Here is a 50,921-nt window from a genome sequence, read left to right on the forward strand (position 1 = left end):
GAAGGGAAAAGTAAAAAAAAAAGAAACAAAACAAAAAAAACAACAACTCGGCCACGAGTAAAAGGAGACAAACAAAGAAGAGATAGGAGGGGCGAAGAAGAGGGGGCCTGATAAGGGTGAAAATAAACTGGTTGGCTGGTTTAATATTGCATAATAGTGCTGAGTTTCTCTCTTGTTTGTTTCTAAAGCAGCGTTTGCATCCTCAGTCCAGTGTGGGGGTGCCTCCTCCCCTCCCTTCTCCTCGCTTTCCTCTGCACAGTGTCAGGTCCGGATTGACTAGGCATGTGGGGGGGGGGGGGAACTTGCACCTATGAGGACTCCTTGACTGGCAAGTCCAGGCGTGGATGGTAGTGTCTGTGTGCGTGTGTGTGTGCGTGTGTGTGTGTGTGTGCGCTAAGGGGATGGAAAGAGGAGGGGGGAGGGGGGTGTTAAATGGTCGGGGAGTGTTGGTGGAGCTCAGGCGAAGTACATGGTCCTCAGGGTATCGTGGTGAATCTGAACAGCTTTGGCCAGCGCCTGGGGGGTCCCGACCGTTGCTCTGACCAGACACATGGCTGCCCTCAGCGCTGCAGAGCGGAGAAGAAAGGAGCAGTTATGACGGACGGCAAACGACACAGGGAAATCGAGTACGTCGTGTGAAGTGAAACGAGACAGTTGCTGTCAAATAATTATAATTTGAGAGTCCGGGACCTTAAGATCCAGAGATTACTTTCCCTTTCCAAATTTGATTTTACATTTGGATATTTATTTGTAAGCCTTTTCTAAGTTGTATCTTTTGCTCTAGTCCAAGTACTAATATTTAAGCTGGAAAGAAGTTTTGTTTTCTGTTTTCTTTCCTTTGATTTTTGTTGTGCTGTAAAAACAGAAAAAAACAACAACCTGAAAAACAGTTGGAAAAATTGATACTGGTATAAAAACTAAAAAAAAAAAAAAAAACTAAAAAAGAAAACCGTTATCGACTCTGCCCACCTGTCATGTTCTTTGTCCACCAGATGGTAGCGGGCACGGAAGGCCACCAGGTGGGCGTAGTAGGCTGGCGCGGGGATGGACACTGAGCGGGTGCAGCGCACGTAGGTGTGGCACAACTGGTAGGTGAGCAGCTGGAACTCGTCAGCGGTAAAACAATTGTCGTCCCACAGTACATGGTAGTGGGAGGGCCGACTGGTGCCCTGAGAGCGGGGAATTAAATGACAGGACTCAGACTCGGATTTCAGATTCAATCAGTCGTTCCAATTTCAACACAGTCGACAGGAATTTGCTTTGACGGGCTCAAAAAAAAATATTACAAAATAAATAAGAGCGACCTCGAGACGCTAGAGAAGTGGTAAATACAGAAATACTTTCTCAGTTGTTTGAAATAAGGGAGGAACTAACAAGAAAAGACGGCTGGAAAAGAGGAGTGTGTTGTGTTCATATTTGTGTTTGCCAAATGGGGGAAATTTCAAGAAAAGATTGAAGCTCCTACCAAGAACAATTTTGATGCAGTTTGCACCACTTTCTCTACTTTCACTCTCTCGCTCTTCATACTAGTTTGAGAAAATTGCATCATAACTCGTCGGAATCTCGACTCTCTCTCAAATATCTTACAGCCTTTTTGAGAAACTTGAAAATGTCCAAAACAACCAGATCTGGTTTCAGTTCCTCAGGATCTAACTTGCGCATTTTCTCTAGTGAGCGCCTTATACCCAAATCCTATTCGTTATCTATTTGGAGCAACGGGTAGCCCTGCAAAAAGGCCACAGTCTTCAGATATTAAGATTTTAATAGCGGACTGTGTGATGAAATACTGTTGAAAAAGGCAGCAGAGAAGACAAAAAAAGTTTGGTCTGACCTGTATTCCAGCGTGACTGCAGAGGTAAAAATCGAACTCGTAGGGATGCGTGATGTCTGTATCCACGGTAGTACCAGCAGGAATGTTTCCACTACGTCCAACCTTCGCAAAGCAAAATTACGGACAGTTAGTCCCTGCTAATGCTTTTTGACTTTTGTCTCACCATTTGTTTCACCATTAAAACTAAAACATAAAGTGGATGAGGAAGGGGGGGGGGGGAAATAGTAGAAAACAAAGCTTTTAAAGCACTAAATTATGTCAGGAAGTAAAAATCCGAATAATTGAAAGAAAGAACTAGTGGATTGAGTGACTCGGGCAAAGGTTCATCGAGTGTTTCCCAATCAACAAATTAAAAGCGTAATTGCTCTGTATAAGAGTGCCTGCGCTGAAAATAGGGTTGTTACAGGCTCGGTCTTACTCTGGGGGCCTTGAGTGCCACTCCAGAGCTCTTGGTTTGCGCTGGGCCCTAATGCTTTAATCGAATGTAATTACAGGGGTTAGACGGGTGAACAGTCCAATTGACAACAAAAGGTAATTTAAGAGGGCCATTTTCAGTACTTAATGTACTAACGCGGCGCATAAAAAAGAATCTGGACTCGCCCAATACGCACTGTGCCGAGTTTAATGGGTAACATTACTGTGTGATACTCAAAAGATGGTGTTTGCGCGTCGTGAGGACTCACTCTCTCGTTGCGGTCGGCACAGAAGAGGCGTGTATGGTGGCGTTTTTGCACAACAATGTAGGTGATGCCTGGCTGGTACTCCTTCTCCAGGCTGATACAGGCCTCTCGGATGGCCAGCAGCTCATAATACAGCACCTGAAGAAGAGGAAGAGAAAGAGGAAGAATGAACGAGAAGAAAGGAGAAGAAGAAGAATTCTGCTTGAGTAGTTTAAAAAAAAACAACAACAACAAAAAAACACGAGGAAAAAGACTGTAAATTATTTCCTCTATACACTTTACAGTATATATTACTGTGTGCTTATTAATGTGTCATTGTAGTTTCATGTTGTACTGTCATTTATAGATACATTTCTCTGCAGGCCTTCTTTGAAACTAATCTTGATATCAATTTAAGAGCTCTAATTCAGGAAAACGTGAATATTATGCTCCACTGGAAACATTTCTAATTGAATCATCTGTGGTTAAAAGCATTTTTTGGAACACGCTTGCACAATTTGATTTGAAGAGCGCTACCACATCTGGATTGCGACTTGTAAAACTGAGTGAAGCTTCAGAATTTCGTCTGGTATCGAGCGTTAACTTCACATCCCGAGTAAAAGTAGGAACAAAAGTTTGAAGCTGACCTGTCTGAACTGGCCTTCTGAAACTCCATCCCTGTAGAAAATGATCCTGGTGGGCTTGTAGCGCGTTGACTTGTAGAACTGAATGAGCAATTCCCGCACCATAGAGGCCAGGTCCTGGATAACCTCCTGCCTGGGCCTCTGGACTCGCACTGTGGCACAGTACCTGCTGGGATGGGCGTCCATGCTGCCGACCACCTGACGGAGAAACGTGAGGAGCAGAGGGGGCATTAAGTGAAGAAAGAAACATCAAAGAAAAAGCCTGACCGAAATGTCAGACTCAAGACTGAATGGGACAGAAATTACAAGTTAATAGACTGAACCAATAGGTCAGGTGGAAATAAAGAAGAAACTAACTGCTGCAATTGAAGGCTTCTTCCCATCTCCAGCTGGCGGATGCGTAACATCGGCTCCCAAGAAGATAACTGGCTGCTGAAACACTGATGGTCTGCGGATGGAGACACGAAGGAAAGACGTGAATGAAAAGCGTCGAAACAAACGGCTGAACAATCGAATCTATTTCGAGCAAGCGTCCCAAGAACACTGTCGTATATAATGAGCGCGGTTTTACCGTTGGTGAGGCACCAGGATGTTGTTGATGCCTCCGAGCTTCACATTGATCTTGAGGCAGAGGTTGGACAGAGTCTGAGGTGACGTCTTCACCACGTTCTTCACCTGGACACACTGCGTGGCCATGCCAAGGAGGGTGTCTCCCACACGCTTCACCTCCGCTGCGGGTGGTTGAAAAAGACAAGTGAGCATCAAAAAAAAGAAAAAAGAAAAGGCAAGCGTATAACTTTTTCATTTTAAAATAGTAGCTCAGATATTATCGTGTTGAAGTTCTCAAAATCGACGTCAAATTTGAAAAGCAGCAGAATACCATTCATTTAATTTCGAGCTTCACAAGTAATCGTCAAAGAAATTGACTGTTTTTACTTTAAAAGAAAAAAATGGTACTGAGAAAAAAAAAATTGTGATTTAAGAAGAAATTATTCCCCCAGATTGAGTGCAGTGCAGCTCCTTCAATATGGTTCTTTCATTGAAGCACTTTCGGGAAGCGAAGGAGGAGAGTAAATTTCAGCAACACTTATTAGCACAAAAGCTTGAGTGTATGCACGTAGTCTCAGATAGAAGTACATCTCTGGACTCTGATATAATATTGATTTTTAAACAGTTTTCTGACCGTAGACTGGAGTCTTTCCCGGCAGGATGACGATGATGAGCTGCAGCCCGGCGTAGGTGTTCTTCAGGTGTCTGAACATGGGCTCCACGCTGTCCGCTCCCTGGGCGTATTTACAGAAGCATGGCTGGCCTTGGATGGGCATGCCAGCGTCCTTGGAGATTTTACGCAGCTGGTCTGTGAAACCCCTACAAGAGAGATGAAAAAGAGCAACGTCAGGAGAACGGTGCTGAAAGCCAGAGGCTCTAAACTTCCGTTTTCAAGCCTGGTAAAAAATTTAAAAAAAATTCTCTGCACAGCATAAATACTGTATGTAAAAGTACAAGTTTTCCATTTAAATTTCGTCTATTTTACCCTGATATATTATCCTACAATGCCCCCAAATTACACTTATATGTACTTATATCTACAGTTATGTTGTGTAGAATCTACTGCGTCGGTATTCATACTGACATCACGTATGTAAACTGCATTTTGGAAGCCTTCGGGTGGAGAAATGCTGCCTGAGTACTTGAAATTCCATCTTGAACAGTTGCACAGGTATTGCATTTTCCCTTGTAGGTGTCAGACTCTTCTTTAATAAATACAATACGAGGTTTTTAGGGGTTTAGAAAGTACAGATGCCACAGATGAAAAGGTTATTGTTTCACGAACGGGCACTGTCCCTGTTGTATTAACTAGTAAAATAAAAGTAAATAAATAAAATAATAATGAAAGAATGTACAATAATGTACAAACACCAAGACTATCCTTCTCTTAGTTATTATTTGCAACAGAAATTATATATTATTCCATGTTCGTGATAAACAAATGAGGTCATCTCGAACATCACAACTGCTTTATGATAGATGCATAAAAAAATAAAAAATAAAAATAAAAAAAAAAAATAAAAAAAAAAAATGCAAATTTGAATACAAATATCTTCAAGGATATATTTACTTATCTGAGTGCAACTACTATGTGCGCAGTGCCAAAAGAAACTACACAAGGGGGGTGTTGAGGGAAAGAATACATTATTAAAAAAGGATCTCACTTGAGGATTTCTTCCCGACACTGCCTCTGTGTGGCGAAGCAGGCGATGGCCCACATCTTGATCTCCACCCCGGTGTGGAACTGCTTTCCCCTCATGTCCCACACCCCGTGGCTGGGTGTGGCTACTGTGCGATTCTGAAACAACATCACAGTCTCAACACATGTACTCCCGATTAAACGTGGGCAAACACGCACATTCGTACCGTTCGTACACTCACACAAGACAGGAAAATAATTGCCACAAGAGGTAAACGCACTTTCTAAAAAACCCACACGAGCCACACGCACATTTTATCCACCACATTTCTGCACACGTGTTCACACTTTGACATGAAATCACTGCAAGACACACGCACGTATGAATAAAGCTCAGATTTCACAAGAGAAACGTTTAACTTTCAAATCAGATAAATATAATCAAATAGTTTTGCAATTTAACCTTAGATGTTAGTGCTAAGCTAGTGCGATGCAGTCTACGGTGTGTAACGTTAAATTAGGTGCGTGTGTCTCATGTAACAATATGTTCATAACTGTATCATAGTTCTGTACAATGACATGCGTTTTCTTCAAGAGTTTAAACAGACAGATGTTAAATAATAGTGTAGTTCAGTCTCAATAAAATGCTTTTTCATTCAGTTTTTGGAAACTTCTTCATTTCTTCTTGACTTCTTAAAGTACAATTAATATCAGGGCAGTGGAGGTGAGCCATATCACATCATTCGTGATAATATTGTATAGTTTTTTTATATGATAAAAAAAAAAAAAATCATACCGTAATGATGGCAATCCATAACCCAGCATAATAGTATCACTTATGTTACGTGCTTGATTTACACACGGCAACAACCAGCTCCACAGTGGAGGAGCAACAGTCAATACTGTGGTTTGAAAACAAAATGTCAGATGTGCAAAAAAAACAAAACACAGTAATATGTTAGTTTTTACTGGGAAACTAAAGACACCGTTACATTTATGCTCACATTCAAAACTATTAAATCTATTTTGTTGCAATTGTATGTTTTTGATATATTGTTCAGTATTCTGACACTGAATATAATTATTGCTCACCCCTATTAGGCAAATGTTGGCAACATTTTTAGCTCCATCTCCCATAATGATCTATATGTCAGAAGCATAATTTCAAATTATAATTTGAGTATTCTTTTGTAATCAAAATAATCCTTCTGGCAGAGGGATAGAAATGTTAACGTCCCGATTGCCAGCTTACAAAACTTCAAACTTAGCCTTTTTTTTTTTAAAAGTGGAATCAAAGGCTGCGTTATTGAGACTCAACCACAAAGGCAATAAACACTGACACCATGAAGTACAAGCAGAAGCCAGTGAGTTAGTTTCCCCACAGAGACGGTGGAATAAAAGGCTGCAGAAAGGGAGAGCGTGTCAGACAAACAAAGAGAATGGGCGTGATTTAAAAGAAGGGTACCATAAAGTGCTCTGTGCTCACCCTGCCGCCGTATTGCAGCATGGGGGCGGGTAGCACTCGCCCCGTCACGTGGGCCATCTCATCGCGCACTTTGAACTGGAATTCCTGCACAAACGGGTCGGCCTCGTAGTTGGCACTGCGCACCTGTGGGGAAAATTGGGCGCAGGGTCAGGATAAGGTCAGAATATATGACGGCATGATTTGAGTCCAGTGCAATCCTTAAAGTGTATAATATACAGCCAAATATTCTCCGGAAGTTTCCTTTACCTGCTCACTCACTGGTGGCTTATTTTGTTTAAAAGAATGTCAACATTTAGAAAAATGGGTTTATTTGCTTTGTTAGAACAGAAGAAAACCACTTTCATGTCTGCGAATTCAATACAAGGTGACAGCCAGCAGCTGGTTAGCTTAGCATAAAGAAGACTGAAAGTAAGAGGAAACGGTTGGTTTGGTTCTGTCCGGTAGAAAAGTCTTACCAGCACCTCTAAAGCCCACAATTATTATTGATTTACATTTCAATTTGTTAATCCGACTCTAAAATGAGCTCGGCTATTTATTTCCCCGACTTGTTGTCCTTTTGTTGTTTACCAAGGTACTGAATTTTTATGGTTTAAGATTGTTTAGAAGAAAACCACATTGAGATGCCACAAAAAAATGACCTCCAGCACACGGGGGAGATGATAAGCCGGACTGGCACGATCTCCAATTGTATTGTAAAATTCATAACATCGTTCTGACAGACACAGCTTATCTGCTCGTGTTGTCCTTTTTTCGACTTTCGATCTCCATCATTCCACCCACGTTGCCTTGTCTGTTTCAAGCAATAGTGCATCAAAATGAAAACACCAGCACACCGATGTCTGCAATGATTTCCTGTACGCACGTCCAGCAGATAAGGGGACGTGATTTAATAAGGTAACAACGGGTATTAAATGCGTGCCTGCTAATCTGATGGTAGCCAGAGGCAGTCGATATACGGTTTGTTCGTAAACAACACGCTGCAGACTCTGCAGCAGCTGCACATTAAGGCCATTACCAGTGGCAGCGTGTTGACCGCAGGTAGAGCTGCACTGTAATGACCAATTGTGATGAAGCAGCATGCAGACATGTTTATGTTAACAATACAAAATGAGAACGTGGCCGAGGTGATTATAAAAACCAGTCATTTGACATGACAGATGAGCAGCAAGGCAACCGAGTGATGACAAGCATAGCAACACGGGCTGTTATCTGCAAGAGTTATGATATTCTTAATGGTCGATGGTTCTATTTTGTACATTTACTAAATATAAGAGTTTCTGCATACAGGAACGTTCCCTGAATGTTGCCTCCCAGGTTTCCCATGTTTTGTCTTTTAACTGCTTCCTAACCCGCCTCCTTCACTATGACTGGCCGGTCATGATCCCCAAAAATAACTCCTAACTTTTGACCCCTATAATCTGACTCTTACTACTTCAATGCATGATTTTGGCACTACACAATAATGGAAATGAAAACCCGGATAATATACGGTTAACAAACACTATTCTTTGTTTTACTTATATTTTAACAGCAGTAAAAAAAAATATATCCCAAGATGCAACAAAATTTAAACTGTAATGCTTTATGAATTTTTAAGTGTGTTCATTAAAAAAAAAAAAAAAAAAAAAGTGAGGGAGTTTTTCATATCGATTAACATTACATTTAAGCCTCAGCAAAACAAGTTGACACAAGGCTTTTTTTTTTTAAGCCTATAAATCTCTTTGTATTTTTGAATCTGCTGTCTGGTAAAACAATGCTGCACTGGCCAGATGATTATTGCATACTGGGCGTGATCTATAGACCGAGCATGCGCACCAGAAACTTATGCTGAGCCGAAACAGCTAACTTCAGGCTTAGCCCTCTCCTAACTTTCATGGGGATGAAATAATGCCATCGTGTGGCTGTTCTCGGTTTTTCAAATGTTATCAGGTCAAATGAATCAAATTCTGATAGTGAAACAAGTCGTGTTGTGGGTTTTGTGATGCTCAGAACAATTTATCCACCGTTTTACTGCCACAACACTTGAGTGATTTTGTAATCACTCACTGGCAGAAGGCGGAGCCAAACGCTCCATACTTCAGGTTTAAATAGGCAAGGGAATAAATATCACTACCTTAAATTTATAATCTGCTAATACTGAAGGGATATTTAAAGTTCAGTATAAAACACAGCCACAAATATTGTCATTTCAGTATTTAAACAATGTTTTTATAAGTGATAGAAAGCTGTCTGCAGAACTCACCAGCCTGCTGATCTCCTCTTGTCTGTCAGGTGCAGAGCGAGCGGTGGCTTTGATCATCGTGGAGGTCTGATTATCTGTCAGTTTCTTAATGCACCGTTGACCTGCTACAATGTTACACACCTGCAAGGCAACAACAAAAAATAAAAAAAGAAGTTTAAACATGTATTTTTTAAAAATCACTTTCACTAATATTTGGACAAAAGTGTTTTTCTGTGCAGCTTTTTCTGCAGCTGCTCTGCTTCCTATTTATACAGCTGATACACAGGAACGTCTCGGAGCTGCCCGGTGGACCACACACGGCAGATTTCATCATGCTTGATGTAACTGCTCGTGTCAGAGCCCATAAAACTGAGTGGAACAGCAGTTTGTTTTCTCTTACCTCAAGGGGCAGGTAGGTGTGCTTTTGCTCCTGGCCCACCTGTAGACAGGGCAAATGTGGGTATTTGAGCTGCAGGTTGTACTTCTCCCTGAAGTACTGGGCTACAGTGCGCTCTACAGTTTGACCATTCTCTAACTGCAGAGGGAACCTGGAGAGAAAAGGACAATTTATGTCAAACTGTAGAATTACACGTCCTTAACGACATCAGAACTGAACAAGGCGTATTTGAATTTCAAGTTCACCCACAAAACAATCTTTATCCATAATTTATTTATTTTAACTTGCTTTATGTGTGCAAATATAAAACCACCAAACGGAAAGTGATGCTGCAGGCTGTTGCACTCAATTAGTATTCAGTTGTTTAGCATAACACAACTCTTGCATAACATGGAGTAGGTTTACTGCCTTTTAAATACTTTAACTGTAGCTACATTAGTCAGGAATATGTAAATATTCAGTCAAGACTTTTTATTGCAAGATATTCATACAACTGGGGACTAACAAAGGTTTAAGTGTCTTTATTATGTAAGCAAATAAAAAATGTTTTGAGAACAAATTTCTTACTGTAATCAAAAATCAAGTTTGTAAATATATATATATATATATATATATACATACATATATATTACTATTATAAGGTTTTCTTCTAGTTTCATACACAAAATTCTTAAGTCTGTAGCCAAAACTAACAAAACTGTAAGAGCAAATTTGTTTGCAAAGCAAATCATTTTATTGTCAGTTTATAGACTTTTAATTACAAACTTGATTTTTGATTGCAGCGTTTAGAAATTTGTTTTCAAAACAGTATTTGTTTTGCTTGCATATTAAATACACAAAAATACCTTCATAACAAAGAAATGAATTGAGACGATGAAGCATGACTTGCTCCAGCATCACCTGCGTATTATAGACCAGAAATCTGTACCCGACTACTTGATAAATTAATGATAGTTCATCAATTAATTGCGTAAATACAATTATAGCCGCAGCACACGGTACAGTTCTACTCTGACAAACACTGAAGATCAGCAGCTGTGTGGCTACTTCACTAATAGATGACTAACGTTGACTGAATGTTCGTGTCTGATGAGTCAGCTATTATCCGGTTTGTTTGGTGGTGGATCGGTGATCATATCCTCTCTGCCCCCCCCTCCCTCCTCCTCCCCCTCCTCCTCCCCCTCCTCCTCCTCCTACTCCTCCTCCCCAGAATCTCCCACTGCCTTCACCCGCCCAGAGACTGACTCACGTTTGATGGCTGGCTGGCCGGCGGGTCACGTTGCAGACGCGGTACTTCCTCCGCATGGTTCCACAGTGCGTCACCTCCACCTTCAAACCTGGTGAATAATACAGAGCGTTGGGAGCACCTATAAGAATGTGTTAGAGTGTGAACACCTGCTTAAATTTTCTCTCCCCACACGCATTTGTATTCATCTGATTTTACACCGTTTCCCCACATGCAGGCACACGTAACGCTTCCCCGGCTTCACCTTTGATTTCTTTGGTGAATTTGACCCGGTGCGAGTCTGTGAGAGGGCGAGGCTGCTCGTCTATGTTGTGGATATCCAGCACTTCACACATGAACTGGATGACTGGCTGGGCTTTGTAGAAGGCTGTGGCAGACACTGAAAGGCAAAGCAACAACAATAGTTATTAAGGATGAGAAAAAAAAAAAAAAAATAAAATAAAATAAAATAAAAAAAAATGCTACCACACAGCACTAGACACAACTTCTCTCTACCTGAAAAGAAAAGCTGAACAGAAGTGCAAAACTTTTATCCAGTCAGAAATTTTGCCTGGCATTGTAGCTTACTGGGCACTCTGTTAAGCTTTTTTTTTTGGCACCGCACAGGACTCGGAGTGAGTGGAAAATTAGAGGCTGTGCTAACGATGAAGAGAAAATCTCCCATCACTTCACATCCATATGAGCATGTGTTAAAAATGGAGAATACTTTGAAATTTTCACGTGTAAAAAAAAAATTAAATAAAAAAAAAAATCACTGCAGCTTTAAGTAATAGAAGCTGTAACACAGGGACAGAATATGTGTCTTTGAATGAATCTATTACAAGTCCATCATATTATTGCACAGAAAGCCGACTATGCTAAATAAATGTCACAAAAACACTGCAGGAACACAGGAAGTGCAATTCATACAGCAGGAGATGTGGAGATTCTCCCATAAGCAGGTTCCTGGTTTCAGTTCAAATGCTTTCTAAAAGGGGAAACGTTAAAATATGATAAGATGGCAAAGCAACATTCAAATTTAGGGGAAACAGGATTAGGCATTATAAAACACAGCAAGATTAAAAGAAATCCAAAAATGGAGATGAAGAAAGAGCTGAAGAAAGCGCAATACTGAGGAAGCTGTTGAGAAATATTTCAGCTTAGCTGCTTTGATGCAAAAAAAGAAACCCTCTTTTGAAAGCACCGCTAACGCATCTATGAGTGATGCCGAAAAAGAAGGCAGATGACGGCACAGTAGACAAAACTCTTGCACCTCTGATTTGCCCCGTGAGACACGAGTCTTTCATCACTGACAGGAAGTGGAGTCACCCAGAAAGTCCTCGCCACGCACTGTTTTCATGTCTGTGTGTAGAGGTGTCGATGAGTCACTCATGTAAAAGTAAACTTAAAACGTCTCATTTGTCTGTAGTTACAACTATTTGATACCTGCTTTTAATTACCCAGGATGCACAATGCGGGAGGCAGACTTTGTTTTCTTCATGGGCGTGTATTTAAATAGGATTACTAGTTGGCTTTGTACTCAATCAAATACTGAACGCTCAGCAAACAGTTGGAGTTTTATTTTACTGATGAAGAGTAGACAAAGAGACTTGTGGCGGGCAACTGATTTCCAAAGGATAAAAAGGCGGGAAAATAAGACAAAGAGCGAATCAGAGAGCAAAGAGGCAACGACTCAAAAGGAGACGGAGGCTTCAAGCACTTGGAGCAAAACAAAAGCTGTCTCAAGGAAATGCTCCACAAAGCTGGCCTCCTGACCCCAGCAACACCCACCAGTCTCACCCATGGAGGCACAATGAGAGAGCGAGACACACACACACACACACACACACACACACACACCTCTGTCTCCACAGCAACAAACTAGCCAGTTCCCATTCAGCCAAGAACCCTGCTTCCTTCATGTTCTTTAAACACAGACAGACAAACAGACAGACAGACAGACAGACACTTTCTCTCTTGTCAGACAGCAGAAGTGACTCCATTGTGACATATTTAATCTGTTGGTTAACAGCAAAAAAAAAAAAAAACCTCTGGTGTCACAGAGGGAGCGATGTCATCAAGTAGAGCTAAACTTACTTCATAGTCATGTTCATGAATGTGATCAGATACAGGAGTATCCAAGTTGAAAAATGTCAAAGCAAATATATCTTGTGAATTTCTTCCTGAGCACAGATAAGGTGTGCTGCTTCCTATAAACATTTGCTGCCCCAGCTCAGCACCGCATTAACGAAAACGCCTCGAGAGTAACCTGCAGACCTTTTTCACGTCCAGTGACAAGGCCCTCCCTTGTGTGAGACATTGTCAGGTTAGATTCATGTTAAACACAGCTATTCAATTTCTGCAAACAAAACATCACTGAAACTAAATTGATCATGCGCAGACTTCTAAAAATAGTCTGTATCATGGAGGCTCCATGTCACTCTAATCTATCCGTTTAATTATTAAAATCTAATTTCCCCAGCTGTGCAAGAGGTACAGTGAAATCGATTTCTGTGTGACTGTACACAAAAAGACCCATTTTATTTTCCTTTTTTTTTTTTTTTTTTCAAACAGCGGTCAAATTACAAAGGAAATATTGTGAGTGTTATGCACGAGTCTTCTTATATATTAACAGCTTTATTTATAAATATACTCCCTTACGTCTTAAGTGTTTGAGGCAGTAAGCCGTAGAAAAAAACATGAAAGAAAGCAATCAGTGGAATTTGTTCCTCACCATCAATGTTAAGCATCATCTTCCACATGGCAGGGCGCACAGATTGGTGAAAGCCGAACCAAACCTCCCTCCCTCCTCCCAGAGGATGGTCATAACCCTCTGGAGCCGAGAAGAAGGATCGGCCCACTGGAGTGTACCTGGGAGGAGAAAAGTCAGTTTAAGTTTATGTGAGGAGCAAAGAGACTAAAAACAAATTAAAGAAAATGAGGTGGAAAAAAACAACAATCAAAGGTTGTGTGTGTGTGTGTGTGTGTGTGTGTGGGGGGGGGGGGGGGGGGGGGGGGGGGAACAAGAAAAGTAGGAGAACATGGGGCAAGTCGACACATCCTGAATTGAGTATGTAGGTCAATGTTTTTTTTATGGTGTCACATTTAACTGCTCTTCAATATCGCCTGAAACTACATCAGTGAAATGAGAAGGTGGTGACATTTCCTGGACCCATCAACCTCTCATTACTCTGCCAAAAAATACATTAATTATTTTATTTAGGCGACATTATTCTTTGTGCCTCACAGATTGACAATGTGTCAAAGTGCCACCGTAATAACGGGCTCCCAGCACTTGCTGGCACAGTTAAATGAAAGGTGCAGATATAACCAGTTTTTAATAATGCTTTGAAAAAAGATTTTTATTAAAGCTCTGGCAGTACTGTGTTCAGATGTGCTTTTGCTGAGCCTTAAAAAAAACGTGATATTGAGTGCAGGGTGGTATCTGTGAGAGCCTGTGTAAGCCGCGTTTGATTTCCGTTGGGATCAGAGCGCTGATACTGGGTCCACTATGGCAAAATAAATACATAGTATTTACTGTGAGTATCCATTTTTACGATGTGCTTGATTTTTCATCTTTCGAATATATGTTTGCTGACTGAAACTGAGGTGGAGGAAAGAAGGACCGATCGATTGTTTCCTTCGGAGTCGATTCTCGAACCCCGAGGTCCGGCTGAATCTTTGTAAAGACAAATAAAGCGGCAGCGGCTCACTTCATGGAGGGCAGGTGTCGCAGCACTACGTCCACTGCGTGCACGGGGTTGGTGCTGATGGGCTTGTCCAACTCGAGAGGCTCAGGCATGCTGCGGCCCGTCAGCACCTCGTGGAGCATGTGCCAGCTGACCAGAGACACGAACTTGATGGAAACTTTGAATGGCCGATCCTTCCCTCCCTCACCTGGAAGAGTGACATCCAGGTCCACCTGTGGGACAAAACAAACAAAAAAAGAAAAAAAAAAAAAAAGAGTGCACTATCAGTGAAGGGTTTGGTTATGTGTCCATGTGTGTGTTTGTATGTTAACTGCTGCAGGAACACAATATTTCTCTCTTCAGGAGACAATGAGAAGTTCAGACTCTGCGTCTGTGTGTATGTACATGTTTGACATTGATGTTGCACCGGAAAGGAAATGTTTTATTTGTGTCGGTGTATTTTGTTTTCCAGCTCACTCCTGCGGGTGCCACAGGCAGTGGGTTGGCTGTGTACAGACTCCTCTTTCCATCATACACTGGCCTGCGATCCCCAAAGATTGTCACCTTGAAGTGCTGCACCATCGAGTCAACCACTTCCCTGTAAAACACACATTCAAGCAGATTTTCTGTCACACTGTCTCATAAAATATTGACATGTTTAAGCTGTCAAGCGGAGAGTCATCATCGCACAAATCATTAATGAGACCATCTGTGAATCAAAAGGTCAGATTCCGCCAAAACCACATCCATTGTGTCCGTTAACAGCTGCTGCAATTTAGCGTGCTCGCTCACTGCGAGCTGCTGAATATCAGATATCATATAAATGTCTGTTTCTAATTTAATGTAAATATTGTGTCTGACAAGGGTACAGGAGCGGTTTTACACATACGAGCAGCAGCCAGGGGATCGATCTTACCTGTTGACTCGCCGTGGGCACTTGTCAGGCTTGATGTCCACCTCGTAGAGGTAGACATCCATCTTGGGGATGTCCACCTGGAAGCAGTTGGCCAGCAGCTTGATTGGCTTCCCCATGGTGCCATAGCCAGGCCGCCGGGGCATGGAGAACAGGGACTGGGCCCCAACGGCTCCTGAGGAGAACAAGGAGCGGGCGGATAAATAAACCGAAAACTTTGTGCAGATCGGATTCAGGTCACTCAGGAAGAGGAATTATATATATATATATATATATATATATATATATATAGAATATAGATACATATATAATATATATATACACATATATAATACAGACACTATTGCAGTATGAACATCTTCCAGAACATGTATTTTTGTTTTATATTTCAAGCTTAATTTCCAGTAAAATTCCCTGTTGTTTCCACAGCTCCGTAGAGAAAACAAAACATGATGCTTTAAAAAGGTCCTGTGCTGTTTCTCTCTCTTTGGCCTGTCAGTGCTGTTCAGCACTGGTGGGTAAAAAACTGTACACTGTAACAAGGTAGCGGGTGTCTGACGATAGAAAAAAAATAAACAGGGAAATTCCAAATGTCAAGATAAGGTGGTATACAGGTGAGAAGCCAAGAATAAACACATGGTCTTGACATTTTCAACTTCCTCCAACTTGAACACACATACATGTTACCCTTTCAATGATAAGCCTGCAGCACAAAGTGCTTCACAGCAGAGCAACATAGACACATAAAAAAAAAAAGAACCAAACAAATAAACAGGCATACAAACATTAACAATAAGTTTAAAAAATAAGGTAAAACTAGTACAAATGTAGGTTGAATAAAATGAAGGACTTCAAATTGCAAAAATAAAACAATGTTCCAATAATCAATAAATAGAATTCAGAAAAGTGAAATCAACACCAGGGGTAAATACAATAATTGAAATTTTAAATCAGGATGATAAACATTAACATTACTCGAAAGCCAGATTAAAAAGATATGTTTCAGTTTTCTTTAAAAAAAAAAAAAAAAAAAAAACCCAGACAGCTTCCTGTTCTGATGTCCAACGTGTACTTTAAATTTGATTTGACGTACTCAGAAGAAAAGTACAGACATGAGACAGATTTATCACAGGGGAGTAAAGCCTGTTTCAAAGTGAATAGCAAATGTTGATGTAACACACACGCACACACCGAGGAGTTCAAATTCTTTGACATACATGAGGGTTTTCATGGAAGTAAACAACTGCACACACGTGTACGACTCGGGTGCATTTAAATATACGCTGCACCTGAATCAGGAAGTGCATGAATCAGCAAATTAAGTAGCCTTTTATGGTAATAAAACAAATCTAAGATGGAAGATAAATGCTGAAAATACAGCAATTCTGCCTTGCAAATAATGGCATAAACATCCTCACAGACACACATGGAAGAAGAAGAAGAAGAAGAAGAAAAAAAAAACGAGCTGAATAAAGTGACTGTCAGAAAGGATTTTCACCGAAACGATTTAATTTTGCTGTGGTGGCAGCGCTGCACACTTGTTCTACAATTTAGGGCAACATGAAGGGAGTGTTAGTTGCGCCTTACTAACACAAGAGAACATGTGTTCGAAAATCTGCTGCGGCGTGACACAGATCACCGCGCCGTGCAGGCGCACACTCACAAAGACCATGAGATGTTTTAGACGTGAGTCACTTTGATCCCGAAACAGAGAGTTCTGTTCAACTTAATGTGCCGCACTCATGTCAGGGCTATTTTTGGGTGTGCTTAGGCTTGCCTTCCACATCACACTTGAGAAAATTAACGGTTTTGCCGACATGCCAATACGGTACGACGCCGTCCTGCTTTCTGCTATTGTTATTGCACGACATAATTTATTTCATTTACACCAAAACTCCAGTGAGACTCGTTCGTTTTTCCTCTCTGGTGTTGCTATGTTTATTCCCCCCTCTGAACCCCGTTGCCTTTTTTGTTTTTTCTTCTTCTTTCTTTTCTCCAGTGTCTGCTTAAAAAAACTGCTCCTTAATGTGTCACCGATAAATGAGAGTCATGGTCCAGGGTGATTCATCCCCGCTTTGACTCATAGGCTCACATGTGTGGGTGATTCTGGGGTCGAGGGCCCCACTATAGGGAAGTTCATAAAAAATTTTTTTTTAAAAACTCCTCCCAACAACAGAACAGAAACCTTCTGAGGTGTCGGCAGACATGAGCTTGTTTATTTACTTTGAACCTTTTATAAGTCAGCGCTGGTGGGCTGCAGAGCGAAGGCTAACGGGGGTTGCTGAGGGGTGAAGGACTCTTGTTTGAAATAGCGTACCGGGGGATAAAATGCCCCAAGAAAAAAAAAAAAAAAAAAAAAAAAAAGAGAAGTCTGGAATTCCTGCCACGGCTGTCTCTTTCACACAAAACCATGTGCACACAAACTTTGTAATGGTAATTCCCCCTGGGGCCCTCGGCGAAACTTTGTGAGGTTAGCCCGATTTCACACACGCGAGAGTGACAAAGAGAGTGAAGGCAGATATTCTGGTAAGTCTTCATTTCAGCTACAGAGCTGTCCACCACTGAGAGAGAGAAACGTCCTAATTCAGTCAGAACTCACTCAAAAAAAAAAAAAAAAAAAAAAAATCCCTTGATACAAATTTAAATAGGGTCTTCATTACCGAGAGCACTTTTTTTTTTTTTTGTGTGTGTGTGTGTGTGGGGGGGGGGGGGGGGGGGGGCTGTGCTGGTCCTGGTTGTAAGTTAGTAAGTAGGAGGAGGGTAGCAGGGAGTGGTAGGATTAAAGAGAGTGGGCAGGGTTGGTGTTTTCCAGCTTTTCATCTGCCTCTCGGATCTGGCTTCCATTCAGAGTGAGTCACAGCCACCACAGGCAGAAGAAACACACATGTGAGCATCCTGCTTCCGGACTCGGCAGCGGGTGAACTTCAGTAGCAACGATAGCAAAAAGCCAAGAAAAAGGAAACTTAAAAGCGAAAAAAAAAAAAAAAGGGAAAGGTTGCGGTATCCGCCCACACACACACACACACACATACAGAGAAAGAGATGTGCAGTAATTTGTAGCTGTGGTATTGTACAGACACGCTGAGAGAATGGGCTGATGTTTCCCCATATCACACAGAGAGAGTTGCTATTTTGGGCACAAAACACACCAGCTCACACTTTTCCAGATATTTTTTTTTCAAAACGGGAGATAAACTAACATTTTCACGTTCAAATAAACAAATGATTGCTGACAATCTCCAATCTCCCAAAACTGCAAAAAAAAAATAAAAAAATAAAAATAAAAAATGACCTCAAACTAACCCACCACCCGCAGTCCTGACTTTGTGTTTGGATGGTGGTAACCTGACGAGATGCAAACAGGCATCAAAACAAACAATCGTGTCGCCCTGATCAAAACACACAGGCCCCCCCCCCGTCACTGTGGTTTTCGGCTTCATGTGAATCCTGCTGATTATGACAGACCTCCGGGGGAGGGGGCTTTCTGTCGCTTGTCTTGAGAAATTGGGGATTATTATTATTATGTTCCCCCGTGTAAAGTTGGTTTCAAGGTGATAATGAATAGTTCTTTGAGGGTATTTTGGTGAATTGTTACAGAATTGTTATTGGTTCAAATGAATTAAAATGTGGCATACTTTCTTAACTTGTACAAAAAAAAAAAAAAAAAGATACTCAAAAAAAATCATTTGAATGACTTTTTTTTTTCTAATATCTGGTAAAGTTAGACTTTTTAAAAACCACCCATTCAAAAAAAAAACAAAAAAAAAACTTCAGCTTAAGAAAATTCACTACCTTCCAACATACCAAGGAAACATAACGCCCACGGCAGGCAACATGCTGCGAATTTATGAGTTATGTCACAGATGTGTTTTGCTGAATTTTCTGAATAGTCAACTTGACCCGGATCATACACTGAAAGATCCGATATCAAAGCTACTCCCCTTGAATGCACCGTCGTCCCTTTCATGGCCGCAGGGCCCTCTGTGGAAACCATTGTGAAGCAGTAACGTGCATCACACGCAGCCACCAGTTTGAAGTGGTCACTGTCGGGCTTTGGAGATGCTTTGACTTATAAAATGCTTTCCACTGACGGCGACCAAACGCAAAAAGAAATTCTAAATTCTTCGCCGATCCTGCGCTACCGGGAAGGCTGCAAACTGCAGCTCACGTCTACGTAGCAGACCAACGCACACCCCTCAAACCGCAGAATGTTGAAAGTCCGCATAAGTTGACTTTTTCTGTCAAGTCAGGGATGAAGGTGGGACTGGCCGGGTCGCAACCTCCTGAACATTTATTTAAGTCACCCGACGCCACCGGGAAACCATAAGAGAAGCAACACGCAGCAATTGCTTCAAAGTTAAAAGTTCAGGACATGTAGGCAGTGTTATAATTATATGATGACTAATAACCTGACAGTGGAAACAGACACTCTTGGATCTCGCTAGGTGTGTGGGAAGCTGTAAAACCCCAAACATACCAACATGCTCGCAGGAATTTACAGGAATGTCCCAAATTCTGCAAAACGAAACACAATATACTCATCAAGAACCTGTCGAGGACACCATGACCTCAACTGCTGGTAGATGACGCGTTATGGTTGGCGATGACAGATACTGAAAGCTCGACCACAAATCCACACATTAAACTGAGCTTACTTACTCTTTGTACAGTGTGGGTAAGGCTTAGAAAAACACCTCCCTTTGTTGAGTTATAAAATGCTTTGTGTGTGTGTGTGTGCACATTTAGATAATTACAGGAAAGACATGCCTTAACAAACAAAAGAAAGTCGATTTAATCCTCCCTCTGTCTATAGGGTTTCATTTCCCGAGATGGTACATTCATATCAAGAGACGACAAAATGACAGCAATTTTTCCAAGATCACGATAAAAAAAAAAAAAAAAAAAGTGTAATTTAGTGAAATTGTAAATACTCTGCAGAAATGTCAGGATGAAAATTGCATTTATTCTACAGCAAATCATGCATTTTATAACCTGCGTCTTCTGCTGGATTATCATTTTACAGACTATGCCATTTTACGATTTTGTCAGTAGAAGAATACCCGCTGATGACATTTTTCCAAATAATTGTATTTATTTATATATTTTCATTTACTGACACCGAAAATGTTGTTCTTACAGGCAGCTCCAAACATAACTTCCAGGCCCAGAGGCAAGTAAAGCATTCTTGGAAAGCCAGACTTATTAATTAACATGACGGATGCACAATCACAGCTTAAGTAATTCGTGTTAATTTGAATGAAACTGTAATCATAAGTGTTACTTGTGTTCTTCAGAAAATGTTTAACACATTTTTTTCATAAACTAAATTCATTCGTTTCAATTAAAGAAGACGTCCTCACTGAAATAAAATCAAAATATTTTAATGACGCCAGTATTCTACTTTAAAGTGATACACCAAACAGAATATATGTTGTAATATGCTGCCACAGTGTGGGCTTCAAAGATTGCATTCAAATATTGAGAGAGCATCTGCTGCGGTCGCTTCAAATTTGTGTCATTTACACGGCTCTCCAAAAGTAACATGGTTTCATAGCAGGAATACAGTAAGTACCAAACCTTCTCTTATGAGTGCCGCAACAATATTCACTTTTCTGCCGTCCACCTGACAAATATGCTCCAAAATCTTTCTGAATTCATTCCCTCAGCCTCTTCATTCAGAAGGCTGTCAGTCAGTAAGTGAGTTTTCTGCTGGGCCACTTGCGTGGTCAGCTGGCAGCCATATAATTTGGACATTACCCTCCTTCTCTTTTGGCTGATCACTTTCAAACGAGTCAACCGGCAGGGTGAAGAGCGGCTGACACCTTTTACAGTTCAAGCTACTCTCGGACTTCCAAATGACGCGCGTCTACACGCATATCAAAGCTCATCGTCAGCTTTTTTTCAGAATGTCTTCATTATGCTCGCATGTCCAGACACAAGTGTGCATTTAACACTGATATTACAAGTATTTTGAAAGTCTCCATTCTTCAGCAGTCACATCAGGATCAAATCAAATCAACATTCGCATGCAAATCAGTCAATAAAATGAAATTACTTGCTTTGGAGGTTCTTTTGTATCACTGGAAAACGAGAGGCGAGGACAAGTAGACTTTGGAATTTGTAAACAAAGCTGAATGATACCAATCAGCGAGGGAGGCACCGGGGCTTCAAGAGTGCACATGGAATAAATAAGTCCAACAAATATTATATAACACACCGATAATTAAGATGCCTTTCTGAGCATATGAATATTTTGCTGAAGCATCTCAGCAATGTGAACTCATTCCACTCTGCTGCTTTGCAACACAACACAGTCACACTGTACACAGTGGGTTCGGAGCCAGAATAACTGGATGGTGAGAAGCCAGGCTGAAATCCAGTCCCTGCTAACCCCCTGAGCCACATCGCTACATCCCCCCCCCGGTGCACGAACGGCCACGCTGCTAACCGGTGCACAAGTCACCACAGGCCCGCACACCGACACCGACACACACACACACACACACAATACAGCTGTTGTGTTTCTAATCCAGAGAGGCCTGAGCTGTGGGAACAGGGCGAGTGCTCAGTGGCCAGGCACAATGGCGTCAGTCACAGCAGGCAGAGCTGAGACACACACACACACACACACACTCACGGACATGCACAGAAAAGACTGATAGCTGGCGAAGGAAGGATTGAAGCACGTCACACACAGACAGACTCCCTCCCACCCACCCCGCTGTTCCCCTCATCAAACTCAAGAGTGCTGCATCTGGCACCCGAGGGAGTCGCTGCCACTCTCTGCCGCAGATGAACAGCAGCGGGCCGCCACATACTGACAGGCTGACGATCAGTATGATCAGGCCCGGTCAGTCACAACAACACGCAAACAACACCCCCCTTGAGGGCAGGGACGGGGTTGTTTGCAACATACTCATAACAGAGAAACTAGGCAGGCGGGGGGGGGGGGGGGGGGACTTGGAAGTATCATCTGTAGTGAGAAGCCAGACTCGGTTGCTCTTGGGAAGGCCCAACTGTCCTACTGACACGGGTTCATGATGCATGGATACACACTATATACATTCATACACACAAAGTACCAGCTCTGTTTAACTGACCAGGAGATTTTATTCAGGCAGGTTAAATGGAGCCTTCTGTCCTGCTGGTCCAGCCTGAGTGGAACAGTGGAGGGAGGCCAGTGTTTGTTGACTTTCAATGTTGACTTGGTTGGGATGGCTGCTCTGTCACTGAGGGGTTTACATGCACTCTAATAAATTAATTTGAACCAAAACAAGGAAATACTCAATGTCATGTCAACGTATTAACACGACTTTACTTGCATTTAAAAAAATTTTAAAAAAAGTCCTTTTGCTGAAATAAGAAAATTTTGGATTTCACTAGTAAGGATAGTTAATGTAAGTTACAGAGGTTATGTGCTGGAAAACATAGATTGTATATAAAAGTGGATGTAGTTTGAGGGTCTGAAAAGTTAAGCCAATGTGGAAGTGCCTTAAAGTGCAATACCACTCTGGGCCACCGGGGGCTGGCTCCAAAACAACTCTGGTTCGAACAGACTCCGATTAAAAAAGATTTAACTTTTATCAAATACGAAGTCAATACAGCATTTTCCAAAAGCCAAATGATGTCATGCTGAAAATAATTTTACAATTAACTGGATATGAGACTTCAAAGAAGTATGTTTGGGAGCGCGCCTGGTTTTGTTGATCTCCCTGCTCCGTAGCTCCTCCCTCTCGTCCAAATATGGTCCACTTCTGGCTCGGTAAAAGCCAAGATGGCAATTGGCCAAAATGCCAGACCCAAGGCTTCATAACAGAAGTTACGGTGAGTTGCCATTAGCTGCAGACCCATCAGTCACCACCATGATACGATGGAGTGACTGTTCACCCGTCATAACACTAAAAATGATCATCAACACATCTTTCCACAGACAATATCTGCGTTTCTTTTGTTTCCATTTGGACCACATTGGGACAAACAATCCCCAAAATAGCTTATTTTCCATTTTTAGCTGAAGTTTTTCCCACCACAAGCTGTATTTTGTTTATCAAGAGCATATACATATACAAAAATCTGAATTAATTAGGGATAAACAGAAGTCAGAGATAGACAGGAAAACTTCACGCAAGGCTGGAACCAATTTACTCTCTGGCTTAAAATTTTTTATAGCACTGACAAATTTGAGCGGTGCTCATATTGCGTGACTAAAGCGCGCTCGTTTTCCGGTAAAAGCGACAGCCACTAATGACGGATGAATGTATTGGCAGATTGATGAAAGGAAGACTATCTCCAGCCTCTTAAATCATTCCCTCTGTTTTTTATTTGTTGCTCTGTATCCTAAACACAAGAACAAAAACACATCAATATCTTTTCTTATTACATCAGCTGGGCAGCATGTAAATCCTCCTCTCGGACGGCGTATAAATATACCTCCAACTTAAGTGGACGGGCCTGTAAATGTGAGAAACAGCAGCTGCCACTGAACTATGTATTGACAATCCTCTTTTCAAGACTGCATGGAAAATTGAAGACAGATATTTTCTCTGCCGCTGATTAACAGACCGATTTCTGTCTGTCCTCCGGTGAGACCCAAAACAAAAACACACAGAGTACCCCATCGAGGTCCCCCGCTTCCTGTCCATAAGCTCCCCCGAAAATGAGCCCCTCGCAGCTCCCCCAAAAAACAGAGCTCAGGGAGGGGAAAAACCGAGGGAGGAGGAGGAGGTGGAAAAGAAACGTGGTCTGGTCCCTCTAATCTGTGACACATCACAACCTCCAGCCTTCCTCCCCCTCTTCCTCCTCCCCCTCCTCTTCATAGTCCTCTGTATCCCCCTTCGCGCGCACGCGCACACACACACACACACACACACACACACACACACACACACACACACACACACACACACACACACACACACACTCTCTCTATCCCCTGACTCTCCTTCTGTCGGCCCGGCCCACTGGCAGGAGTTTGCCTTAAGCCCTACACATGTGTCAGTCATCAGAGTTGCCTCCTACACCAACACACAATTAAGACCTTTTTAGTGAACGTGAGAAAAATATATTCCCTGCAGGGCCACAGGATATAAAATACAATATTAAAAAAAAAAAAAAAAAAAAAAAAAACTGCTTTCAGACACCTTAACTTATTTCAGTAGAATAGTGAAAGTGCTGGGCTGAAACAACACTTTTTTTTCTTCCTATTTAGGGATTTTAGTCAAAACAGTGGAAATAAAACGTGAAAATATATCAGGGAAGCTTAAGATTCAGTTTCTATTTTGGATTGTACAGTTTAAAAGACAAACCAAAGCTTTGTCGTTTAAATTATTTGTAAATGCTGTTGTGTGAAAATAACCTTTTCTGGCAACACAACCAGCAGAAAATTGTGGCACAACACTAGGAAAATATAGATGCCAACCTTGCCAAGAAAGTCTGGAAAGATTGATGCTCTATTTACAAATATATATGATTAAACAGGGCATGGTTCAAATTCTGATAATGAAGATAATTGAAACCATTAATAACCTGTTCTTCTAAAAAAAAAAAAAGTGAATAAGTATCATAGTATATTAAACAACCACAACACCTCACATTGAGGCTCGTGTTTTGTCTCAGCAGCCCCCTGCAGTTTCTTGGCTATAACACATGCTGTGCGAAAATATTATTGCCAACATTGGCCATATCTTGTGCCAATTATGGCATACGATCTGATAAAAAAAGAAAAAAAGGAGGGGTTAATTCGAAGTTTTTTTTGGAATCATTATTTTCTTCAGTGTAATATAATAAAGGGTAAATCTCCCTCTAATACAATGAGCCTAAAGAGCAACGCCAAACTGCATTCTCCATAGAAACCAACAACAATATGCCAATAGTTAGTCTTATGGGTGGCTGGGCTCAAAGACGGGGAGTGGGTGGGTGGGTGGGGGGGGGGCTGCCTATTGTCAGTAGGCTGCTTGAATGAACTGAGTATTATGAGGGGAGACTGCAAATCAAGTACTAAGCCCTCCCTCAATGCAGACCCCACTGTCTGTACAAAATCCACAGAGACTCCACGTACAAGGGGAAAGACAAGGAAGGCAGAGTTTCCCACTGGGGCGCAGGGAAGGAAACAGAAGCAGTAACCAAGGAAGGGAATGAAGGGCGGTGGGGGTGGGAACTCTCTGTGAATCAAAAAAAAAAAAAAAAGAGCGGGAAACACAGCAGTGTGAGAAAAAGGAGGCTGCGAAATGGGAACAGAAACTGGCGGAAGAACAAGCGCAAGACATCGACGGGGGAAAAACAAACAAACAAACAAAGTGAGCTAATTTCAGACGTTCCCAAAAATTACCTCAAAGACATTGTTATCACGAAACTAGCTCAAATTCCTTTCATGTGTTGTTGTTGTTGTTAATGGACAGTGTACAGTTGATGTCGCCACCAGAAAGATGATTCGGTACAAAAATAGGCTTTTATACCGCTTATAGTTTCATATTCTTCCATTCTGCTCAGCTGGGACATTTGATGGGGAAAAAAAATCTGTTGTTTTTTTTAAAAAAAAAAGCTTTCTTTCTTTATTGTAAGATGAAAGATGTATAAGGTATAAAGCATTAATAGCTGAATATTAAACAGGTCCTGGGAGCCAGATTTTGTTTCCTTCGGACTTCAAGTTGCCGGTTCTTCGTTTTAAGGGGCCAGTTCACACCAAATATTTGCAACGAGATGATTTGAAACTTGAAATTTACCAGTCTGCACACTTTGAAACGTGCCAGTTTACACCGAAGCAACTGGACGAGACGGTGTAGCATCTCCATCGCAATGACTCTCCGCCCCCGTGTTTTACCTGCCAGCTTTTAAGGTGTTTTTTTTTTTTTTTTTTTTGTGGTTGGATATCATTTGTATCGTCCTAAAAACGGCAGCAAACTAATGCCGTGAACTTGAGACGAGCCGTTCAACCCTGTTGTGTCATTTTCTGGAGCCGTTACATCATTTTGAGGAGTTGGCGTCTCCTCTAATAAACAGGAGGGGAAAAAATAAATAAATAAATGAGAGGAAAAATGGTTTCTTATATTCCCAAACTGCCCACTTACGAACCGACAAGCTGAGTTGCAGGTGAACGCGTCAGCCGGTTCGAGTCGTGTGGAGACGGGACAGTTCGGGCTGCTGCAACTTTTCCCTGCAGCATTTTGAAACCGTTTCGCCTCGTCATGAATCTTCGGCCCGAACTGGGGTTAACGAAACTAAACGACTGCAAGCTGGAGCACGGATATGAGAATTCATAGCAACTCGAAACAAGATGGCTAATAAAAGCCTTAAAAGGCCGACTGCTCATTGAAACGCTGACCCGCCAGTAAAAACCGCACGAACGCCTCTATCGAGTAACAAGGAAATATTTATTCAAGTTTATGTTTAATATGAGGCCTCCAGAAATGTAAACAAGGTCAAGTTGATTAATTCTGTTGAGCTCGTCCACGCTATCTATTGCAACTCGGCCATAATGTAACATCGCTTCGATATCAAGTGACCAGCTGATCGTGGGCATGCTGAAGGGGTTAGCGCATCAAAAAGGATTTGATTTGCTTAAGGCTCAAAAGCCTTGGACTCATTATATCCCAGTGCTAAGCTCTCCAGAGCCGTGGTTTTCATGCCACGTGCTGCCGTTCAGTCGATTACTGGGGAGAAGAGCAACTGTCAGTTTCTGAAGCCGGCCGCGCGATCAATTTGCATTTTCTCACACTGCTCCCCAGGCCGCCGACTGACTGACTGACTGACTGACTGACGGTGGCCCCCTTTTAAATCATTCACTCGGGCATCGGGCTTCACTGGTTGGCGGTTAGCGATGTGGGGATTGTGAACCAACACACACACAATATCAAGACGGTAAATTTGCAATTGCATTTCAAAGTGAACGCCTCTCGACGTAAGGCTGGCCGGGAGCGTGAAATTACACCGATGTCAGAGGGAAGCGAGCAGCCAAGTCGGTTTGAGGGGCTCCGGTGGCGTGATGGCGGCAGACGCAGCTCGAGTTCATCGAAAGAAGACATGAATGTAAGAATCGTCACAAAAACGAGACGACTCGAGCCACGAGAGTAAACGAAAGGATTTAGTTCAACGTATATTCTTTAATTGTTGCAGCGAATGGCGTTTGATGGGGCGGGGGGGGGAGGGGGGAGAGGGGGGTGTGGCGGCCCCGAGCAGAGATTAAAACATCCTGTACAAACATGATGAAGATGCGTTTGACCCGCGAGAGCAAACTGAAATTCACCTAGTTTGCGGATCGAGCCGCGCACACATCCTTTCGGTCCGTTTGACGTCGCCGTTGGGTGCCTGGTTACTGGGAAAACACCGAGCGGCCCCTCACGCTACCAGTGCTGGGACGTGTCCCACCTGAGAGGACTAATGAGAGATGGGCGGCAACGGAGAGGGATCTCCTCCCGAGGAGGTGGAAAGGAGAGGGGGGGGGGGGGGGTTGGAGGTATCATGTGTCACTGGCTGATCAAGAGCACCCAGCGTTCAGCTTACGGTCACATAAGTGGAAAGCTTCCGTTACAGCCCGAGACAAAGGCAGGCGGTTCGGACTGTTTAACTGCCACCAAGACCAAGAGAAGACAGTTTAATGGCCACGGGGCTGGAAAAACATCCCCAAAGTTACATGAGGATGCACATACTTCTTCAATAATAGGGTTTTCTAGTTGTTGGGGTTGTTTTTTTTTAACTGGTGCAGATACATCTCAGGTTTGGCTCACAGCCACCCAAAAAAAAAAAAAAAAAAATGCTGACGAATGATAAAACAGGAGTTAATATTTTAAGTACGAGGCATGAGGCACAGCACGACGGGTCACATCTCTGACTGTAGACGGTGAGAGAGAGAGAGATGGCTGCTCTCGAGCATGTTCAGGTCAGTCTGGGGTCAGTTGTTGTCCAAGACGCAGGCGGGACGGAGATCACGAGCTCTCGGGTGACTTAAGTGGGTGACTTAAGTCAAGCCGGTAGGTGTGAGGTAGAAGTCTTCTCCTAAAGCAGGGGAGGGTGTGGGGGGGGGGGGGGGGGGGGAATAACCGGCTGATCGGGCTTCCTGAAGCCCACACACACCTGATGTTTACCGTCAGTGACACAGAAGTATCTCCTCAGCACCACCGTTGAGCATCAGGGGGAAAATTTGATTTCAGTCTCGCATGACTGGTGTTTTTTTTTGTTTTTTTTCTTTCCCCCACCCACCACCACCACCACCACCCCCCCAATGAAACCATTTTAATAGTGACGCATGTTAAAAAAAAAATAAATAAAAAAAAAAAAGGCACAAATCCAGCAGAGGCAGGAGAAAGTCCCCGGTGACGGGTTTAACACCTTCGCCGGTGGCCGGTGCAGCTCCACATCCGCCCGGCGTTTCATCTAACTCGGGGTAACCAACAAAACACCACATTACTCAGGAAGTGTAACTTAATACATTACCTGTAGTTCCGATTTCCATTCATGAGGTCCCTGCCCGGTTCACTTCCCGGATCGCAGTTGTCAAAAAAAAAAAACGGTTTGGGACTCTTTCCCCTCCGTTCAATCCGGTGTCTCCTTCGGCGGTGCAACGCCTCTGCAGCGCCGAGTGGCCGACCGTCCTGGGCTCCGCTAGCTCCCCTCCCTGCTACGTACCGTAGGGGCCCTTCGGTGCTCGGTCGTTCCGCCCGCGGCCCGAGGGTCAATCGGCGTTCTCTCCCCCCTCCTCCTCCTCTCGCAAACCGCCCCTTCGCAACACGGTCAACGTGATCCGACCGGATTTCACTGCCACGGCGGAAAAGAGGAAAAAAAAAAAAGAAGAAAAAAAAAAAAAAAAAAGCTACCGGTTGCTCGGGAGTCGCGACGCGGCGGCAGGGAGAGAAAAAAAAAAAAAAAAACCCTGCTAGTTAGCCCCTCTCCCCACCCCCAAGTTAGCTCCGCCTAGCCAGGCTCGGGGAAAAGTGGCTGGTTCGGACGAGAGGAGCCGTCAGGATATCATCACAGCGGGGTCACCGAGTCCGAATGAATCCCGACCGATATCTGAAGCGTTAACGGGGACGACATGAATTTCGCGTCCGCGGCGCAACCGAGCGTCGGCGGCTCAGCCTCGGTGATTAGCTCGGCTGGCTAGCTCGGGCTGTTTGGAGATAGTTGTGATCCCGACAAGACGACGGCTACTTTTATCGCGTAATAAAGAACAAACAACAACAAAAAAAAGAAAAACAGCTGTTGACACGGGCCCCCTTTTTTTTTTTTTACTCCCTCCTGCCCGAACACCGGATCCCGACGTCGTCGTCGTCGTCGTCTCCTCCTCTACGGTTGTATCCGAAGGTGCCACAGTTAAAGCTGTCAGCGCCGCGTCCGCCGATAAAGTGTCAAAAGATTTTCAGGCTGCTTGACAGATCAACTCTGCAAGGGCTCCGGACAAGCCAGCTAAATATGGTGAAGTTGCCTTTCTGACACCGACAGGAAGAGGTGGGCTCTGTGGCACCACACGTCACCACGACCAACTCCGCCTGCACCCGAAGGGAACCCTGCGTTTGTGAATAAAAATAAAAAAAAAAAATAAAAAAAAAACAGCGGAGGAGAGCTACGTTGTTTGTTTTGTTGTTGTTGTTTTTTTTTGTTTAGTTTTTTTTTTTTGTCCACAGGTGGAGAAAGTATTCAGGTTCCTTTTTACTCGAGTCAAAGTACTAACGCGACACTTCAAAGTTAAAAAGGCATCCATTCAAAACCTTAGTTTGAAGTATGGAGGACAATGTAGTTTAAAAGTATCAAAAAAGTATCAAAAAAAAGTATCCAAAAAAAGTATCTAAAAAGTACGTACTATGACGTAAACGCCCCCCCCCGTTAATGTTAAAACTATTAAGTCATTAATTTACAGTAATGCTTCATAGTCCATAAACATGTTAAATGTTTGATTCATTTGTTGTGGAAGAACCCTGTATATTTAAAAAATAAATTAAAAAAAAAAAAAAAGTCAACAAGCTTAGCAAAACAAAGCATTTTCCAGCTATTCCGAGTGCGTTTTAAAAATAATTATAACTTAAAAAGGATGAGACTTTTTTTTTTTTTCAAAACCACAAAAACATTTAATCCATTAGTTTATCAGGAAGAAAAAAAATGTTTTTTTTTTTTTTTTGAGACAAGTGATTTTCACTGGACAGGAAGTGTATGGGAAAACTAATCTCGAAAGTAACTATAACTAAAGCCGTCAGACATAAATGTTGTGGAGTAAAAAGTACAAGATTTGCCTCAGATTTGGTAGAAGTAGCCTATAAAGTTGCATAAAATGGGAACACTCAAGTCCAAATACTTTCCATTTTCAGTTCTCGAGCAAACGTGCTCATCATACGTCCAAATGTATTGACGAAGGTCCGCTTCTATTACTTAAACCAATAGGACAGTTTGCATTTTTGTAATGGGTGCGTGTTGTAAAGAGAAAGAACGGCACCGATGTGGAGATTGTATGCGTTGATAGCTTCCTCTCGGCTAGTACCGACGGTGGCCTGCAGGAGGGGGGAAACAACACATGGCGTACGCAAGTTGGACAGAAATAACATAAAATAGCATCTTAATTGAATATGCAAGCTTTAAGTATTTCAAAGATTGATTCTCACATGAAAGCCGTGTTAAGTGAGAGCAATGTAGTTTCTTACCTCCGCTGTGTGTCTCCTCGTCTCAGGTGTTCAGGCTTAAAGCGTCCCACTGGGCAGGAGCACGTTTTAAAGGTTCTGGGAGGCACCAAGTGGCTGAGTGAGTAGGGGTGACATCTTTTCTGCCGACGTTGAAATGATAGCTTTTTATGTGAAACATGCAGCTGTTTGGGTTAGACTGTTACTTCGCTGTAAAGTGATACACTTTGATGTGTAAATATTTTTGATGTATGCAAGTTGTGTAGTTTGTTTGTTGAATTGTGCGGACCAGCCTGCCCTGTGAATTGGTAGGGCCGCTGGTTGTAACTAGCAGGCGCCTATAAAAGGCTGCCACTTAGGGTTAGGAGGCAGTTGATGCTGTTGCTGGGACCTCATGCCACCTGGTCAGCAGTGTTTGTTGTGCACCATGTTGTTGTTTTTTTACCTCTCTCTGCCTCAAGCCTCCTGCTTTAGCCCAGCTGCTATTGGTCATTGTAACAATGTCGATTTAGCATTGAAAATGTCTGACAACATTTCCTCTATTGTCATGTAAAATATTGCTGAACTTTTTCTGTTCTGATTTGATCAGTAGCTTTTTAGAGTGCATCAAGTAAAATCCAAGTTAAAAGAGAAAAAAGTCTACCGCACTAAACTATAATGATAAGTAAGCAAAAAAAAACAAAAACAGGAATAATAAAAAACAATTTTATTTTCTTTAAAAAATAACCCTCCCCAACAGAGTTCCCATACTATCACATACAGAGCCAAAATAATATGCTTCCATGTCCTTTCATTCAAATCTATTGGGAAGTGCTATGACAAGGACTGTTCTTGATCAGTGGCTTCAATATTGCTTAGTCAGACCGTGAGGCTGTGTGGAGAGCAGTGGACTCTCCGGTGTCCACATGATACATTTCCAGGGTGACTGCCATTTCGTCTCCCCCCTTTGCAAGGTGCTTTGTGGCTTCAGTGAGTGAAGAACTGCATCTGGTTTCAGTGGTGCTGGAAAATGCCCCCAGATTGATTTTTTTTTTTTTCCTTTTTTTTTTTTTTTTTTTTTTTAGCACAGGACGAGGGGTTGAACACTGACCCCAACCGTGAAAGGCCCGTCAACTGGTGGGCCGAAATACATAACAGGTTAATATTATATATTTATATATACAAATCACCTCGGACACAATGAAGGATCAGTAAAATGGTGTACAAAGGCATTTTGATTATGCAAGTTCATAAACATGATTTAAAAATCAAACTCATCTGATCTCTTATCTTTTGATCCCTTTCGACTCAAAGGGGCTCTGACCATCAGACAAGATTTGAGGCGCTTAAAGGGCAACTGAGGTGGAATTTTGAGACCGTCTCCACAGTGCCCTCTTGAGGATACACTCTGACACTAGTCACAATATTCATAATAATAATGACAAATGAAGAAAAAAAAAAAAACCAAGTCTTTTATAACCATTACATAATCGAGGCAAAAACGACTGACAGGCAGTGAGCGTGAGGCTCCTACCTCTAAGAAAACCAAAGTAAGGTGGCTCAGAATATCCAGTCATAAAAAATAATTACATGCATTTCTTTTTTCTTTTCATAAATCCAGAAAGTGACTAGATGTGAAGGCGGGGCATATTAAGTAGTAGTAATAGAGGCCCACCCTGTCCAATGTAGCAATCCCCTATCTGTGCCGCCCATGCACACAGAGCACCAATAGGGATTGGCTAACACAAGGTAGGGGATTGGGGCAGGGGATGCTGCAAGGTGTGTGTGTGTGATGCTAAACGTGAGAATGGACAGCAAGGATAGAAGGTGAACATGGAAAGGCTGATGAGTGATCGTTTGGCTTGAAGGGAAATAAGGGGACAAGTGCATTTGAACAGGTTGCGCTCTACGCGCTAAGAAAGAAACGGAGAGGGCGGAAATGTGTGTGTGTGTGTGTGCGTGTGTGTGCTTCTGCTGTCCAGGCTATGAGTTGTAAATGCCTGCAGAAGGAAGAACTTTGTGTCACAACAGGACAGGTGCAGGATTGGTGTGTAGAGATACGCAAAAAGGAAGTGCCTGGGTGGAAGTGCGGAGCGCGCCGCGTGGCGTCATCTCCACCGATACATGTTGGAATGTGCGGAATGATCGGAGCGAGGTCAATCGCTGAATGCGAGCTCAGCTTTGCAGCACTTGAGTGATCACAGACTTTCCATTTGCCTGCTTTCAGATCTACAGAATAGTGTTGACCTTGCCTATTGCCTTTTGTTCTGACAGCTACGCAAGTGAGTGTGAAAACTTCAAAAGTAGTCTGTGTCAAACCTTGTGAAAGACGAGTTTCACAATTTTGAAGTCAAATGAATCAATAAGTAAAAAAAAAAAAAAAAAAAGTGCCTCGTAAATCCTAAAACTGCAATGTTTACAGAAATAAAAGATTATCTTCCTGTTTAAGTGCCCCTTTTTTTCCATTGGTTGGCATCACTTTTGGCTGGTTAATAATGCTGGTTTAGGTGCATGGGGTGCAAGTGTATCTGATACACTCTATGCAAATGGTCCCACTACTGTTATGCTAAGCTTGCCTCTATAGGCTACATCTCTAAGGGACTGGCCAACCAGTACAGAGAGAGTGGCAGGACTTCTCTTCTCTATCTACGATATGCTACACCTGCTCCTTCTGTCTCTGCTAATATAAAGACCAGAGGGCTAGTCTCACATGTACTAACAAACTCTTTTATGTGCAGGACTGGTGGCACCTACATGCTAACCCTAAGTGTTAATGTACCATTACCTCAGACTCCTCAAGGCAGTTTAAAAAAAATAACATTATTCAAAAAACATTAAAAACACGAATGGAGTTCATGACGACGTTAAAATGATACATGTAGGTGTGCGTGCCCAGTACCGCCCCTCTGGAGGATCCCCGTACGAAGGGGCTTGGAACACTGGCATCCGGCATTCGGATGGGTAAAGAGGCAGCATCGTGGTGGCAGTTAAAAAAGTTTTTACCGTTTTCTTTTTTTCTCATCGCCTATTTTTCTCCCATCCGTATTGCATACTTACATACTTACATACATAGGAGTGTGAAGGTAACATACAATACAATTACATAATAATACCCACGTTTTTAAAAATTCAACAATAAAAATAAAAAGCAATAGTCCTGGTAAAGTAAAAACAACAAAAATAATATTATTCATAACCTTTTGAGTGCATGAGGCTGTAGAGTCTGTTTGTGTTTTTTTGGATGTGGGTGACTGACTGAGAGGCCTGTGGAGTTATGTGTAGTGGGCAGTCGTTGGGAGTAAGGGATGGGGATGAGGTGGTGGTGGTGGTGGTCATGGTGGTGGCGGCGGACCGTCGGCCCACTCAGGTAGCAATGAGGTGGAGAGGAACGATGGCGGCGATGGTTGGTGGAGCTCAGGCGAAGTACATGGTCCTCAGAGTGTCGTGGTGAATCTGAACAGCTTTGGCCAGCGCCTGGGGGTCCCGACCGTTGCTCTGACCAGACACATGGCTGCCCTCTCCACTGCAGAATGAAGAAAAGACGAGACGACCAAGAAAAGATTGCTTAAACTTTACACGTGTTCGTATTTGTCGTCTACAACACGCTTACATTTACAGTTCAACATGAACGTTCTCAATTTTTAGAGCTGAAATGCAGTCAGAGACTCTCAAAGCAAGAAACTGTGTTCTACATCTTTAAAAAAAAAACAAAAAAAACCCACACACTAACCTGTCATGTTCTTTGTCCACCAGATGGTAACGGGCACGGAAGGCCACAAGACGAGCGTAGTAGGCTGGCGCGGGGATGGAGACTGAGCGGGTGCAGCGCACGTAAGTGTGGCACAACTGGTAGGTTAGAATCTGCAACTCGTCAGCCGTGAAACGATTGTCGTCCCACAGGACGTAGTAATGAGACGGCCGGCTGGTACCCTGGCGACGGAGAGGACGCGGTGAAAATCAGATGAAAAATACATGCAAAGAAATGAACAAATCTGGCCGAGTGACATAACCAAACGTTTGAAAGGAGATCATTCATTGTCATTATAATGTGCATGCAAAAATGTCACTACCTACAGAGCACTGAAACGTTTGGCTTCTCTTATTAGTACCTGGATGCCTGCATGGCTGCACAGGTAGAAGTCAAACTCAAAGGGATGAGTGATGCTGGTGTCCACTGTAGTCCCTGCAGGAATATTCCCACTCTTCCCAATCTGTCAAACAAAAACAGAAAACTATGTAAGTACTTGTGAAAAACGGAACAAAATTAGGAGAAACAAAATAAGGTGAAAAAGTAGAAAGCTCACCCTTTCAGACTTGTCAGCACAGAAGAGGCGTGTGTGGTGGCGTTTCTGCACCACAATGTAGGTGATTCCAGGCTGATAGTCTTTTTCCAGCTTTATGCACGCATCTCTGATGGCCAGGAGCTCATAGTGGAGGATCTACACATAAGAGCATCATTTATTAGCACTTGTGCTAAAAAAAAAAAAAAATGCTAAACTGATGATAGAGAATCGGTATATCAAAAAAAAACATCCCGTACCTGCGGCAACTGTCCCTCAGGAACGCCATCTCTGTAGAAAATGATCCTGGTGGGCTTGAAGCGGGTCGACTTGTAAAACTGAATTAGCAGTTCACGCACCATGTAAGATAAATCTTCGATGATTTCCTGCCTGGGTCTCTGGACGCGCACCGTGGCACAGTATCTGCTGGGATGGGCGTCCATACTGCCTACCACCTGGAAGAGGGAGCAGGAGACGAGTGAGAGAGTTGAACATGACCCTGCCAGGGTTTGGGATTATATTCCCAGAGAACACGTGCAAAAAAAAAAAAAAAAAGTGTGCCTTTGGGTATTGTAAGGCACTTTGTATGAAGTAATCCATCAAATGTATGATATAGAGGAAAAACTGTCGTTGAGTAGGATTCAAGACTTTTTACTTATTTGAAACGTTGTCGCCGTGTGATGTCGGTGTTCTACAGAAGTTAACTCGTAGTATCTGTCTAAACGGACCAAAAGAAAAGAATCGTGGTCTGTTTCTTAATCTCAAAGAAGCATCCTTGGTCCTTCAAGGTTAGGCAAGATTCCTTCATATCATTCAGAGAAACCATAATGGAAGCGGTCTGGTGACTATTATTGGCACGTACTGTGTGCGTCATTGAAGAAAAGTCCTTGATTGTGGGTGCTTTAAGGACACAGACGGTTCACCTGATGCATCCTTGATTGTTCTGTGAATAAGGAACTCGGTCCTCGGAGGAATTCAAAAGAACCACACATCAGAGCAGTCCTTCGCCTGATTTGATGACGTAGTGTCCTAGACAGGCAGCCTATCAAGGCCTCATCCTTCAGAGTTAGAAACAATCTTTTTCCCCCCCCAATGAGTGTATTTCAACTTTAGCATCCCCTAAAGGCTGCAGCAGTGAAGTGTGTGAGGCTCAACGTCATCTTTTTCACTGCGTTACAATCATCATTTTTCAGTTGTTCTCTCCTCAGTCCAGATGATCAACACAGACTCTCCTCTCCTCTCCTCTCCTCCCCTCTCCTCCCCTCTCTCCTCTCCTCTTGTGACTCAATCATTTGTCATTATTGCTAGGCAACAACACAGCCAACCACAGGCGAGCTGAGGTCAAGGGCGGACGAGACGTTGACGTCATTTCCTTTTTGAATGTGAGTCAGTGATGAGCCATTTGTTTCCCTTCATCCCTCACTAACGCCTCTCTTACTACTTTTTTCCTTTTGTTCAGCCTCATTTATTGTGAATCAAAGTCTAAACAAAAAGTCAGATCAACTGTAGATGGTTTTTCTTTTTAATTGACATTCAAGACGGGATCCGTCTGTGAGTTTACAAGTAATTTAATACTTCAGAACAGAAACATGTTGATGTTTTAAAGTACTTAATGTTACATTAACACATCCTAAACCACTCGGTAAGTGATACGAGTGGCCTGAGCATACACAGCATTTATTAAAGCTATACATTAGGGTAGCAAATACTGATGGTCTTAATTATTAAAATATACACCTTTTTCTTCTTTTTTTTTTTTTACTCAATTTAATTGTTTAGCTTAAAAAAAATGTCAAAATGAATTTGCCCAACCCAAATGACCGTAATAGAACTGACGTATTTCTGTTAGCTTTGTGAAATTGTTAAAAAAAAAAATTAAAAAAAAATCATATAAGCCGTGTGTCCCTTTCTTTACTCTGCTAAAGATTAAAGCTGTTTAAGCTCTTCTGCCTCAAATAAAAATTTTTTTGGCTGTGGCACTCTTCTCTTACCGGCATTACCGTGCCCCACGGCCATCCAGTGTCACTGTCACCTAGCAACCACGACCACGTGCGTTTTGTTTTTCAATGACACGTTGAGGTCATTTGCATTATTTGCATACACTTTAGATTGTTTTAGATTTGCCTATAAAAGGGAGGGCTAACGTAACGTGGCAACTGGATTGACATCACAGAACACGGGTAGAATCTTTTACAATTTCTTAACATTTTTTGTATTAGTAGGCACTTTTGATATCTAAAATTCGCAAAAGTCGTAAACGAAGGAAAATTGTCTTTGTACTACGACACCATTAGTAGCAAATTGCCTTCCTCTGTTTGTTTTCCGGATAAAGTAGTGTTGTTTAACAAAGACATTACTTTTGATACTTACAGCAGTAATGGAGGGCTTCTTGCCATCTCCAGCAGGGGGGTGTGTGACGTCTGCTCCCAGGAAAATAACCGGCTGCTGAAACACTGCTGACCTGAGACAGCAAATGGAAGAGGAGAAGCAAATTACACCTGCTCATCAAAGCGCTGTACATTTGCTTTTGATGAGTTATATTATCATCACATACTGAAATGCTGACAAGGGTCAATACGTCATTCAGAAGGACTTTGTGGGCTTAAAACTTTCAAAAGAGACATACACAATAAAACAACTCCAAATCAACACATTTTATCCAGTATATAGGTAGAAGGTCTCATATAATTCTAGTCATTGAAAAGTGACCTTTATGGGACTGTTGTATCCGAGATCTTGTATAAACAGCAAAAAAAAACTGTGGCAGTCGCCGCACATTAATGGGTCACAATAAAGGTTACACACCTAAAAGTAACAACAGTATTATGACATTTATCGTTGTCCCACGAGAGATATCAATTATCAATCATCGAAAAAGAAGATACCATAAACGTGTACAACTCGAAGCAGAGGCTTACCGTTGGTGAGGCACCAGGATGTTGTTGATGCCTCCGAGCTTCACATTGATCTTGAGGCAGAGGTTGGACAGAGTCTGAGGTGACGTCTTCACCACGTTCTTCACCTGGACACACTGCGTGGCCATGCCAAGGAGGGTGTCTCCCACACGCTTCACCTCCGCTGTAGATTCAAGAATTTAGACATGAAGAACATCATGACACTTAAGGGCCTTTCTTTTTTTTTTTTATCTGATGCTTCTTGCTGGTCTGCTCTTTGACAGCAGCGTTTTAGTGACTATTTTGGACGATGGCATTTCACTGTGTGTGCAAAAATGATGGCCGACTTTCATTATTACAGCATGTGGATCGAATTTAAAAACTACCGTAGACTGGAGTCTTTCCCGGCAGGATGACGATGATGAGCTGCAGTCCGGAGTAGGTGTTCTTCAGGTGTCTGAACATGGGCTCCACGCTGTCCGCTCCCTGGGCGTATTTACAGAAACATGGCTGGCCTTGGATGGGCATCCCAGCGTCCTTAGAGATCTTACGCAGCTGGTCTGTGAAGTTCCTGAGATGAAAGCAGAGTATGGTCAGAACAAACTGCACCAAGTAAAGCTAAGGCTTTTAACAGCCCCATGTTAATGGTTTGTCTTGCAGTGCACCACAGGTTGTGTTGTCTTGTGTAATTTTGTCTCAGTCCGAAAGTCCTTTGAATTTTTAAACCCTGGATATATATATTGAATGAATATAAATAGACAATATATATCTAAATTTAATTAATCACTGCCTTTGGGATTTAAATTCCCGGCTGACTTTAAAGCGTTACAGGCGTGTTTTTTTCTTCTTCTGAGAAACAGCTCAATTAAAAGTGGATCTAACGCTTCTCCTCTATCAAATCCAACACTCAGCCAACTTGTGAGTTGAAAATGTTTTGATCCTGCCCTCGGAAAAAAATGAATTCCCACCGCTGCTACTGATTAGCACTTACTTGAGCACCTCTTCTCTGCACTGTTTCTGAGGGGCAAAGCACGCGATAGCCCACACTTTGATCTCGATGCCGTTATAGAACTGCTTTCCCCTCATGTCCCAAACTCCCTGGTTGGGGGTAGCAATGGCACGGTTCTGTGGAGGAGAGAAAGTTAAAGGCAAATAAGGTCAGCTCGACAGCAAAACTACAGAATGGCTGCATTTTTGCCAATATAAAACCCCTTTTATTTCTTTAAATTGACAAATGAAGCAAGTCTTACCCGTCCTCCGTACTGCAGAATAGGGGCCGGCAACACTCGGCCCGTCACCTCCGCCATGTCATCTTTCACCTTGATCCCAAACTCCTGGATGTACGGATCCAGGTTGAAGTTGGCGTTCTTCATCTGTGGAGAGTGACAGACGTGCATCATATCTCACCGCCTCGAAATCACTGAGTCGTGTATTCCTGTATGCATCAGCTCTGTGGCTTCACACGTCAGTTCTCTCCGCAACTCACCAGCCTGCTGATCTCCTCTTGTCTGTCGGGTGCGGAGCGAGCTGTGGCTTTGATCATCGTGGAGGTCTGATTATCTGTCAGTTTCTTGATGCATCGCTGACCGGCTACAATGTTACACACCTGGAGGGAGCAAATCCAGGATCACTGGGGTGTAAACATCGGTACACTGATCCTGAAGGCATCTCAGAATAGTTTGAAAGTCGGTGCACGTGGTATTATTATGCGTGAACTCGGTCATTGTAACACTTCCTCACCTCCAGAGGCAGGTAGGTGTGCTTCTGCTCCTGCCCCACCTGTAGGCAGGGCAGGTGAGGGTATTTGAGCTGCAAGTTGTACTTCTGCTTGAAGTACTGGGCCACTGTACATTCTACTGTCTGCCCGCTCTCAAGCTGGAGGGGAAACCTGGGAGTAAAAAGATCGTAAACGTGAGTGTCACGTCATTATCACTGCAATGCATCACTGTCTTCTGACAGGTTTTAATCAGGGGTTATGCCTCACAAATACGTGGAAAAATGTTGATATTATTTCTATTAATTGATTACTCATTTCAGTTCCTAAAATGCCAAAGGCAGTGAAAAAAAAATCCCATATTTCAGATTACAATTCCTTCCTTAATTTTACCAACAGCCTTAAATACAGGAAATAATAGCATGTTATTCTTCATTTTAAATAAAGCTCCTTCTTTAATTATTTCAGCACTATAACTATGTATTTTGGATGAAAAATGGATAAACACTTGTTGATGCAAATATTCGGGTGACTTTTGTTTCTAGCACAAGAACTTTACAGTGATTTAGAACCTGTTGAGGAACTCAAGGAGAAGTTCACCTGCATTTAAACAGCAAAGCTGGGGATTCATTTGGCTGCTCAAGGAGAGTTTTCAGTACTTTCTAATTTGTGCACAGCTTCATTAACCAAATAAAAGAAGTACTGGACACTAGTGGTACAAAGTTAAGTTAAGTGCTTAGCTGGCAGCCGACTAGGAAAAAAGTAAAGAATAAAAAAAAATTAAAAAAAAAAAAAAAAGGCATGATGAAGAGGCAGTTGAGAGAGTTATCAGGTAAATTTAGAAGAGGCAATGATAGAATAATAAATGAACAAGGGAAACAACCTTTTTGTAAAAATAAATCAAAATAAAACAGTCAATGTCTTTTATGCCGATTTTGTAGTTTCCTAAAACCTTTTATAAAAAGTTTTTATTTTTTATTTCCATATTTCTTCATAATTGTACAGATTCAAAAACATAAAAGAATACACGAAGCGGAATTTATAGTTCCTGGTTTAGTTTCTGGATTTAGTTCCTGTGGCTCCTGTGGAACTATTTGGCTGAAAAAGCCATAGGAACTTCCTGAAGGGCAAACTGGCCGTTCATATATGTGTAGATTATTCAAATGTATATAGCCAATTTTGGGATCTCTCAATAATATAAAGATAAATTATGGTGTATTTAATCTAGGGGGGGGGGGGATGACAAATAAATGCAACGTGACCACAGTCGTGCTTACGTCTGGTGGCTAGCAGGACGTCTGGTGACATTGCATACGCGATACTTCCTCTTCATTTGGCCACAGTGGGTCACCTCCACCTTCAGGCCTGCCAACAATACGTGGTGTGCACAAGCATTAACACAAGCGGACACAGGCAGACTGACAACATAATGAAAAACAAAGCGCTTAACATGAAATAAATAACGCACCACAAACGCCAAGTTAAATGGGGAGTATCCCCGATAGCAAAGAGGGATTAGAGTATGGAGGGTAGCTGCGGCCTTGTCAGTAGCCTACCTTTAATCTCCTTGGTGAAGCGGACCCTTTGCGAGTCGGTGAGAGTCTTGGGCTGCTCGTCAATGTTGCGAATATCCAAAACCTCGCACATGAACTCAATTACAGGCTGGGCTTTGTAAAAGGCCGTGGCAGACACTAGAGGGAGGCAGAGAGCAGCAAAAAGTTCATAGACATCGAAGAAGAACACAGGTGCAACTTTTAGGAGGTATTCATCTGGAGAAAAATTAGTGTTACAAGCAGCCAAGATGTATAACATGACATTTATGATTCACCGGTGGTTCAGTTCCTCTTTTGTCCCCGCCCCTATTTGTGTCCCCGTGTTTCTGTCTTGTCTTACATTGTCAGTAAAAGGCACTGAGATCACTGTCTGACAACACAGTCTCTGGTGTCTCTCAGTGACTCACCATCAATGTTAAGCATCATCTTCCACATGGCGGGACGCACGGACTGGTGGAAGCCAAACCAGACTTCCCTTCCCCCGCCCAGTGGGTGGTAGTACCCTTCAGGTGGGGAGAAAAATGAGCGGCCCACTGGAGTGTACCTAATTGGAGGAGGTGGAAAATGATGAATGTGCAAATTTGGAGCATGACCTCAGCATGAGTCCATGTTCAGTAAACTTGTTGTTTCAGAATAAGTCATCTCTTAACCGGAAAATAATACAAGAAAAGCTGCATGGAAAATTAGAAGCACAAGGAACAGAGCTATATTTTTCTGAATAGGCCTTTTCTAAAACAGAAAATGAGATACTTTGTCACTGTGACATCTATTGCTTCAAGATATCCTTTTTTGTCCGTTTTCAGGTCAAGTCCTCGAGCCAGTTATCATTGCTATCATTACTGTGTTGCGCGGCATTGTTCGGTGGACAATTTCACACAGGTCTCAGCTAACAAGCATCTGTTGTTTAGTGGCTCTGGTGCCTGGAGCTACAATGGTCTGATGCAAGTGAAGTTAGGATGTCAGAAAAAAAAATATAAAAGGCAAAACCATGAATTTCCAATCTGCTTTTAAGACTCATGCGCGCATACAGTAACTCTTAGAAACAGCTGATTGTCTAACTTAACAGACCATTTGACAGGAAGTGGAGTATTGCAGTACGAGCGTTTGTGCGTGTTCATGTCGTTAATGGTATAACTTGGGAGAGAGAGTGTTACTGTGTTGTACCTCATAGAGGCCAGGTGGCGCATGGCCACATCCAGGGCTTGAACCGAGTCGAGGGGGACTTGCAGCCGGCCGCTGACCAGGGTCTCTTGCAGCAGGCGCCATGACACCTTGGCCAGCCAACGGATGGACACCTTGAAGATTCGATCCTTTCCCTCACCAGGGATAGTTACCTCAAAATCCACCTGGAGTGACAGGTGAAAGAATGAACGGAGAGCAGAGGCACAGAGCAATCAACAGAAGTTACTTGGAGATCGACTATTAGTACGAAAAATACACGTTCAGGCTGTGCAGGATACTGTTAACCGTCATCGAACAGGAGCCCAGGAAGCTATTTCACACTACACTACTGGTAGCTGGTATCGTTTTGCTTTGCCAAAGTGCTTTTGTCTCCATATCTGGAAACAGGACTGCATGCCATGTTACGTTAGTGTGAATCCTTCAAGAAATAATTGCTTCATAGCTTAAGAGTTGGATGAGAAAAATCAAAACCTTTCTCAAATCTGTACAGCAAATTTGGAGCCACACTAAGCATTGGTTAGCTTCGCAGAAAAACTAGTAACCGGGGTAAACCAGCCAGGCTCTGTCCGAAAGTAACAAAATCCTACCATAACCACTAAATCTCATTTATTAACGCATTATATTTTGTTACTTTAATCTGTACAAAAGCCAGATTAAAATGTTTTTAATCTAAAAGGGGTTTTTGTGCTGGACTACATTTTGAGACTGCCAGTTAACCAGCAGATCTACTATAAAGATATATGGTAAAGCAGGTTATCTGGCTGTGGGCTGGGGCCCAATTAATTACCACAGATACAGGAGTGCCATTGATCTTCTTCCGTCTCGCTTCACGAAAGCAAAACGGTACATATCAAACCATTCCCTTAAGGTTAGAAATAGCAGGAGGCAGAGCCCTTCATAACCAAATATTCCGGTAGGTATTAAAACTAGACGTCTCCATCCAGCCAGTAACCGTAGGTGTTTGTCATTATTTTTTTGAATACAGGACAAACACATACATGAAACATGTTTTTCAGCGTGATTCAAATAACCCTCCTCCCCCAGAGAAATACTGTAATTCCCATCCGAACAGGGGCTTAATACAGACTTTATTGATCCCCGAGGAGACATCAGTTGGCGGCCATGAGACGGTGTGACAGCGTGACACGAAACCACAGCGAATATTTACCTTCTCGCTCCCAATAGGAAGCGCTAGCACCGTGTAGATGTTCTTCTTGCCGTCGTAGACCGGCTTCCTGTCGCCAAAGAGCTGGGGCTTGAAGTGCTGCACCATGTACTCCACCACCTCTCTGCAGCAAACAGCACGACATGGGATTAGCACGCAACAGAAACACGGCCAAATCCCACTCTGCCAGTTCTGCCTCATCGGGACGCTTCATTGTGATCGGGGAGGTGAGAGAGTATCGATCGAGCAGGATACAGCTGCTGGGGGCAACACCCCATGGTCACGGGGGAGAGGGGGGGGGGGGCACCTTTCAGTGCACGGTGCCTTGCCCTTCATTTAAGGGCGGGGGGGATGAGGAGTCGTTCTGAAAAGGGAAAGGTCAAAGGGCTTTGACCTTTGCACGCCTTATTGGACCCTTTGTATCTCAAACCTCAAATCCAAAAGGAACCTGGAGCTCAGAGATCCTCTCCGCACGTTCGAGGACACGCTACGAGAACATGCCTTTTTTTTTTTTTTTTTTCCGGGATTCTTCGTAGGATTTGGGGGATTTTGGAGGTCCGTTTAACAACAAACAGGAAATTACTGATTTGCTTCAATTGTTTCTGATGACAACCTTGCTAATCAGAAAAACAACTGAGCTCGTAGACTCTGCTCAAGTGTTTTCCGGACAACCGCCGCTCAAATCCTGAAGGATTTTAATGAAAGATCATTTGTTTTAAATCAAAAATAGAATGTCATGTGAGGACACCAGTATTGGGTCAGGCCTGTTTTTGTTAGGATTGTCGAGTTCTTCCTTTCGGGTTTTGACATGACTAATTCATTTATCTTCCGGAGACATACAAAACATTTACTAAATTTTGTGAAGCTGTCACATGGCAACACCATGTGGGAATAAACACTCTCGCAAATTGTACCTTTGCTATTCTTTTAATGTGTCTGTAAATGGCTTCCAGGGTTATCTTGATCAAAAACACGGATTCGGTCCATTTTACATCAACAGAATCTGTCATCCAGCAATGATCCAACGGCCTGAAGCCATCAGTAAGGCACACTGGGACAGCAAACTTCAGAGCTGATGGTCTGGGCGAGGGCCAGATAACTGCCAATAGACAAGGTTAGCGTATATTTCATACTCCTGCCTCTGGGCAGCCCCTGACACATGACAACTGTGGAACACGATACCCAATAATATGTTGTTGACAGCCACCTCATACTCACAAGCATCACTCCATTTCAGTGGTAAAGCAGAGACAGCTGAGCCCGTCAGGATGAATTCTCCTCGATCAAACATGACGAAACATATGTACTGTGCGGCATGTTGCCAATTACCCTCGAAGGCAGACAAGATAGTTGTTTATATTCTGTTTTTTTTTAACAGGAACTGGCTCTCTGGAGAGCCATGAAAAAAAATCTGCAAGTCAGGCAGACAGCACATTTCCCCCCGTGAACTTTGTAATGTGTTTTTATGTGCTGTTTATTACTTGGATTAAAGTGATATATGTGACAAATCGTGAACGCTCTTTTGTTTTTAATTTCTGACAGCTGAAAAATGGCTGGCGCCAGTAAAACTGTACAGGGAATAACGGATTCATGAAAGAAAAAAGCTATTAAGCTTGCAAGCATGCAATCTGTAAGTCGCCTGTTTTTGCACCTGCCTCATATCACAGCATCGATTTGAAAAGCCCCTGACAGGATGTTCATTGTATCCAGGAACATCCTCCGAACTCTTCTCGAATCAGTGACTTCATCTTGAAACAACCGTTCAGATTCAGCTTACGTCAGGGAGCACGCCATTTGGCCACCCAGTTTACATGCTTCTTCAAGCATACTCCGCAGCATAAACATCAGCCAAGGTGAAAGGGTCAGTTTAGTTAGATTCACTTTTGACTGCACCATCTGTTCAGTGCAGTCACTTTGGGCGCAGCGACTGCAGGGAGGGAAGATTACTTACTGCTTAATGTCAAACTGAAAGCCATGCAGAGCTGGTGTTCAAGGTTTGCTCAATTGAGGAGAACCTTATATGATTTTCATAGCAGGATACCCTTCAGTATGAAGCAGAGCAAGTAATATAATGTGAAATATTCGCTGTTGGCTAAAAATGCCAAACACAGGCCACAAGGCACGAGTTCGTTGACTCGGATTTGAGCAATTTGGCTTCTACTGCACCGCAAGGTGCACGAGTACAGTCTAAGTAAGATACACGTTTAAGTTAAAGAGCTTTAGTTTGGCCGTGACAATTCTTTATCATTTTCCTGACATAAGAACAGAGAATCAACCTGTGAAAATAAATAAAGCGTTAGAAAGAATGATATTTTTCTTGCTGAAAGTAGCTGCTATCTCGTCCTCCTTACTAATGGCTGTTGGGCTTTCATCATCCAATTTCAAAGTTTGCCACACAGCAGACATTTCAGCTGCTTGATGACTTCTACAAATCCATGCCCTACTGACACAAATTAAAAACTGCTTATTACAAATGACAACTGACATGTACTGATCTTCCAAATTAATGTGGGACATCACAGAGACGACAAGCAAAGAAACCCCTGTGACTGAAGGTGTAGCCACAGTACCTGTTGACTCGTCGTGGGCACTTGTCGGGCTTGATGTCCACCTCGTAGTGGTAGACGTCCATCTTTGGGATCTCCACCTCAAAGTAGTTGGCCAGCAGCTTGATGGGCTTGCCCACGGTACCCATGCCCGGCCGGCGGGGGGCATGGAACACCTGCTGCAGGGGTGGGGGGAAGGCCCCCATGGGCACTGGACAGACGGCGGATGAAGAGCCATCGGCAAGGACAGGTAAGAGAGGGAAGGAGGTTTCAGAGCAGAGAGGGTTTGGAATGAGGAAAGAGAATATACACAAAGCAAGAGTGAGGACAGAAAGAAAAAAAAAAACGGAAGAGCAAAGCAGACACAAGAGATAAAGAGCGGTTAGGTGAGGGGGTTGGCAAAGGAAGCGGTTGAGGACAGCGGAGGACAGGGCAAACAGGGCGAAAAATGCGCGTGTAAGCCAGGAAGGAAGAGTAGGCCGGGGCAAAGAGGATGTGGTAAGAGGCCGCACAAGGATGGAAAGGCATGGGAGAGGGAGGAGAGGACCGAAAAGAGACAATGACAAGGAAAAAGTTCATCAGCAGAAGGAGAGCGAGAGAAGTATGTTGTAGAGGGAGTGAGTGGTGATGGAGGGGGGATATTGACAAGGATAAAGAACAGGAGGAACAAACAGATTAGCTCAAATGAGGAGGGATAAGAGACAAGAAGAGGAGGATAGAAAAAGAGACGACGGCAGGAAGAAGACAAGGAATAAATTAGCAAAAGGATTCTTTTAGTAGAAATGTATACTTGGCAGTTAACACGTGAACTTCAGCTTTGAGCACCTGTCAATCAATTTATTATTTCAGTAAACAAACTTCTGCTGGTTCCAGCTTTTACAGTTTAAGAAACTTCTGCTTCTTTCTGGTGTAAATTTGATATTTTGGGGTACTAAAGTTTTAAATAAGGATAAAAAAAATTTTAAAAAAAAATAACTAATAGCAGGCCTAGAATGATTACTGGATCAAGGGGAATATGACTGGCTTATATTTTATGAATCAATTAACTGTTTCAGTCATTTTGCAAGAAAAATAGTATAAATAAAATGTCAAACATTCTTAGTTTCCAGCTTTTCAAATTGAACAATTTGTGCTTCTCTTTACCACATGCAATATTAAATTCATTTCTTTGAGTTTAGGAACAAATATTGTGAATAGCCCGGGCTCTTTCAAATCAAGTCTAATTCATGCGTACAATGGGGAGTTCATTTGTCAGTTGGTCTTCACAATAGGTCAAGTTTAGCACCGCCTTGTGTAAGCTCGGCCTGGAGATGCACCGTTTCTCAAACCGTACACAACACGCAACTTCATCTCCACTCGTCAATAACTATCAGTGCCCCGCACTAGTTTCACATCTTAAAAAGTAAAAGTGTGATCGAGTCAGGAGATCTAAAATTAAGGGAGTCCTAGACTGGGTGTTCGATGTGAGGCTGGCTGTGACTCCTGCCTGAGAGGGGCCCACTGCCTTAACCTCTGGGTCCCCAGAGAATAGCCCTCCTCCACCACAACAAAGACCCCAGCTGCCCTGCTCCTCCATCTCACACACACACACACACACACACACACACACACACACACACACACACACACACACAATACACGGGTGTGCTATGGAGGGAGCGCCCTTGCTACGATGGATGAACACACTCATACACACAAACACAGGGGGCCCCCCTCTACATTCCCAGCCTCACCATGGAGACACCACGGCAACATAGCATTGTCATGGATATCAGGGGACCTGTGTGTCTGTAGGACTGTTGGAGGAGATGGGAGGAGGCAGGGTGCCACTGTGGTCATGCTGAAGAGACCTTGGCCTTTTTGGTCCCGCACTCAGCGCGTTCCCACATCGGGCCGAGGCGCCTGTGAACCCTGAATTAGAAAAGCCCCGCTTTAAATAGCCGCTATGGAGATCCTTGGGTTAAACATACCACTCGATCATATGTTGAGTAAGCCTTCAGAAAATGCCAAAGTGACAGGAAGAGTAACAACCATAAATCACAGAAAGATGCTCTGCTCAACATGTGCGTGTAGATCCATGTCTGTGTGTTTCTTTGTGTATATGTGTGGACTCACACATGATTACAACACATCTGAACGACACGGTAAACACAGACACCAGGCATGTGGTAACCACACGCTACTCTATGTGCAAGAAAGCATGTATGTGTGTGAACGTGTGAGTGTTTAGTTGTGATTGTTGCGCCCGAGCGCACACGCGCACGCGCGCGCACGCACACACACACACACACACACACACAATGACACACAATGACACACAATGACACACAATGACACACAATGACACACACTTCGCCCTCGTGCCAGTAAAGGCAGATGGTGAGAAGCGGCGCCAGCGCTCTCACGTATCCCAACACAATAGCAGTGTTTCCTGGGCGGTAAGCCTAAAGCAGAGCTTCAGGGCCGCATCACAACATGAGGACACCACTTACTGTCTCTACAATGATGTAACAAGCAAACAGACCAGGTCACAGGGGAACGACTGTTTTAAAGTTATATCTGGGACGACCTGTGTGCCTTTTGTGCACTTTGTTTTGGTTCATCACCGGCCAGTTGGCAAATTTGCCCAATGAGCCACCCTTTTGGTCAGCTCTGTGGCTTGTGATAAAAGTGCTGAGCTAAACTGCAAATTCACACTGAAATTAGACGAAATCTCTCACAGAACAATGATCCTTTAAAGTCTCAAAACACAAGAGCAGCGCTGGATGTTTACTAGGACACCCTGTGGCTCCTCACAACAAGCCAAGTAAATGAACGAGAAGGAAGACCCAATTATGCATTAGTTGTTTTGGCCGAACTCGTGTCTTTGAATACTTGGCTGTTGACCATGAGCTAAACATAGCAATTAGATCAGTCTTGGAAAATAACAATGTGAATCATCACAGTTCAAACACAAAGGCAGTTCTTTGAAATGAGCCCCCCCCCCCCCCCCCCCCCCGCCCGGGGGCCCTTCCCCCACCCCCAAAAAAAGATCTATAAATAAGCCTATTGAACTGAATTCAAGGTGCCAGAATGACAATGAGATTTTAATCTCAGGCCTGCATGTGCAAATAAGAAGAAATCCACTTGGGTCTGAGAGTTCACCACACTACATCTGCTAAAAAAAAAAAAGACAGAATTCAGAAAAGAAACCGTGCCTTACGAGAAACCACATTCAAGGTTGGATTACTAATGCCAGGGTTTTAAGATTTTCCGGAGCCAGCGGACTTCAGTCCTGGTCATAAAGTTTGTGTTTTAATTGCTCGCCTCCACACCTCAGTTGTTCACCAAAGAAAGCTGCCAAGTGAAGATCCTCTCTGGCACCGATCGGCTCTGGCTGTAAACCCGAAGCACACGCGGAGACCGAACCGCACGTACGAGCGCCGCTGCACACATGCTTTCTGTCTGTCTGCCCCGAGTCTAAAAAAAAAAACATCATCTTGTGTCAACTCCAAACAGCAAGTGTGCGGATATCACAACTTGGAGATTATATTTTTTGGTTTCACATGAATAAACAACGCATCTGTCTGTGCGGATGGGTAGGCCCGAGGGCGTCCTTAATGGTGTGCAACAAACGTAAGGCAGTGGTTTTGAACACTCCTCAGACAGCCTTAACAGGGACCATAACCTGTCAGTGGAAAAAAAAAAAAAAAAAAAAAAGGGGGGAGGCTGGTCTGGGGCGTCCTGGGTGCAGCCAGCTGCTGCTGCTGCTGCTGCTGCTTGAAGGCGGGCTTCACCTCGTCCCTCCTCACCGAGATTCCCACGACCTCCTTGCCTCCCCCCCCACCCCTCCCCCCCCCCCACCCCCCGCACATGGCTGAGGATATTGTCAGCGCCCCAAAAGGCTTGTTGTCTGCAGCAATAAATCTGGATAAATAACAACGTTTTACGCAAAGCGTTGTAGCATGCAGGCTGCAGGAGAGCCCTCTCCCATCTCTCCATCCTCTAAACGTTGCGATGCAACGGACAGGGATGTCACCGAGCCTCCTTGTACACCCCCCCACCCACCACCCCCACCACCACCCTGACGCTGAGGCCAGGCGTCTGAGTCCCATTTTTATTTTTATTTTTATTTATTTTTTTTAGCTGCAGTCTATATCTGCAGCCATAACTCGGGTATCCGGATCGGTAAGCGTGTTAAAGCACTAAAATATATAAATAAATAAAATCAACCTACCAGCGCCAGACGGTCCCGGCTCCATCCCATTCACTTAGCCGCACGGGTACAAGCTAGCTACTCCGGGGATGGGGATGGAGATGGGGGGGGGGGAGAGGCTGCTGCTGCTGCTGCTGCTGTGGCCAAACCGCCGGCCCCTTCAGGCTGGAAGCGTCTCAGACTTCCAGCCCCCTCCTCTCAGGCGTGTAAAGTCTCGGTGTGTACCCCCCCCCCCCAACCCCTCCCGCCCCCTTGCCCCTACCAGAACCACCACCTCCTCCTCCCCCCCCACCCCCCCTCCAGACCCGCAGAGGAGTTTGAGGGCTAACGGCGGTAGCTGCCAGTTGCTCGTGTGCCCGTTGACCCTGGAGCTGGTAACGGCAGAAGCTGGAGGGCGACACCGTCTTCTTTCCTCCACCCCCTCCACCCTCCACCCACCCACCCAAGTGAAGCGCAGCGCGAAAGCGCGAAAGCGCGAAGCCCTCCCCGGCGCTGTGATTCGGCCGATTTGTCCGCGGGCGCCTGTGGTTGTCTCGTCGGTCTCTTGTTGTGCTCCTGCTC

General features: G+C 43.3%; 2 protein-coding genes across 3 annotated transcripts; both read right to left on the minus strand.

The window, feature by feature from the left end:
* Positions 1-366: 366 nt before the first annotated feature.
* On the minus strand, positions 367-28,997 carry ago3a (argonaute RISC catalytic component 3a). Its single transcript, XM_069141611.1, is given in 20 exon segments — positions 367-522; positions 524-566; positions 970-1,169; positions 1,832-1,933; positions 2,515-2,649; positions 3,138-3,332; positions 3,492-3,582; positions 3,706-3,865; positions 4,318-4,502; positions 5,348-5,481; positions 6,809-6,931; positions 9,051-9,170; positions 9,430-9,577; positions 10,676-10,763; positions 10,917-11,051; positions 13,386-13,522; positions 14,365-14,573; positions 14,818-14,938; positions 15,257-15,428; positions 28,682-28,997. Coding segments are annotated over 20 exon segments (2,583 nt in total). The 5' UTR covers positions 28,701-28,997; the 3' UTR covers positions 367-456.
* A 2,546-nt stretch (positions 28,998-31,543) lies between these two features.
* On the minus strand, positions 31,544-50,586 carry LOC138193507 (protein argonaute-1). 2 transcript variants are annotated; one of them, XM_069141617.1, is made up of 19 exons: positions 50,382-50,586; positions 46,190-46,376; positions 43,623-43,743; positions 42,437-42,618; positions 41,680-41,816; positions 41,276-41,410; positions 40,997-41,084; positions 39,746-39,893; positions 39,492-39,611; positions 39,256-39,378; positions 38,997-39,130; positions 38,392-38,576; positions 38,030-38,189; positions 37,482-37,572; positions 35,372-35,566; positions 35,136-35,270; positions 34,941-35,042; positions 34,562-34,761; positions 31,544-34,354 (listed from the first exon to the last, which is right to left on the minus strand). In XM_069141617.1, exons 1-19 carry the CDS (start codon positions 50,404-50,406, stop codon positions 34,246-34,248), a joined length of 2,577 nt encoding a protein of 858 aa, XP_068997718.1. In that variant the 5' UTR covers positions 50,407-50,586; the 3' UTR covers positions 31,544-34,245. The 2 variants fall into 2 exon arrangements, with proteins under 2 accessions (XP_068997718.1, XP_068997727.1); XM_069141626.1 differs by lacking the exons at positions 43,623-43,743; positions 50,382-50,586 and having other exon boundaries at positions 46,190-46,212.
* Between the last annotated feature and the right edge of the window lie 335 nt (positions 50,587-50,921).

Source organism: Embiotoca jacksoni, unplaced genomic scaffold, assembly GCF_022577435.1.
Source record: "Embiotoca jacksoni isolate LCO1_2020_lvr unplaced genomic scaffold, fEmbJac1.0.p SCAF_11, whole genome shotgun sequence".
NCBI classification, from domain to species: domain Eukaryota; kingdom Metazoa; phylum Chordata; class Actinopteri; family Embiotocidae; genus Embiotoca; species Embiotoca jacksoni.

Coding starts and splice junctions, on each gene's coding strand:
- LOC138193507 (XM_069141617.1), bottom strand. CDS start 50,406: ATGGAGCCGGGACCGTCTGGCGCTG. Junction 46,377..50,381: donor GCCGGGACCGTCTGGCGCTG/GTAGGTTGATTT, acceptor CCGTCTGTCCAG/TGCCCATGGGGGCCTTCCCC. Junction 39,131..39,255: donor TTCTGCAGTACGGAGGACGG/GTAAGACTTGCT, acceptor TCTCCTCCACAG/AACCGTGCCATTGCTACCCC.